The 72,089-nt window shown below is 46.9% G+C and overlaps 1 long non-coding RNA gene across 2 annotated transcripts; it reads left to right on the forward strand.

Moving 5' to 3' along the window:
• The first annotated feature begins 14,942 nt into the window (after window positions 1-14,942).
• LOC144149180 (uncharacterized) lies at window positions 14,943-60,011 on the forward strand. 2 transcript variants are annotated; one of them, XR_013318222.1, is made up of 7 exons: window positions 14,943-15,044; window positions 24,327-24,537; window positions 35,427-35,481; window positions 41,397-41,497; window positions 50,174-50,259; window positions 55,249-55,413; window positions 58,577-60,011. It is a non-coding gene; the product is annotated as an uncharacterized LOC144149180 (long non-coding RNA). The 2 variants fall into 2 exon arrangements; XR_013318221.1 differs by lacking the exon at window positions 55,249-55,413.
• The last annotated feature ends 12,078 nt before the right edge of the window (window positions 60,012-72,089 follow it).

The following is a 72,089-nucleotide window of genomic DNA, read 5'->3' on the forward strand; positions in this document are numbered from 1 at the left end:
CACCGGTTGTTTTACAAGGCGTAGACTTGGCCGATTTTTGGAGTCCGATGAATCCCACTTCTGAAAAATGTTAGCTATCGATTTCTCGAATTAACTTCCAGATCGTTTTCTTGCTTGAAGACAGACGGTCGAATAAAAGCTTCCGTACAATCCGTAGAAGAAGGCAAAAACAAACTGTTTAATTATTGACTTGGGTTCGTACAAAACTGACAAATGCGCCTGGGCGGCGCCGTCTCTTTCGCTTACATACGCGTTCTCGCGATCCGCTCAGGGCTCTCACCACACACGCACACTCGTAGACGCTCAACGCTCGACTGACGGGACACAATCCGTCTCGCGCCCCGGTCCCAGACCACTTAGCCGCCGGTGTCCGATGTCTTGGCGCCGCTCGGTAGGTCATAAATACAGCACACGGGACGGAACGCTCGACTTCCCGGCACAGTCCGTCTCGCGCCCCGGTCCCAGACCACGTAGCCACCGGTGTCGGATGTCTTGGCGCCGCTCGGTAGGTCATAAACACAGCACACGGGACGGCGAGCAACAAGGCGACCGTGGGAACACGCTCACCAGCTCGACGTAAGAAGAAACAGAGGTCCGAAACCAAAACAGAGCATTGACACTAAAATAAAATACACAAGGAAACGCAAAAAAAATGGGAAGGGGACGAATCGTTCGCCTACAGACATAACACAATTTCTGCTTGGACGTAGCCCTGGCACAATAGAAACCCTCCTCCACCTCGTGCTTAAATACAGTCACCTTGAATTCGACAGTTAACACTATCTCCCAATTAATGTCACAGCAATGGGGACCAACACGGCTTCTACGTGCGCCAAGATCTTTTTGAGGCGTCATTAAAATAGAGTTTATTGAAAAACGCTGCCTAATACTGATACTTTAGAAACGAATCTTCGATTACATCTTCTTCATTTGGAATATAGATGAGGCAAGCGTCAGGGAATTTATATCAGAAATCAACTTTCGCCATCCGCCAATCAAACTGACCTATCAGATATTAACTGAAACCATAAATGTTTGGGATTTTACGCTCGTATTGGGCCAAGGGAGCATCTCAGGAACACTGTGCAGGAAGCCCGCTGATCGCCAACAGTATCTTCAGGTCTACAGCAGCCATCCCCGCCATTGTAAAACAAGTATACTTTACTTACAGGCACACCGGTAGCCCACGATTTGCTCTGGATGGCACGATTTCGAAAAATATTCTGAGGAGCTCAAGACCTTCCTGATTGGTCAAAACTATCCCGAAGAAATTGTTTACGATGCGATTACCGAGCCCCCAGATTACAAAGAGCCGACATTCTGACTAAAAAAGAAGAAGAAGCTCACCACGAGACTAACTTATTTCTTACGTACTCTTCCAAAACTTAGCAAGAGAACAACAACTTGAGACGACATTTTAATATCATAAGGCCGAGTGAGCGCTTGCCGCTGTTTTTCAGCAGCCCCCCTACCCCCGTGATGTGTACAGACCGGCCAGAAGCTTCAGCCACCTTTTAGTCAGGGCAAAAACAGAAGCACCTAAGCGAGCACTAGGCTGCCGGCCATGCGGCAAGCCGCGCTGTAACGTTTGGCCCCACATGAAGACGACTAATATTACCCAGGCCAGCAGGTCAGCCTCTAAATATGAAATAAAAGACAAACTCAGTTGCGACACCTATAATGTAATCTTCAAACTCCGTTGCCTTATCTGTGAGGACGAATATACTGGGCAAACAACAAAAACGTATTTCCGTAGAAGGCTTAACAGTCACAAGTCGCATGAAGGGCCTTCCCGACCATCCGCTCTCTAGGCACCTCCGACTCCGCTTGTGGCGTGAATGTCCAACGAGACGAAAGATCCGCCGAATCGGAAGGTCGCACCCGTCACGCGATTGGCGAGACAAAAGATCCACCGAGACGGAAGGTCCAATCGAGCCTGAATGTCCAACGAGGCGATGGATCCAACCAGTCGGAAGGTCCAATCGAGCTTGAATGTCCAACGAGACGAAAGATGCGCCGAGTCGGAGGGTTCACTTCAGCGTGAATGTCCGACGAGATGAAAGGTCTAGCGAGATGAAATATCCACTGTTGGACCGGTAGTCTCGTTGAATGTTTCGTCTCTTTGAACCTTTAGACGTTGAATCCGGCGACTGCCACGCCACTCGTTTGCAAATATACAGGCAGACTTAATTCACTCCGGTTTCCGCACCACATACGAGCCGGAACAAAGAGAATCATTCTTTATACATACATTGCGGACGTTGGCCGAATGAATAAATAAGACCGCAGGGAGATTTAGTTTTTTTATTTCGATAGTATGCCCTTTGGCGTAAGGACCTACAGGTACAAGTTGCCACCCATTTCCCGGGGGAAATCCAGACGACAGCGGTGGTGGGGCTCCCACAGCCATCGCGGAAGATCGGGGGGTCTTCCAGGATGCAGGCCTGTGCCGCGAAGGTTTCGGGATCTCACTGCACTCCGGGAAGGGCACGTCCATAGCACGTGACTGGTGTCGAAGTGTTTGGCAGGAGCCGTACAGAAGGGGCAGTTCATGGTAAACGGGGCGTGGTATCGCGGTGGCCACGCTCGGGTTACCGCCGGAGAGAGGGCCACCTCAACTCGTAGTCTACGCAGCAGGACCTCCTCCCAGCGAGCAAGCCCACTGGGACGGTCTGTTCTACACGGTGGGATGAGAGCTCGTGTGTCACGACGCAGATCTTCCTTTAGTCGGGGAAATTGGCCATGTGTTTCAGTTGTCAGGAAGAGCAGGGGCCGTGGGACCGACGTAACGTGACCGGAAGTATCCGCCGCAATATGAGCAGTGATAGTATTACGCCGGATCCATGACAGTCGGAGAGGGTAGTTGTACGTGTCCACCAGGTCATGAATGTCTCTTGAGACAGTCGAGTTAGATGCTACACGTCGCAAATCCTGTATGGCCGCCGTTGAGTGTGTGTAAATTTGTGCTGTACACTTTCTAGGAGCTTGAAGAAGTGCCGGTAGTAGCGCTTGCAGTCCGTCCCGGATGGCTGTAAGCTCCACCAGCATACAAAACCAGGTGCGAAGTGTATCATAAGCGCAGTTTTGGTTCGCTTCTGAATGAGATTGGCATTCGATCGCCGTAGTTAAAACGCCGTCTTGAGCCGCAGCGTCCACAAACGCCACTAGAACCTGGGGCTGGTTCACATTCGCTAGTAATGGCACACCAGCGGATTGCTCGTCTTAGCTTCCCCGCGACCAACTGTGGAGTCGAATGAGCTGCCGGTTGTCGGTCACTTCATGGTACAGCCAGTGCGGCCTAGCTACAGGGTGGGCTGGTAAGGCGGCTAGAGAACGGCCCATGTAGATCGCCAACGCCGCTATCTCCGTAACAAAATACGTTTGTGCTGGCGTGCGGAGCGGCGTGGATTTACAAGCTCATCCAGGGTTAAGTTGAGCTTCGGCATGAAGAGTTGGTATAGGCGTTATTTCATCGAGGCGGGTGATCATCCGCATTGCAGCTCTATTAACTGCTTCAAGTCGGGGCCACTCCGCTTGGGTCATATGCTTGAACTGAGCCTGATTGATAAGTCGATGCAGAAGTATTGGCCGCACCAAGAGTCAGGCCATTTTGAAGCAGGAGCCTCCAGACTTTTGTGAAATGCGTCAGATAAGCTGCAGCATTTGACCTGCTTGTTGGAGGGCAGATCGAAGCCACAAGACAGCTGACCCTGACGATGAAATCTCCAATCCCAGCAGGCGAAGAGAGGTGGCAGTGCGCACAAGCTGGCTGGAGAGTTGTAGCGAGATCGGTGACACCTAGAGTCTACGAAGGCCCCAAACATTGGCCACGGACGGGATGGCTGTCTCTTCGACTGAAAGCGAGAGACCAACGTATTCACACCATTTCTGCGTGTCCGGTAAACCTTGTCGCAGGCTTGCCGAGTCAAGGTCTGGGTGGAGAGTTCATACTGTAATGTCGTCCACGTACAACAGAAGGTGTAGGTCTGATATGAAGTCAAGATGCCAGGCAAGCGGCAGCATAACTACATTAAAGAGGAAGAGTGAAATCACCGATCCCTGAGGCACTCCACGGACGGGCTTAAAATGGCCATTACTAGTTCCACCAATTCGTACGGAAAATGGTCTTTTAGTCACGAAGGTCCGGATGAAAGAGTGGACCTTTGCTAGGACAAGTAGGATTTAGAGAACGTCCGGGATAGCGCTGTGGCTGACGTTGTCATATGCCTTGTGAATGTCCATGGCAAGACGCGTCCGCACTCTCTGAGATCAGCCCCGAAGTAGCACCATTGATAATGAGTGCTCAAGTGCATCCTCTGTACCCAGGCGAGATATGAACGCAATCTGTGCAGGGTGGTACCACCTCTAAGTGTCCATCCACTACTGAAGTCGCGTAGTGAGCATTCACTCCAACAGTTTCCACAAGGTGCACATTAATGCGATTGGGCGCAAATTGGGAAGATGCTCGGGTTTGCCTGGCTTAGGTAAGGGGAAGACATCTGCCCTGAGCCATGACCCTGGTATTTGACCCGAGAGCTACACCTCAGTGATGGAGTCGAGGAGACGGCTCAGGGCCGGATCGTCGAGGTTTTTATAAACCTTGTACGTAACGCCGTCTGCGCCAGGAGATGAGCGAAGTTTCGCCTGGTCTATCGCAGCCAGGAAATCTGCCATGGTGCAAGCCGATTGTATTCCAAGGACCGTATCATCAGAAGGAGAAGCACCGACGTGGCGCGGTTTAGGAAACGGCCACGGGTTGCGAGACGGGAGGATGCCAAATGCAGGGTACAAGGCACGAAGCACATCGAAGACGAATAGGTCCGGGTTCTTGCCTGATGCCAGGCACGCACTGGCTGCGGCATCCGGAGTGCGGCCGCCTCATTCCATTGCCCGAAAAGTGCGCTCAATAGACGATGTGGAACACGAAGGGCCGAGCGACCCACACCAGCTAAGCCATCGTTGCCGTGAAAGACGCTTCTCATGTCGTATGGCCGCAGCGGTCAAGCTTTGCAAACGCATTCGAGCCGGTGCACACGAGGGATCTCGCGAGGAAGCCACTTCAGCCTGTTTGCGCTTGGTCCACAGCTGCGAAAGTCAAAGGTCAGGCTTTGGCCGGGACTGCTCTAACCACGTCCCCCGACTGGCACTACTCAGAGCTTCTTTAATCATAGTGGTGGGGTGTGTGCTCGGAGCCGTCATGGTTAAATTGATGCTGCAGCGGAACTCATCCCTGTTTACTAGAGTGCAGCTCCACCGAAGCCGACGGGCCGAGTTCGGGGCACTGCCAAGCCTGATAGGGTGATGATCACTACCCCAGCAATCAGCCTCCTGCTGCCAAGGTACCGCTGCACTCTCAAGTCACCAGGTTAAGTCGGGTGAGTAGGGTGGCATCCGGGAATTAGTGCATCGACGCGTAGGACATGTTATATCATTTAGTTGTGCGAATTGAGCATCGTTGAAATCTTCAAGTAACATGCGTCCACGTTCACTTGAGGTAGGGTATCCCCAATTGCAATGGGGCGCATTGAAGTCGCTGGCTGTCGCCAGTATGCGACAGCCAGCGTACGAACGCTGCAGAGATGTTAGCCAGCGCAATCGTAGTCGAGGTGCACTCCGCTGTGTGTCGGCACATAACACGGTGAAAGAATTACTGCGCACCTGGGCAGTTGCCCCTTTACCGCCACTTGCAAGCCGTGCACCATGCTTCTAGTAGAATCGGAGCTTGTGGATACGCCGTGTGCACATAAATTGCGGCTTTGCCTGGTGTAGACGTGGTGGAGCCACAACTCTCATCAGGTATAGAATGTGAAGCATAGGCTCTAAAAATAAGAAGATGGGGTAAACCATTCGTCTCTTGGAGAAAGAACGCCCAAGCTTGAAGTTTGCCCAGGCGAAGCCGTTCACGAAGCTCAGCAACCTTCGTGGTGAGCCCCCATCAGTTCCACTGTACAATATATTTTGGGTCAGGCATTATAAAAAGAGATCAAGCAAAGTTGGGCTGCTAAAGCAGACACCAAGTTCTGTAGCTGCTGTACCACAAACTGTACGAGCTCTTGGTGAGTGAGGATGGAAGGGACTGGCTTTTGCTGGTGCAGGATCGGTGGTGAGAGACGGGGCTGACTCGAATATCTTGGTTGTTCTGGTGGCTGACGTTGTGACCGACGAATTAGCCGAGCACGAAGCTGGATGAGCTTGGTGACCTCAGCTTGAAGCACGCCAACTGTTGGTCCACCTCCACTAGCTCGTCCACTACTGGAGATGCATATCCAGTTTGGTTGTGCTTATTCTGTCGGCGGAACGAGCAACGGAGCACATCACGGTACGAGGGCTGTGTGTAATCCGCAGGCTCTGTAGCGACTTCCTCCATAGCGTCTTCGTTATCGTCCATCAAACACTCGAAACGGTTGGACGTATGGATTCCCTTGGGCTCAGACCGGCGTCGCCACGCTCGTCATTTAGCAAGCGCAGCTTTGCATTTCGTATGACATTTGTTGTCCGTAATGTCATGATCTTCGCTACGGCACAGACCGCATTGAAACGTGGCCTTTGGTGGTTCCGATTCAGACGTAGCCGGTGGTTATGATGCAGCAGAGGGGTACCAAGTGCTCATGTGCCCGTGACGAAGGCATCGGTAATAGTGCACCACTCCGGCCTTCAACAGGTGGGACCGAAGTACGCAGCCATTGTACAAACGCCTTTAATTGGCTCTAGCGGACCACACAGAGTAACAAGGCAGGTGCGGCCAGAGCCCATCTAGCGGGCAAAAAGCACCCGGTGAGTAGTAACCCGGACGCTGGCACGGAGGACTTCATGATCCCCCCCGGGGTCTACCCCTGAAACTACATATCACCGGATGTCTTTTCCCGGCAGCGGGTACACATGTACAGGAAGCTGATTTTCAGCTGCGAGAGGAATACCGTGTAGTGAGCATAGCCGCTGGACAGCCTCTAGAGAGGGCAAACACACCGATATAGTTTCGGTGCGACTATGGTAGGCATAGCCAGTAAAGCCAGAGGTTTACAGGCAGCTGTCGAGAGTCTGTTGAAGTAACTTCGTTGGAAGAGATAGGATGTGAAAGCGCTCTCGACGTATGATGGTGACGTTGTACGTAGAGGAGCTGGCTGTCGCTGTACAGCTCTGCGGAGCGGCGGTCGCTGCACGGGTTGGACTGGCTGCTGGTGGTGCACTGGGCTGATCCGACAGCTGAAGTGCCTGGTTTGTGTCCGAAAAACACGCCTGCTGATTAGGTTTCTTTCGAAACTATTGTAACCACACTGAGATGTTGGGGGTGGCGAAACGAGTGCCTATGCAATGTTTCTTTGTGTAATTTTATTCTTTTGGTTTTCTAATTTTTTATTTACAACACATACTCCTCCCGCGATAAGAGCCGCGTTATGGCGGCATTTGCGAGTCGAAGGAACAGTGGGGGAGGAAAAGGGGGTTGTGCAGGAGGTCCCGCGTGGTAACGGCCCCTCTGGCGGTAGTGAGGTAATAAATCCTTCTCCACTTGTGGTTCTTTACGAGGCATAAATCGATGTCTACGCAATCTTTCAGGACCATGTCACTCATACCGACCAGTGCGAGTCTCGGCGCACTGGTGGCTTCCTGAGCCGCTTTTCGAAGTCTGTTTCGTTTTCCTATAAGCTTTCCGCGGCCTGCTGGCGATGAGGCACTTGTCGCTATCTAATGACTGTCTTAAAGTGCAATTAACAAATTCAGTTTTTTCGTTCTTTCGAGACATTTATCACCAGTAGGCAGAAGTTGGCATGGTTCTCTGCCATCCACAACTTTTTCATTTGTACTTTAAGGCTTCGACTCTTCCACACGCAGAGGCAGAACGCCGTTTTCGGACAGTTGCAAGTTGGGCGAGTTGGTACGTGTTCATACTTAATCACAGCGCGAAGGACGGGACAGACAGTTGCTTGCAATTACAAGCAAACCCGTCAAAAGTGAAGGAGAGGGCGTTGGCCCTCCTAAACGAGCTTAGTTTGGAACGCTTGGTATCTGGCGTTAAGTCCGCTAAGAAAGGTCACCTCGACGTCTTCTTTTCGGCAAAAACCCATAAACTAGACCTTCCCTTCAGGGCTATTGTTTCTGAACGAGCCTCTTGGCAGCGGATAGTGTTGGGGTACCTACAACGGAACCTGTCTAGCCTAACCATTATTGACCCCTTTCGGGTTCCTAATTCAGGTCGAATTGTGGAATTCTTGAAGCTAGACAATCCAAGGAACTGCCGAGCCCTCAGTGTTGACGGAGAAGACCTTTTTTATTCCCTGCCACATGTCGAGCTAATGAAAAGCGTGAAGATGTGCATTGTCGAAGACAATGATGAACAGGTCTTCATAAGCCGTTGTGGAATTTCTGTTGAGTCCTTTTTAGAACTTCTAACTTTCTACCTGCACTCTATCTTTGTAGACTGGGGAGGGTCGTTGTTTGTGCAAAGATCAGGTGTTTGTATTGGATGGTGTGTTGAGCCAGTACTCAGCGATATTTTTCTTAGCAGGGTTGACCGTGCCATTGAGCGAAACTTGTGTGGTACGGCAAGTAACATTTTTAGATATGTGGATGATTTCCTTGCCTTTGTGAACTCTGCTGATTTACCCCGCATGGCCATAGATCTCTTGAAAGCGTTCCGAGAAAGTGGTTTCGGGTTGAAGTTTACTGCTGAGCTTCCACAACAGCAAGAGCTGCAGTTCCTTGACCTCCGTTTAAGATTTGAGGTAGGCCATGTCTGTTGGGTGTACTTGCATCGCTCTGAGAAACCCCTCCTAATTTATGACTCAGGTCATTCTGAATTAGTGAAAAATGGAGTGTGTTTTTCTGTGTTGCGCTCAGCCTTAACCCACTCCTGCAACCATACAGTGAAGGAGAGCTTCGAAGGTCAGTTAAAGAGGCTTGAGGCGGCAGGTTACCCTTGGGCAGCGTTCTGGAGTTGTGGGAACAAGTTGATCAGGCATGTCAAGTCTCGCGGGGACCCTGATAAGGAAAGGAAAAAACCCGATAGAAGTAAATTGGCCGTGATTCCCTGTGTGCACCGTACGTCGCATGGTTTGAAGAAGGTTGCCAGTCGGTATGGCGTCACGGTGGTTTTTTCCGCCCCACGTAAATTGGAGCGGTTGTGCGCTGCCGTACAAAGAAAGGCTTCGTTGGAAGAAAGGGCCCCAAAATCAGGGTGTGGCACAAACCATGAGCACAAGTATGTGGACTGCCAAACCAGTGTCTCGTGTACCGACTCCCTCTCAGGTGCGGCGCGTCATACATAGGGCAGACGGGTAGGTGTGCCAATGTTAGGTTGTGAGAGCATGCGCTCTCCTTTAACAAACGTCCGCGACCGCCTTTGCCCTCACACTGCCACGCGTGCGGCTGCGAACCGGTGTTTCACGAAACTGATATTCTTACCAAGCACCCGAAGCAGCTACAACGTGAGATAGTTGAAGCCTATCACATTAGCAAGAGGGGCGATAAGTGTGTGAGCCACCCTTCAATGGTGCTTACTGATAAAGAGGTCCAGTTCATGGATAACGACAAATAAGCCATGTTCCCGTTTGCACTTTTATCTGGTTTCTTTGGTTTTTGTATGCTCTTTGACACATGCGGCGTTGTTTGCCTTCAGTATAAATGTTTGTTGCGGGTTTTCGATAAATTTAGTTGAGTCAGCGCCTGTCCAGTAGTTAATCTTTCTGTCTGTCCCGTCCTTCGCGCTGTGATTAAGTATGAACGCCGTTTTCGCTGTAGACATACTTGGTTGAACTTTTTGCGCCTGTTTTCTCTACATCAACGTCGCAACTGTGCATCTTTTTCATTCCCCCTTTTTCCTTTTAATCGTTTTTTTCGGTTTTTTCTTTATACCTCTTTATTTTTTTTACCCATTCTGTATTACAGTTACGAGTTATGTTACTTTGCCACTCTTTAAATCTCCCAGAGCGTTCTCCCTGGCGAGAGTGAACGGAAGCACTTGGAGCCAAAGTGTGTATAAACGTTTTCCTGTTCATTCTAAGATAACACTCGATGAAGAAAGGTCCTCCTTTGCTTTCTTTCTTCCTTTCTTGCATTATTTCTTTCTTACGGATTTCCTTTCTTCAGAACTCTAAAGAAATAAAGTCCTGTGCCTGAAACGTGAGTAAACATTTATTTTTCTATGTTTTTACGGGCGTCTCTGTCTTTACTTACCTTATTTTCTCCCGCTCTGTGTGAGGTTTTATGTTTCCAAACTATATATATGTATATATATATATATATATATATATATATATATATATATATATATATATATATGTGTGTATATATAAAGAAATAAGAGTTGGCAGTCAAGAAAACCTCGGAAAGCAAAGGGGAGGTTGTGGTAGGTCATTGAAACAGGTAAAGAATTTGGAAAGCAAGAAAGCGAATTATACTCCATCTTGTATAACGGCCATTGACGGCGTTTCGTCGGCTACCTGGCGTTGACCAATACATCTCCTTAGAATTGGTGGAGGTTGCTGTGGTCCTGACCTTTCTATACGCTGGAACTCCGCCCCAGGACGTTCCCCAGCCCCATGGCTTCTCCTAGCGAGACTGAGCCCCCGCCTGCACCTACTTCGACGACCATCATCTGCTCCGGTTCCATTCGTCAGCGGGATCCCCCATTCTTCGGTGGCACAGACGAGCAAGACGTGGAAGACTGGCTCGCCACGTACAAAATTGTACGCTCCCACAACACCTAGGATGACAAAGTGAAGCGGAACAACGTGGAATTTTACCTGACCGGTACAGCCGAGCTTTGGTATGGAAACCACGCAAAGCGATACCCGACGTGATCGGAACTCAAATTGAGGTTTTCGAAACACTTCGGTCGCCCTTGGGTGCGGAAGCTTCATGCGGAGGAGCGCTTGCGAGAACGAGCGCAGCAGCCCGCAGCAGAACTTCCTCAGTTACATCGAGGACGTTGTGGATTTGTGCAGGAGGGTGAGCGCCACGTTGAGTGACGAGGACACAATCAAGCATATCCTCAACGGCATTTCCGATGACGCCTTCCAAATGCTGCTGAAGAAGAATCCCCAAACGCTCACCGACGTCATCAACCTGTGCCCGAGCTATGATGAGCTGAGGAGACAGCGTGCTCTCACACGGGTTTCCGTTGGCCCGGATGTGTCGCGTTTAACTGCTGGTAACGACGACAACACTCTGTCTACGTGTATTAAGCAGTTCATCGGGGAAGAAGTTGCGGGTTGGCTTTCATTAGTCCCTTCCACACCGACGTCTGACGCCCCCCTAGCCCCTTCGCTTAGAAATGCTACCCAGCCGCAGGTGGCCAATACCATGCCATGCTCTCGCCAACACGCACCTGAGACCGCTTCGCTCATCGGTGCCGGCATCGCGCAACCCACACCACCTGCTGTTCCGACCCCGTACGTGACTTAGGTGTCACCTCTGCCTCTTGCCGGACCTCTAACCTACGCCGACGCCACATCCAGGCCCTTTGCCGAAGCCGTCACAAATCAACCAATCGTCCCGGTCATGCAGCGAGAGCCCACTGAGCTCACAGGAAGACCAACGTATCCGAGCTGCCGGCCGGTGCCGCCTCAGTTGTAGCGGCAGCCAGCTCGACCCGTTATTTTCGACCACCGCTTGGCGCACGCCGGACAATCGTCCAATCTGCTTTGCTTGCGTAACTCCCGGATACGTGGCGCGTTACTGCCACCTCGGGGGTATGCCTGCACGGCAACCTTGTTGGAACGTCCGTATGTTTCGTCGCAGCCGATGCCTCATGCTCCGACCAGTTTTGCCGAGACGCCTTCGCCCGCCGACTCGCGTGCATCACCAACCGTCGCCCATCATCCACGGACGCCGTTCACTTTCGCCGATGCGTCGGTGCCCCGTGCCTCCTGAAGCGGAAAACTAGGCGCCGCAGTTTCGGAGGCAAGAGCTGCGTCTTCGCCGAACTGCTCATGACCTACCTTCTCGCCAATCAACGTCGTCGACATCGTAATAGGCGAAGCCGCCACTCATGCGCTTGTCGACACTGGAGCCGCCCGCCGTTTCTGTTATCCGCCTAGAGCTTTGCCGCCGCCTGAATAAGGTTATGACGCCGCATGTTGGACCATCCTTACGTGCTGCTTCAGCACATTCGATCGAACCAGTAGGTACACGTACTGCCCGGGTGTTCATCCAAGACGTTCTATACATTGTTCAGTTCATTGCCCTTCCTCTATGCTCAGATGACGTCATCCTGGGATGGGATTTCTTCTGCCGGCACAACGCTATCATTGACTGCGCCCTAGCCGAAGTTGAGTGGTTTTTGCCGCTTGATATACCATCTGAAATTTCCCCAGCCGCACTTTCCGTCAAAGTTTCTGTCGCCCACGACACAACTATTCCTTCATGCTCCACTGTCCTTGTGGCCTTAATCTGCCATCTTCCTTCCGACGTCAATGCACTTTACGCGCCGTCGCATTTGTTCTGCCAACGCCGATGGCTGTTGCTTCGTTTTGCCTTGCTCATTACCCGAAATGGCCAAACTGCTCTGTTCATTTCGAATCCTGGAGCAAGTCTTCGCTCTTCACTCCGTGGTGAGTGCCTTGGCCGCGCCCAGACCGTGGAGTCCGCCGTGTTCATCGCCGGTTTAGACGACCTGCCGCACGTTGAGGTGGCCGGGCTCTACCCACCTCCTTCCACTGCATGGCTGGTCATTTTTTGAACTGCTGTTATATATCCGAATGTAAGGAACAAGATAATCGTGTCCCAGCAGGTATGATCAGGCTATATATATTGAAATCATATCATAGAGTCCGATATAATCGTTCAGTTAGCCCCTTCGTCTTTGGATGGCCGGCGGATGTAGTTTTAGAAGTGTTCGACGTTCGAATATTTTCTTCAACAGTGCTAGATAAAAACTAACTGCAGTGATCGCTTAAGAGCGCACAAGGGGCACCATGATGCAAGAGTATAGAACGTAAGAAGAAATCTGCAACCTCTGAAGTACATCCAGAGCCGATGGATGGTGTCTCCGCGTAACGTTTCAAATGCTCCACGGCTGTTACAATCCACTGATAGCCCGTAGCTGGGCCGGGCAAAGGTCTGTAAAGGCATCTGCCAATGGGTTTGAAGGGATTAGAAGGACAACGAATGTGGCTGCAATAGTTTGGCAGGTGGTGATGTGGATCGTTTGCACTGGCCACACGAAGTATAGGAAGCTGCCTATCGGGCGACGTAGGTGCAAAATTTTCAAGTCAAAATGACCGACCGCGGGCGCGATCATGTTCTCCCGAAACCTAGGTAAGCCGCTGTGGCTTCGTCGTGAAGGGCTTCTGAAATCTGCGGGCGGATGTGGGGCGCAACGGGAACCAATTCGTAGCCGGATACGTGATGGAAGATGATGTGCAGCACAGCATTTAAAAGTCGGAACCTGTGAAGTTGTCGGCGAGACCGACTATTAGAAGGCTGGGTTGAGCCGGTAAGCCAATCGATTATAGCGCTGTTGCAGGGGTCTTCTCTTTGATGTTCGGGGAGGTTTAAGAGGACAAAGAACGTGCAGTTGAGAGACGCGATAGGAGCCATCTGTTCGGGTGGCACTTATGTTGAAGTAGCGTCAGGCGTCTTCGGCGGGCAAAGCGAAAGAGCGCCGGCATCGAGATGCTTCTGCCGGATTCGTATAGTACAGTGAAGTGATACTCCTGAAGTCGAAGTACCTAGTGTCCGAGACGTCCTGATAAATTCTTCAGCGCCTTCAACCAGCATAGGCCATGGTCATCCGCAATTACCGTAAAGTGCCTGCCAAAAAGGTAGTATCCAAACGCCTGGACGACCCAACCCAGGCCGAGAAACGCCTGCTCTGTGACAAAATAGTTCTCGCCGGAACTAAAGACGCGACTGGCGTAAAATATGTCCCACTCCCAACGCTGTTGATGGGACTGCAAGAGAATGCACTGGTCCTATGGCAACTGGCGTCAGTACAAAGAATGACAGGCCAGGATTAATCAAAATGGCACAATAGTGGCTCTGAAGTGAGCGCTATCTTCAGCTGCTGAAAATCCTCTTCGCAGATCAGTAGTCCGATCACTGAACGAAAGGTACGGAGTAAAGACGTTTGCTGCAGCACTGCAGCAAACTTTGCTCCATGTTTTTGTCGCCTCTGTCAGGTAAAAACCAAAAGTATGGAGTTTGAAAGAGCCGCCCCATCGGTTAAAAGCACTGACCCGCGCGTACTGGTCCCACCAGCCGTCCACGTCCTCACCACGGAACCCTGCCAAAAACGGTGGATCGCGCTCGTGGCTGGTGACCGTAAATGTCGGAGACGCAGAAGGGCGGCGCTAGCCGTTACGCTCCCGGCTTCACGCCCCAAGTTCTTTGGTGGTAAGGCAAGATCACTGACTGGGCCAGTTTAAGCAGAAGCTGCGCAGGGTTTCCAGTAGTCCAAGAACTCCTTCGGGCGTTGCCAAAAAGACGCTAGCTTCCCGTATACAACACAATGAAGAGACGTATGCCTCATACATCGACGACGTCCTTGCTCTTTGTCCCCGTGTGGACGCCGTGATGCCAAAGCCGACAAGGTTTGTCACACCCTGAAGGTCATCAGTCCTTTTGCATTGAATGCTCTCGCAGTCCAAACTCCTATGTGCGTCAGTGATGCGTGAACAACGTGTCAACGCCAGGATGAGCTACAATCAAATGGTCTGTAGTACCAGGATGCTCGGTTCAATTAGCGGACGGGAGACATGGATTTACGCTCTCTCATATGCGCTGATCTATGCATTTATGTATCTATATAAACTCGACAAACAAAAGCGAGGATCGCTTGGACGTAAATGGGAAAGACCTTCGACATGCAGTGGACCTAAGCAAGCTGAAGAAGGTGATCAGGATAGGTATACATATAAATGCGCTTTGTTGCATATTCTTGTGTTTTCGCAGTTTGTTGCCAAAAGTGCGCAGGGCATCTTCTAATGAATGCTGTTTTTTTTTCAGGATGGAATAAGTGGAAGTGCTGCTTATTGGAGCACACCCCTTAATAAACCATACTATACAGGCTTGACTGTTCGAATCTTTGGTTGGATTGCAGACGAAATGTAAGTACTAAAAGTAGGTTTTTATTGAATTTGTTTTATTTTTTTTTGAATGTACTGCAGACATTCTCGGTCCAGGCAGAATTGAAAAATGGGTAATAGAATGGGTAAGGACATTGCTATCTCCCTTTTCATTAATCAGAGTATGTTTGGCGTTTTTCCAGGCTACGGGCACTTTTTGAGTCCTTAAGCATTTCGAAAACACTGTAGCAAGGTTTCACTGGAAAGAATGTCACGGAACTCTTGGAACAATTCAAATGGCAATGCACTGGATAACCTCGAGGTCAATCCATCGTACACTTCATTTATATGTACGTACCGTATCAGTGGGCGCGCACGACAAGCAGAAGTGGCGAGGAATCGAGGTTGCTCAGAGGTAGACTCTCACGAGCTGCATTGAATTCCCAGGCATTGGACTGTTGGCATTCAGCTGTAGTTATTTGTAAATAGATTGCTTAAGTACATACAGTCTAAAAAGTTCGCATCTGCCTCGTAGCATCGTTTTCGTGGAGCTTTCGCTTTCCCCTCCTTGCGCTTATAAACGGCGCAGCTACACCGCATCACGAAGCTTCGAAGTAGGCGACACGTTCGTCGACGAACGATGCTTTCCAGCAACGAGACCGCACTCCCTGCACCACTCGTCATTGTTTCCTTGCCTCGTGACCCAGGTTTTTTACCGGTGTGTACGATGCCGACGTGGATATGCATGTTTAAACGTGCCAGCGCCCATAACAGGTGGGATGTTACAATCATGCTGGCTAATGTGCTTTACCATCTTCAAGGAATGACCAAAGTCTGGTATGAGGCCAATGAGCACATATTGACTACCTGGGATGTGTGCAAAGAAAATATGCGCGAATTGTTTGGCTGAGCCGTGGGTCGCCCCTTCGCCGCAAGGTCGCGTGCCGAATCCTCTACCGAATCTTACCTCACGTACATACACAATCAAACTTTCTGCGAATAAAAATTTGATATCCACCACAATGTCACCGTACGGCTACAAAGAATAGCTGCACAGCTTCCTCAGAAATTTTGCAAGTGATGGATAATAAGCCCTGGTCCAGGATTCGAACCCAGAACCAGCGCCTAACCACCGAACGTACCGCAGTAACTTACTCCATCTGGGTGATTTTCCTTAAATCTGGTCGATTAACAGCTATCCTTCACTCCGAGTTGTTGATCGGTTAGGTACATTTGCAATCTCGTTGGTTGACCCTGGCAATGTGCAATGCACGAACCCTGTCTAGCAAGGGAAGCCTAGCTATACCACTAGAGGAGCGCTGGGACATTCTGTGGGATAATACAGTGTAAAGAGAAGTTAGAACAAGAGAGGGCTTCATGAAGCTGACTGTCGAGAATATTTTGTGCTACAGAGGACTCTACCACAACAAGAACGGGTTGGGGTTCCATATCCGCAGAACGCGTAAAAATGTTTTCAGCATTAACGAAAGACTCGCAGCAGTTGTAATCAAGTAGAACAACCGCTATAGGGTAAAGAAAGTACAAGCATATTATCCTACATCACACTACGAAAATGATGCCGTAGACATTTTCTACGAGTACGTGGAGTCGGTTATGAAGAAGACAACAACACAGTTTACAACTGTGATGGGAAACGTCAACGCAAAAGCTGTAAAGAAACAAATGTGAGAACGGTCAGTGGAAAACTTTGGACAAGATAATCGCAACAGTCGAGGAGATACACTAGTTGGATATGCGGAGAAAAATACCCTGCGGTTGATGTGCACATCTTTTTACAAACGAAAGAATAGGAAACGAACATGGAAAAGACTCCAATGGCACAATAAAAAACGGAGTTGACTTCATAAGTGAACACTCGGGTATTGTGCAGGACGTAGACGTACTAAGATAGATTCGGAGCAGCGATCATAGGGTGGCTAGAACCAAGGTAAGGTTGAATCTATGCACCGGTTGAATGAAAGTGAGACAGATGAAGTGGTAAACGAATAAACAAGCTTAGGCCAAGTAGTGACTGTTCGGAGCCCACGAGAGAGACGGCCGAACGGTTCAGCAGCAAGAATGGAACTCTTTATCTCCGACAGCCCCGGAGCACGCGCGCCACGTCAGGCGCTCTCGCTCACACCTGTCAGAGTGGTCAGCGGCCCCTACATTTCCCCTCTTAGACTCAAAGAAAGGGGTACACACGAACGCTATAAGTTCAGTCTTTGCGGGGGCCGGACCACTAGTCCAGATCTAGTGCGATAGCTGCCTCGAGACCACACCGAATCAGGAACAGAAACTGTCCCAGGAGTGGGCGAAGTTGGCGATCTTCCGGTACTCTCTTCCTCTTCGTGTCCCGTCCACTCTTCTCCCTCGTGTGACGCGGAGTCCTGCATTGCGTTAGGCTGGAACCATACCAAGTGGCGGCGGTTTCTTTGCACGACGCGCCTTGGTGTTTCGACCACGAATGACCGAGGCCTTTCAGCTGGGCTAAGGAGTGTCGCAGGGCAGTTTAGGTTCTTCATCCATACACGGTCCCCTGCCATTAAAGGCGGCAACAGACTAACGCGGTGTCGAGAGTTGAACGCCTTGTTTTGTTGGGCTTTATAGGCAGCATCCCTATCCTAAACTCCCGATGACTTGGAGTATGTGGACGCAGGCGTTCTGGAAGACTCGGAAGTCGCGTCGGAAGATTGCGTACCATCAGAAGCTGGGCTGGGGAAAATCCGGATGGTCCCGGTGTATCACGATAGGACAGGAGTGCCAGGTACGGGTCATCGATTTTTTCCATAAGGTTCTTTACCGTCCGTACCATGCGTTCCGCCTCCCCATTGCTTTGTGGGGACCGCGGGATGCTGGTTTCATGGCGGAAACCGTATGTTTGAGCAAGCCTAGCAAACTCGTTTGATGAAAATTGGGGTCCATTGTCTGATCGAACGAAATCAAGGATCCCGTGCCGCGCCAAGCAACTCTTGCCCGCGTTTATCACTGCTACACTAGTCGAGGAAGCTAGGGACACTACTTCGGGTAACCGCGAGTAGTAATCCCAAACGACAACGTGCTCACGGCCTGTGTTCAATGTGCATATTGCACCCATGCCACCAGACACGTTCTCTTGCTCGTTCCTTGCACCGGCGAAGTCCTTGATGTCCATCATGAAGGAGGGCCAGCAAATTGGCTCGCAACGTCCGAGGGATAACTAGGCGGCGGTCCAAAAGTATAATTCCAATGAAAGTGCTCAATCTTGCCCTTTCCTTTCAAAATGGTACGAGGTGAACTGGAACCTTGCTCTTGTATGGGCAGCCATTTTCTATGAAACCACTGACTAAGAGGCATTCTTCGTCGTGGAGTTGGGCTTGTCGAATCTCTTCAAGGCGGCTTGCTACTGGAGCTGAGAAGCCTTTGTAGACATCCCCAATAAAGAATTCAACAGCATTTACTAATTTGGGGAGAGTGGTATCGCAGGGAGCTCTGGACAGCGTGTCTGCCTTTGCCACCAACTTCCCCGGCACGTACTTTACTTGAAATTGGTAGCGCATCAACTTTATGCGCATGCGCTGAATTCTTGGTGGCAGCTGATAGAAGTCTTTATGTCCGAGAAGAGCTACAAGGGGTTGATGGTCAGACTCCACTGTGAACAAGAGACCCCGCAGATACTGGTCAAACCGCGTTATAGCCCATGTTATCGCCAGTGTCTCCTTCTCTGGCTGTAGCGGGCTTCTGTTAGAGTCCAAGATCTCGAAGCGAAGGCGACAGCGCATCGAGCACCGCAGGGTTGACTTTGGAGAAGCACGGTGCCGATACCATATTAACCTGCATCCGCTGAGGCAACGGTTGGAAACGACGGGTCATATAGAGCAATGCAACAGTCTGAGCAGAGCATCTCCTTGACCTTCTTAAATGCAGTATGCCCACGGGTACAACCCTGCGTTTGCGGAATCATATGGGTTACTTTTCTTCCAGTATAGTATATCAAAAAATCAACGAGAAGCCAAAAATTGCACCCCAAGCCCTTGGTCTCTCTTGACAAGGACATTCGACAATCTCAAATAGATTTATTGAACCGTGTCTCTGAATCTATAACTGTAATACGGTGTCTCCTGCAGCCAAATCTTACTCTTCTTGCGGCCTCTTTTTGTGCTCACCTTCACCTCCACTGTGGCACGACCAGATTTACCTTCAGTTGTATGAGGCGCCTACGGTGAATTTGTCTAAGCACAATGCATAGGCAACAATGATATGTCATTATTGCCAGAGGTTCGAACACCACGAGTACATTTTGGGGATGCACGTGGACGGGAAAGCGGTACCAAATGATTCACGAGGTGATTTCAGATGTCAATCTTCATCTGATGGGTGACCCCGACACGCCCACTATCATCAGACTGCATTCGTGACAGCAAGGCACAATTACAGACTCGATGATTGGAATGCGTAGCACTACGAGGCCATGGCACTGTCATGGGGATTCAGAGTAGCCACCGATGCCCTATCTGGTGTGAATTACAAGGACACAAAATTAGCCAGCTGGAAAAAGTCCGAATTATAGTTATGGTCAACTTCTGCAACATCCTCTGTGACGATTTACTGTATAACTGCGCGTAAAATGAGGACTAGGAAAGGGGCACATGTAAGAAAAGCACGCAGATCAGACTAACACGTGATTTTTATGCCGGGCACAAGAAATTTACCTGGGACGCCAAATCAACGTGCTTGCGCGCAATCAACGGGTCGTACATTCAAATGATAAAAATACATAAAGCATACAAAAAGTAGGCACAAGACCACCGTCGTGCTTTCACACTTGAGGCACCTCTTTTTTCCCCTCTCCGATTATGTAAAATAAAGAAGCGCCACTCGTTTTATGTAGGGTAATTGATGGGCGGCTTACACACAAGTCGTGGCCCTCGTTCTTGTAAATGCTTCTATGGTTGCCCTTGACCAAGCTTATTTGTGTCTAAACAACACGGTTTTCCAGTCGAGCAGAGGGCGACATGTGCAGTCCCCTCAGTCCTTGAACTGCGCCGCAGATTGTGGGCTGACAGTGACACCTTTCAAATTACATTGCTATTCCTGAACCTATTCTTTAGATTCTACCCGGTCTGTCCAACATGTACTCGTCCACATGCGAGACGAATCTTGTACACGACTTTGCATGCTTAGTTAACGAACCTGTATACCGGGTTGGTCATGCACAGGGAACAAAGGCGTTCGTTTTCTCCTTGCAGTCGCTTTTTAAACGCGGGAAAGGTGCCGATGAGCCCGTTTTTTACCGAGAAAATCACCTTGGTTTCGTACCACGTATAAGGTATATACGCATATACAAATTTATACAATGTATGTATTGATTCGCTGCGTTCTGTGTTACACCTTCCTGATTCATAGGCCTTCTTTTACTGAGGAGCCGCATAATGAATCAGTACCAACTCGACCAGTTCACAGCACTCTCTCCCGAGTCTATAATCGACAGAGTATGTGGGACAATTGTTGCCGTCGCAGACCTAGCCACGTGTAAAATACAGGTGGAGAAGAATGCCCCAGCCCTGGCAAAAACTTCATCACCTTGCGGGCAATCGTAAGCAACTTCAGGCACAGTACCAAACTGCGGGCAAGATACTTTCTGACCGAAAATACGCCCTAAGACCGCACAAATTAAAAGGCACGCCAAAATTCCAGAGTGGCATCTCTGGCAGCAGCATTGGGCTATTGGGGAGAAAACAGGCCTCCAAAAGCATTGAACACCTATCGAGCACTGACCGAGAAGTTTAGTGTAAACTAAGCAGTGCCGCTGAGGTCATTATGTTGGCACGAGGTATGGACCTCAAGACGTTTGAGAACGAAGATGCCGTTGCGTTTCCTCCTCGAGTCAGAGCCTCTGCAGCCTCTTCCTACGATTTGGAGCCTGTTGATTCAGCAAATGAGCTCGATGTTCTTTCGACGCTACTTGAATTACCTAACAAATGCCTTTGGCCTACAAAATAACGGATTTGACCACCACATACCATTCAGGAAAGAGCGGCTCACGAATCTCGAGCACGCGTCCCACCTGATAACGCTTGAATGGGCATACCTGAGCTAATCGACCAGATTTAGGGGAAATCCCCAAGGTGGAGTAAGTTTCTGTGAAGGAAAATTTGACATCCACCTAAATGCAGCCATATGGCTACAAAGGAAAGCTATACAGCTTTCGGAGAAACTTTGCAGTTGAAGAAAAATTCGTCCTGGTCCAGGATTCGAACCCGGGACCACTGCTTAACCGGAGCAGTCGCTCTACCAACTGAGCTAAGCAGGAGGCTAGTCGTTAGTAGCGCGAAAGCGAATTGATCAACGACTCGAAGTAAAGGACAGGGGTTAATCGACCAGATTTAGGGGAAATCCCCAAGGTGGAGTAAGTTTCTGTGAAGGAAAATTTGACATCCACCTAAATGCAGCCGTACGGCTACAAAGGAAAGCTGGACCAGGAAGAATCCTGGACCAGGACGAATTTTTCTTCAACTGCGAAGTTTCTCAGAAAGCTGTATAGCTTTCCTTCGTAGCCGTATGGCTGCATTTAGGTGGATGTCAAATTTTCCTTCACAGAAACTTACTCCACCTTGGGGATTTCCCCTAAATCTGGTCGATTAACCCCTGTCCTTCACTTCGAGTCGTTGATCAATTCGCTTTCGCGCTACTAACGACTAGCCTCCTGATTAGCTCAGTTGGTAGAGCGACTGCTCCGGTTAAGCAGTGGTCCCGGGTTCGAATCCTGGACCAGGACAAATTTTTCTTCAACTGCGAAGTTTCTCAGAAAGCTGTTTAGCTTTCCTTTGTAGCCGTATGGCTGCATTTAGGTGGATACCTGAGCTGTTGCAGAAAATATCTCATTGACTCCTTGACTATTTTGTTCGGCAGCTTCTGCGAAAATGTTTCAACGCAGAGACAAGGAGGTGCGTATAATTTGTTTTCGGGAGAGTGTGGGTTAGAAAAGCAGTCTCGAGCCGAGAGCGCCAAAGAAGCACCGGGGCGACAACACAAGGAGAGATATGTGTTTAAAAGAGCTACGCATACAGACTGACAAGCCACATGGCACTGACCAACGAATGGCTTTGTGTGAAGACAATAGTCACCTGACGCAAAACCAGACCGTGTGAACTAATGAAGCTGCCAGTAAAAATATTCTGATAGCGTAAGATAAAAGAAGGTATGGAAACACACACAGCCGTTGAAACTGAATAGGTCTTGGCAGTGAATATTGTGCAGTGACATAGGGAACTCTTGGTTGCCCTCACGCGTGCAGTATAGGGGTGCGACCGTGAACCCTCGGTGGAAGTCCAATAAACAGTGCGATTGCTACAGCCCGGAAGATTTTCTTCGTCCCATATCCCACACTTTCGCATTTGTGGCGTGTTCTAGAGGCTGTATATCTGTAAGATTAAACAAGCGGTGCCAGGTGTGCGCAATGTTTAACGTAAAGTCAAGAAAGCTTGACCGCGATTAGCGCATCACCATAACCCATGCATATTCACTACATTGACTGCCCTATCTCTCTGTCTTCTATTGGGAGCAATTTTTGAAAAATTGCTGCCAATAGTTGGTCCGTATTTTGATTGGAGTAATCACAACAACGCAGCGTTTGAAGTCCCCTCAGTGAAGGGCACGCAAGCACTTATCCTTCCTTTCACGACTCAAACCCGCAACTGCAAACTCGTCAGTTGAGGAAGTGCCCATACCAGGCTTCATTCCGATAGCCCCAGTCCTGCTCGTAGCTTCTGTAATGATACTAGAGAGCAGAGGTGTGGTGGATGACTACGGGGAATCATTTTCCAATTTATTAGTGGTATACGGAGAACATTAGGAATGTGGGAAGATTGCCCATGACGATGATGAAGGTGATGCCGCTTGACAATTGTTTGCTTTGTGTCTCGAATTTCGCGAAAAGGCGCGAAGAAGAGGAAGTATTACTGCACCATTTTTTTGGCTCTGTTGATCTACATTTATTGCACAAGTGCTACTACTCAAAGCGTACGAAACCGCACAGGCTAAGCTAAACTGTCGAGTAGGACCTGGTAGCAGGTTTAGTGCCTGGCGCAACCACGGAAAGATTTTAATTGCTTTACAGCTGTCTAAAAGTAATAAGCTTATTTAGTCCGCCAAAATGAAAGCTGTCTGCATCCTTCTGATTAAAAATTTCACCATCTTCCCGTAGGGGAACCCTGAGTAGTAGTCGAAGCAGCCATGGGGTCGATTCAAGCTCCCATTAGTTTGCAGTTCGATCGCGGAGTTGCGGGAGAAGAATGAAGGAAGCGCAGCGTGCCCGCGCGATTTATAACGCTGAGCTACAGTGGCGCACCCAGCGGAGTATGCAGCGGCTACCGTCGCGTCTATAACCCTAAGCTGCTTCGCATTATCGCGCACGGAGCCGAAGGTGTTGCCATTCGTTGCGAATTCCCGGAGAGGAGCTTTGGCGAGGAGAGGAGGAATGCCGGAGAGGAGACGAGGGCCGAAGAGGAGAGGGCGAATGCCTCGCATACTACTCAGGGTTCCCCTACGCGAAGATGACGGTGGTGAAGGCGAAGCTATCTCGTGATGAATTCTTTGGTTGGCCAATCGTTAGGGGCATCCTGCCACAATTGTCATCAGCGGTGCCTGCCCAGCCATTCGGAGTGGGAGAGTTGTACTCAGGGTTCCTTTACGGGAATTGATTGATAAATCTTTATTTGCGAGCCTGACGCGCAGGTGTTAGGGCGCCCGCCTGGTGGAGGTCATCCTTAGTCCAGGATGCCCTGGCCGCGGCTGGCTGTCCGGGCCCTCGTCACCAGGTCTTGCTGGATCCCGAGGTCCGGGCTAGTCAGGCAAGCCACCCCTACGGGAAGATGACGACGGTGGTTGAACGCGAAGCTATCTCGTGATGAATTCTTTGGTTGGCCAATCCCTCGGGGCATCCTGCCACAATCGTCATCAGCGGTGTCTGGCCAGGCATGCGCAGTAGAGGTGTGGACGCCGCACAACAGCGCCCACACAACGGCGGAGGGAACAAGCTCGACCATAAGCTGCTTCGCATCTAAAATGAAAGAATGCGTTTATTTTGAGGGCTGTTCATTATCAAAAAACGTTTTTGACCTATAAATGATACCAGCACCGTCAAAGGATTTGGTGAAGGTAGAATTTGACACCTTCTTGATGTAATTTGCCTCAGACTTGCAGAATTCAGTTCCGATTACGTTACCGATTGATACATAAACTGGATTCTTTGGCCATTCCCTAACATTTCCACTGCTAGTAATTGCTATTGTTGTGTTAATAATTAACATGCCCAATGTCTGACGCTCCAATTGGTCATTGCAGCGGACGCCTTGACCTGCAGCTATGTCATGCATATCCATATTGTGGTGATGATTACTACGTTGGCATTACAGTCAACGGGCAGAAAGTGAGTTACTACGAGAAGCCAGGAAAGTCTTACAGAAAGAATGAACAAGAGGCATGGCAGTTCACTTTTCAAGTTCCAGGATATGTCACGCTGGCCTTACGAGTGGAATTACCTTCACAAATTCTAGTGAGTTATTTTACCCGTCATTAGCCACATTGTAGAGTTTCTAGCCGTTCTCTTTAAACGTTGAAAGGACCTGAGGTGTAATTAGGGCTTTGTGAACATGAAACAAAGTAAAAGTAGGGATATTTTTGATAGGACGTGTGCATTTTGATGTTGGTAGTGCTCTTCGCACACTAATTGTTCGCCCTCTAATACGCAATACGTTTCATATAAACACGGAGCTTTGTGGTCTCCGTGGAGCGCAAAAGCCGGTGTTGTCGGCGGCGTTGACCATGTGTAAAGAATTGGCCTTGAATGTGTTCGTTTTTCGGCATATGTCGTCGAAAGACGAAGTCTTGTCTCGCCACAGCTGACGCTCCTGGAATCCACTTAAATTTTGCTGCTTTCGCAAGGCTCACGCGACCTGTTGCGACACAATATTACTGTTCTTCCTTCACGGTCGATGCATGAGTTAAAAGCTTGAGAGCTAGCCTTTTTATATGTTTTGGTTGAAATATGATTGTCAAGTAGTTTTTTGCGCTAGTTGGGAAATATTGTGCCTATATAAACGTCCCAACCAAGGCTTGGCTTGAGATTGTGGCTCCACGGCAGCCATCTTCAGAATCTACGACTAAAACAGCGGCCGAGATGGGTATTGAGAGAAAAAAGTTCCCGGTCCCCTCCCCATCACCTGCGATGCCAGAGAGTGCTTCTTTTGTTGCTGCCTGAACCGTGGAAACCGATTATTATTTGCGCCGCCGTGCACTGGTGGATATGTTGCCGGGGTTGTTTGGCTCTGCCTTCCTTGCGGCAACTTGCCCGTTTTCCCAAACTGTGTTGAAGTGCGCAGGTTGTCGACACTGGCGTAGAACATATAAAACAGGACGTTGATCATCAACTGGACTTTCCGATTTTTCCTTAGTGTTAGGATGAAGTTTGGACGATTGTGTGATACATGTGTTCACAAAACCACCAGCCCACATTCTTAAAAAGCAAAAAGACAATTTAGGTGTAAAGGAGTGCAAAGGATGATATTATGCAAATTACACGTGTCTCATTTATATTTTTCAGGAAGTGTTGTTACTGAACCGCAGTTGAAGACGTCGGCGCGTGCCTTGTGTATTTCCTTTTGTACTTGTCTTTCGCGATGCGCAATCCGATCGTCTCTGTTGAGGCCGTGAAAATATTTGAAGGAATCAGGACACCATTTCATGCTAGTATAGGCTGGAGGCAAGCTTTGGCACAAGCACATGTTTGTTTTTAAAATCATATTAGATGTATAATAGTGAAACTATAATATGGTATGACATGTGCGCAAGTATCATGTGGTTTGTCTTCCATTCTTGCATCCCGGCAACAAACAGTAATTCATCGTGCATGCTCAATACACAAGTCAACAGATTGCGAAAGCATGTTGTCCTGACAAGTGAAGCGACAGGTGCTGCAAGATGTATTCCATTCATCCTGGAGCTGCTGTTTAAATATTTTTTTCGACATCATACGGTTTTTTGCCCTCTTCTTCCCTTTTATTTGTTTTCATCACAAACAGAACAATTCTTTTTCGGCGAAGGTAAAAAATAATAAATACGACAGCCAAAGTTACACCGAATCCGCTAACATGAGAAATTGTGAATACGGCGTTAGACTGCTAAAGGACCGACGCAAACATAACTCGCCGGTCATTACGTGATGAGCTCGAAAATAAAACCGCATGTCACCCTGTCAACCTTTCTGCCCACATGCTCTGCATTATGCAGTGACGGCTTTACACGGAATAGAACTGAGCACACCACGCTGAGTTACTAACGGGGAGCAATTTGATTTGAGAAAATAATTATTTAGCTTGCAACATAAACATACCAGCTCCCGGCACGTCGAGGGCGAAGTGTCAGTGACAGTGGCCGACATTTATCGCATTTTTCATTTGATGGTTTCCAAGAAATTCATTGTTTTAGAAATAATACTATCGCCGGACCTGTCAAAGCAAGCAGAGTGCTTCCAGCAAGCCTTAATAGGCTGCCAGAAATGGTTTGAGTATGCGGTCCTCACTCTCTCTGAAAAGAAGAGTGTTGCACTACTCGTAGCGAATGCCTAGAGCCGTCGCTCCTTTGCATTATCTCCGATTGCTTTGCAGCTGAATGGGTCCACTTGTTGGACACTTGTTGGACACTTTCATGTTCTGGGATTGGAGGTATCGACTTCAGAGTCAGTGACTCAGTGGCTCAGAACTGCTCGACAGAAAGCCGGACAAATGCTCCACCTTGTTCACCGCATCTCCCAGAAGTCTGGAGGCGCCTGCTGGATGATTTCCCGTCTCCTAGTGCGCTCCATGCTACATTCAAGGCTCGTGTACCAGGCAAAGTTCAAGCACATGACGCAAGTGGACTGGGACCGGCTGGAGGCCATTAACAGGGCCGCCATGCGCACCATTGCCGGCGTCCCCCGCTTAACACCAAATCCACAGCGGCAAGCAGAATACCAGCTAAACACGCTAGGTGAACTCCCTCGTCAGTCTCGTTCCGCACGCCTGCTGAAACGTTGAGTGGTTCCAGAGGCAGCAGCTCTTGCCGCGTGCATGAGCCAGCCGCCGGATGCGATGCCAGCATTTTACGCCGCGAGGCCGCCCTGGTTGTACCATCAGCTAACGGACAATAAGCCTCTGACAAGGCAACACGTCCGTTCTTCGGGCCTGCACCAACCTCCAGATGCCATCCTTCATGTCCCTGTCTGGGCGCCTGAGACGCAACCACTGCTTGTCTAGGCTTTTGTGGACGCCGGGCGTACGATTGCTTCGCCACCACGGACTTGACGTGTCCCTTTTAATGTGCCCTAAACCAAAGCTGCACGCACGAGACACTCCGTGCACTTCCAAGCCAGCTAGCAGGACTTACTGCCATTCGGGTAGTCTCCAGGTGCTTGCATCGACATTGACTAGGGGGGACAAGCTGCAGCTCTATTTATTTATTTATTTATTTATTTATTTATTTATAATACCTTAAGGGCCCTAGTCAAGTGGTGCTACATGAGGGGGTACACAGTTCACAAACAGATAATTTGTTCGATGGCTTCTTTGAAATGGGCGATACTAGAGTGGTGCACGATGTCAGCAGGAAGATCGTTCCATTCTGTTGATGTTTGCACAAAACATGAAGAGTGATGGGCAGTAGTATGCGCACGGGGTGGATAAACTGCTTTCGAATGGCTGATACGGCACGAAAGATGATGAGCCTAAGCGATAATATGGTTTAGGTGCAATGCATGATAAAATTTATGAAACAAACAGTCTTGAAATTTTGCGTCGTGAAGCTAAGTTAACCATGTTAGCTTGAGATATTAGTTCAGTCACGCTGCTATGATAAGAGTAGCCTGAATAAATGAATCTGGCTGCGCGATTTTGGATAAATTCAAGTGTTTTAATAAGAGTGATTTCATGGGGTTCCAGATGGCACATGCGTATTCTAGCTTCGGGCGAACTAGTGTTAGGTTAAAATTTAACACAAGGCAGTGCAAGACGTAAGTTTCTTCGGAGATAACCAAGAACGCGGTTGGCGTCATTAGTGATGTTCATTATGTGGGATGCCCATCCAGGTCAGATATGAGGTTAGAGTGATACCGAGGTAGCTACATTAATTAGCTGCTGTAATTTCACAATCAAAAAGGAAGTATTTATTGGAGGAAAAATACTCAACTGCAGCGATTCGGGTTTTGAATCGCATTGTGCGTTGTACAATCCTGGCCGCACGCATTCAAGAAATTATGGACACCTATCCATGTCCTGTCCGCGTTTTGTGGATTCGCCGGGATATGCTTCCTGCTCACACAGCCGCGGATCGCGCCTGCCACAGAGAGCTTCCACGGAAACTACCACTTCTTGAAGTATCTACCATAGAAGAAGTGCGCATGTAAAAGGAAACCCTCCGTCGCCTCACACGTCCTTTACTTCCATCGCGTGGAACTGACCTGCCCACTACGCTCGCCCGTTGGGAGGAGGTCGTGCTGCGAAGGCGTCTCTTCCTTGATTTTTGAGCGTTGCGGGTGCAGTGTTAGACATACGAAAACTTTTTCTTATGCCGTAGGGAAATCTCGCAAATAAATGCTGTCAAGGAGAGTAAATCAGCCATTTTAGAAAGAAGAGCCTTTCCCTTTTCTTTGTTAATTTCTCATAACGCTTTTATTAAGAGAAATTCTGAATTCTGCCATAGCAACTTCCACATCCACACATCCGCTAACAAAGGTAAGGTGCTAACGTATTTTTTGGCATGCATCTGAGACACTTCAAAGATATCTCGATGAACATATCATACATCTTGGGGAACAGCACGAACTCACACGGACACAAATAAGGAAGAAGTGAACAGGATAAGTGCTGACTTTCAACTGAATTTATTAGAAAAGAACATTGGAACATATCATATTTTTATGGGATACAGAACTAATGTGTAATCGGAAAAAATCGATATTTCAATCCAACAGATTTAGGGGAAATCCCCAAGCTGGGGTAAGTTTCTGAGAAGGAAAATTTGACATACAGATATATGTGGCCACACGGCTACAAAGGAAAGCTATACAGCTTTCTCAGGAACTTCGCAATTGGAGAAAAATTTGTCCTGGTTAAAGATTCGAACCAGGGACCACCGCTTAACCGGAGCAGTCACTCTACCAACTGAGCTAACCAGGAGGCTAGTCGTTTGTAGCGCGAGAGCGAATTGATGAACAACTCGAAGTGAAGGACAGGTGTCAATCAAACATATCGAGGGGAATTCCCCAAGGTAGAATGAGTTTCTGAGAGGGAAAATTTACATCCACCTATATGCACCTTTGTAGCCTTATGGCTGCATATAGGTGGATGACAAATTTTCCTTCTGAATCAATATTTCAATCAGAAATTTCTGCTTGAACGTAGAAAACACACGAAGAACGGTAAAAAAGGAACATAATGCTGACTATCAACTACCGACTATCATTTGTAGTGGGAGAGTGCATCGGTACACATCTCGAAGTGAAGGGCGTTAATCGACCTGATTAAGGAGAATTCCCCTAGGTGGAGTAAGTTTCTGCGAAGGAAAGTTTGACATCCACCTCAATGCAGCAGTACGGCTACAAAGGAAAGTAAAGCCGTATGGCTACAAAGTCATCCTTTGTAACCCTACCGCTACACTAAGGTGGACGTCAAACTTTCTTTCGCAGAAACTTACTCCACCTTGGATAGTTCTCCTAAATCTGGTGGATTAACACCGGTCCTTCAATTCGAGATGTTCAGTGATTCACTCTCGCGCTGCAGACGACTTCCCTTGTGGTTAGCTCAGTTGGTAGAGCGGATGCTCCGGCTAAGCGGTGGTCTAGGTTTTGAATACTGGACCAGGACAAACTTTTCATCAGCTGAGAAGTTTCTTAGAAATCTGTCCAGCTGTCCTTTGTAGCTGCATCGAGGTGAATGTCAAACTTTCCGGCACACGTTCATGGTGTAGCAGAGCGGAAAGGTCAAGATACAAAAAAAGGAACACTAGACAAGCGCTCTCCGGTGTTTTTTAATCCAAAGCAGTATATGTCGACCTCCCCCTCCTCCCCCCCCCCCCCGCCTCCCAGTTTGCATTCCGGGGTAATCGATTTACTCGGCGCCGTTCCGGGGCTCCTCCTCCCCACCATTGGCACCTCTTTCACAACTATTTTCCTTCTCGCCTCCACCGATGCCCCCTTGAAACGTTGCATAGGCGACAGCTAACGGCCATATGCGGCTATCAGATCATTGCGAAAAATAAACTGAAGCACGAATGGGCGTTAAAAAATGCACTGACGATTACTACAAATTGTGCTCAGCAGGAGCTGCAGTCTTCTCGGTCACGGAACATTTCCACTGAGTCTAAGAAAGTGTTCGCGTGATCAGCGAACGTACGACGGCACGCGCTACTCCGCTGCTACCTTGCAGTGCACCGCCGCCACCGGCCAGCATGTTGCAAATCGTGTTCGAATCTCCCGCGCGAATTTCCTATGGTTCGGATTAGCCCCGCGCAAGGGAGCAACGCGCATGTTGTTGTATACTGTGTTTTAACTTCCCGCGCAAACGTCAAGACGTTTGGATTAGCGGAGAAACGAACAGCGTCTGGGTATAATGTAGGGGGAGGGCGCTCCTTGGTGGCGACACATGAAACGTGTGAAATAAAGGCAGTGAGAGAGATTACGCGATAGCCGCACGCGTCGTACTCCACTTCCCCCTTCGCTAGACGCTCCTCTCCGTTTTCTTTCTTTCTTTCTTTCGCTCGCTCACTCGGTTACGCAGACCCCGCTCCCGCGAAGCCCAGGTAGCGGCTGCCAAAGGGCTGCCCCCTAAAACAACCGAAATCCGCCGTCGCGGCGTATGTCACTTCTCAGCCCACGTACATGACCGGTTCCCAGTTTATGCGTGCGCAGTTTTGTAGTGAAAAATAGTGGTAGGGAGGAGGGTAGGCGTGCACCCGCAGCTATAGGTTTCATGCCCGTACTGGTGGCTGGTATGTCTGTTGTGCTGGTCCGAGATTTAAACACGGACGTCAAACGGCCCAATGGGACCTGTCCGGAGTCCATAGTGGTAGAGCGGATTGGGTTTCTGTGTTAGGCTAAGTTCAGATTACCTGCGCAAAACCCATATCGTGATCTATGGACGTAAAAAAATGCCATGTCACGCAGTTCGGTTAACTGAGACGTGAAATAATGCCATACTTTATCTCATTGCGACAGTTGCGGCAAGTCTAAATCCGGCATTACACAAACAGTAAGATGCTTACGACGCGAGAGGGGCACAGGCAGTTCCATGTTTATTTGCAAGAACAAAGCTTAGATCCGTCAGAGGGTCATTCAGCTCATGGGCTAAGAAATATCCTCCATCGAAAATTACGACAAACGTGTTTTTTTTTTTTGTGCGCTCCATGGACTGCGTGCAGCTTTGCTGGTCATCCTTCTTTACAGAGTGGAAAAGCACGAATTTTTGCTTTTGTATCTTGTCCTTTGCGCTGCGCTACGCCATGAACCCGTTTCACCTTGTCCAACTAGCCACTTTACTGAGGACACGTTGTTGCGGGGGTATAGAACAATAGGGCCCCGGGAAAAAAGATGCCGGACAAAACGGTCCAAAATTGGAACGCCCAGAAAATGGTCACAGCTCAATCCTTCTACCTCACAAAAAGTCGTCGATATCTGAAGCGATTACATTTTATGTGAGTGATGAAAATGAATCTTTGGAATGTTTTAGATTTATTTTTGAAGCTTCAAGGTGCTCAATAAAGGCGCAGAAAGATGAAAGGCATTTAGCATGCACATAAGGCATGTCTTCATGCTTGACGTCACCAGGCATGTTGTCCCGGTCCGACTTATAAGATTTCCATTGGAAACTCCTTCATAGGGGTGTGCAAGCAAATTTGGTTTTTATTTCCTCTTTACGCCAAATTGTTTTCTTTTCAGAAGACAGAATGTTGTCTTCAGTGAGGTACAATGCGCCGGGTTCCGACGTTGCTCATATTTCGTTACACAGTGCTGGCATGTACTATTGCTGCGGAAAATATTTTGTAGTAATAACTGATACTGCCGTATTCTTAATTAATACGAACACCTCTCATAAATGAACGCTGAATAGCTCACGATTGCAATTCGAAAAAATCATTAGTAGTCGAAACTGCAACTGTCGTCTTGTGAACTTTCCTTGCGTCTATTCGTTAACCATAATGCGAGTGTTGTTGTTGTTGTTGGTTACTTGTTTTTTTTTTACGAAACAGCGCTCAAGAGCGCTTTGTCAACGTGCCTTGGCAAACGGCGGCACTTCAACAAACATGACTAGGCCTTCGACCCCAGGCAGTACACGCAGCTGGCAACAAAAACGCAACATACTTCAAAACAGATTGAAAAATATTAAACGCTCATCATAAGCAGAGAAATATCAAACATTTATACACCTTGCTACCTATCAAATGCATACAAAAAACACACCCAGAGTATCAATCCCGATGCAGCAATATAAGAAATAAGCGACAGAAGTTAGACTTCAGCACATTCGTCATCAACATGACGCGTAACCATTACTGCCAATTGAAGTACCTGTTTTTTAGTATTGAAGAGAACAAAACAAAATCTACACAAAAATTACAACCATTGGAGGAAATTCATTTTGGTTAGTTTTCTGAAGGCAAACGGAGAGGGAGAACTCTCTATTGTATGTAGAACTGGGGATAACAATTCAGAAGTTTCGGATTTTGCCGTTTTAATAATTTCATACCATATTTATTCTCGTTTTATTCATTCAAAGGTTTTTTTTTTCTGAAATGATAAGGTACCTTCGTATATGGATATGTACAAAATAACAGATCACGATTTGCTTTTATTTCGGGAAAAATCGTTTCCAGAAAATGTTGTTTATACAATATTTCTATATGAGGAATCCAGTTCTGGAAAAAGTATTGGAATGTATGATCAAGACCAGATATACTCTGAATATACTCTGCACATTTTTTCTGCATTATGCATAGTCGTTCCAACAAAATACTTCGATGTAACCCCCCTACTAGTAAACAATATTGTACACGGGAATGTACTGTACTAAAATTAAGTTGCTGCCTCAATCTCGTTGGCAATAATGGCCGAAATCTATTTAGCATTCAAATGCATTTAGCAATGATAAGTATTTTAAAATTTACGTGGCTTGTACATCGAAGATTTCTGTAAAATAGTACCTTTAAAAAAATTGCCCGGGTATCTGCTCCTCTCGCTGCAAATAGTCTTGCGTCAAGATTTGTGAAGTTGATGCCTCCCTTCGCTTCCCACTCGCCTATAATTCTGTTCCTCGCCCAACGCGCACCACCCAAGGTAAACATCGCGGCGACTGCCGAGTCTCCGACTGTCGCAGTAGCTTCAGCAAAACAGCAAAAAGGAAACTTCACCGGTGTCGTCAGGCGCTACACCGCATGTAGTGCTTGGCATCGGAAATAGGACATCGATACATATTATGATAAATACTACCACAACAGTACAAAAGAACGACGGAACATGTAAATAAACAATATAGAACGTAATATTGCGTGGTGATGTGTCCTTCAGTGCTCACGTATAAAGAATTCCTGAAGCTTCGCCATGGTTCAAGCCTTGCGCGACTTAGTGCAATCTTCACCAGTTGAGCTGGCCGAAGTCTGCAATGCTGAGCACGAGTCTGCGTTTACCATTCGTCACGAGGACGAAGAATACGTCTTCGGTGCATATGACGACAATTATTAGCACCGAAACTATGCAAATAAACAGTGATACTGAAACTTAGCTATATGTCCGGCAATGCCCCCACAGTCATTATCATCATCCGTTCATTCATTTCATTTTTTTATACATCTGGTGTAGCAAGCTAGGCGCCTTGGCCAGGCTAACCTCACCGGTCTCATCAAAGACTATCTCTCTCTCTCTCTCTCTCTCTCTCTCTCTCTCTCTCTCTCTCTCTCTCTCTCTCTCTCTGACACACGAGCTTCCCCCTTAAAATCTTGAGTGAGAGTGCACGCTTCTCCAAATTGTTTTCGTGTTTGCAACGTTATTTTCCGGGATTTGATTGTTCAGCCTTTGTTTCTAGAGGAGACATTTGGGACTCATACAATCAATTCGTTATTTCATTTGTTGTAACTTTTTTATTTATTGTAGTGCGCTTGTGTTTCGTTTTTTTTTAAATTACGTTATATCGGTTATCTTCATTTGCCGTATTACAGCGGCTAAACGTATTACTTCTGTCAATTCGCATTTTGTATAAATCTAGGTTTTCGCTATTTGATAATTTTTTGTTTTTATTCGTGTTTTCAACGGTATTCTTGCGGCCTTTTCAGTTTAGTCTTCGTTTTCTGGAGGACATGCAAAAAAGGCATATTTTATATTTCGTCTGTTAGTTTTTGTAAAACCTCTACTTCTTTGTTTCTTTGATTTTTAGAATTTCGAGATTTGGTTCAACTAATTATCTCTATTTATCCTATTTTAATGATAAGTGTATAGTGACAAAACAACGCACTCGAGAGGCATGGTACAGGCGGGGTTGGAGCTCGATGGGACAGGCCTTCGTCCTTTATTGACCTAGTGGGCTGTTGATGATGGTGCTAATGAATGATAAGTGTGTTCCTCAACCAATTATAAATTTTGTGCAAATGCGGAACGTTACACAACATGCTAGTTTTCGCTATTGTTATTCGTAGTTTCAACGTTCTTTTCTGCATTTTCTACTTGTCTTTTTTGTGGAGAATTCTTAATATACATATTTCCGGTTTCCTTACGTCACTATTCAGACATATTTATCGTTTTCTATGTTTTGTGTTGCTTCTTTTTTCGAAATGGCGTTCCGCCAACTATCTCTATTTACGAAAATATAAGGATTAACTCTGTTACATCCGCCAACTTTTTATTTTTGTGTAAATGCAGCGCAATAGACGGTTCCGGGTGTGGCGCTGGTCGGCAAACCATGCTATGCCTTACTGCAATTTTCTTCTTTCCGCTAAAGACTCCTTTTGTGTACTCAAATATGGGACCTCACAGTCTCCTCTTTTTTGGAGAAACTCCCTTTCACAAAGAAACTACCATACTATTTTTGCTAAGGTAGTACGCCCAATTCTTGAGGCAAACTAAATTGTAAAAAACTTGTTCTCTGCTTCGTGGAGCTCGAAATAGTGGAGCTCGGAACAGTTGCTAAGGACCAGCAATTTGATAGAAGTCGCCTGGCGTTCAAATTTACATAAAATTGTTCCGGCCGAGTGCAGAAGCTGCGCATCATAAGCGCAGAATGTTCCTTTTACGACCCCATGCTCTTATCGTTTCACGTGCCGAATATTTTGTTCATAAATGTTCTATCTCCTGGAAGAGCTTAGCAATTTATACAACTATTCTCTGAAAGATCATTCTAATTCGTTCCGATTTATGAAACTTTTTTGCAGGCTATATTTGGAGAAAACAAAGAAATTCGTCGTTTCCGAACACCTGAATTTAAGGGTGAGTCAGTTCTTTGCATGCTTCAACAAGTGAAGAAGCAGAGCGGTATAGGCTTGCTTGTTTTAGGGCAGTTCATTTCTCGAAAGTTTGTACTACGTGACTATAACTATGTCTTTGTAATATTTTTAGAGGTCATATCAAAGCATATGGATTCCAGCGTCACACTGGTTAACTTACGACAATTTTCCCCTCGTAAATTCGTTCACCAGGAGCAAAAAGAAATTTGCTGCTTGCAACCACCGACAGCAAGTCCTCCTGAGTAGAGGCATCATTTTAAATTTAGGCAGGGCAGTCTCTTCGCGGTTAGCGATGATGCTGATGATTATGATGGAATAATGCATCCTTTAAGCAGAGTTGGACTTGGGTTTCGGACTTTGGTGGTGTAGGGTTCGACGTTGGCTTTGGACTTTGCTAGAGTCCATTTTGGACATTGGCTTTAACTCAGGTGGCATGGGAGAAATTTTCGAGTTCTAAACGTCTTTCTCTTAATAATGGGCACGGATTTCCTAAGTGTGGAGAGTGAACAGATTCACACTGCCAGAGTTACTTTCCATGCACACATTTAGCCTAAACTCATTCTCCTTTAGTTGTTATCATGCAAAGTTCTCTGATGGCTTCCGATGGAGAGAGTTCCTCCTATAAACGCGACATTCAATGGGGACATACTTACTCGCGTGCCTAATGCCCAGACAAATGCGTCATCTCCCTTTATGTTCTCCCTCATGTTATCTCCCTCTGAGTCATCTCCCTCTATTTCATACACCGCCCGGCAGTTGTAGGCACTAGCTTGCCTTGTCCCCGCAGAGTTCCACGAAGAACGTGCGTTGCCTTCAGGAATTTCCGCCCTTGTTCGCTCTTATCCTGAAACAAGGTATGCATTTCTCAAGAGCTAAACAAGAGCTAACCTCCGAAAGCTAAAAAAACTGCGCAAGACCCTATACACCAGCACATTTCGAGACTGCGAATTCATTCCGGCACGTTTACATTTTGGTTTAGCCATGAGCAGCGTGGCGAGTTGCGTAGAAAACATCATTTCCTTCGCTTATGCAGGGCCTCAAGCTTCAGGAATTCGTAATCACTATTGGAAGAACTTTTTCCCAGGAGAAAATTACATCTGACTATGCTATATCATCTCTTACCCGCTGTCCTTGTGATTCTGACAATATATTGGGTTCCGCACATGGCACGCCCGGGAACGCGTAACCTTTGAAGACGGTGATGCTGAATGGCATTTATTCAACATCTAACGATGTTTGGGGTACAAGCAAAAAGCCTGTAAAGGCTTCACAGAGCCTGTGAGCCAATGCTTGGCACACAGAATGATCAAAAGAACGGCACTGAAATTGTTTGAAGAACAAGGATAACTGCATGGTGCATCTCGACCACGCACAACACTAGAAGACATATACACAATGTATATGAACATGATATGATGCATCTGTAGTGAAGAAACAAGAAGTATCAGAAGAGGCAATCGATACAAAAGTAATAGTATGTAATGCTAAACACACTCGCACACAGACAAGAATGCCCGAAGCGACAGTACAATGAACCGTCAAGTTTACACTAACATTTTTGCAGGTCCTTAAAAGATGTGGATAATATATCTATGTTGCGATGTCTAGCGAGTTCGTTTATTATTGTTAGAGGACTAAATGTCACCATTTCGTTTCCATAGTCCGTGCAAAATATTCTAATAATATATTCTTTGGTATTGCGAGAGGTGTACTGAGGGATATAATTTTCTAGATGAGGTAATGTTGTCGGCCGACACCTTCTGGTTTATGCTTACCTCTAACCTGTTATAACCACAGCGTCGAAAATTATATATTTGATCACCTAAAATTTAACAGCGAAGCTGTTTAGCAAATAATAATTTTTTGTCTCAGCAGTGTGAAATACCAAGAAATTGCTCAGCGGGCGCACGTGAGCGCAGACGTCGTTTCGACCATCCGAAAGTTAACAAAACCAAGAAAATGCCTAGCGCTCATCTGTGCGTGCCTCGCAACGACCACTGAGAGTCTCCTGCGCATGTTCGCGAAGCCAACCATACCCTCTAAAGGAGATTAGCCAAGATCGCGGCGACCGACCAACAGTTAAAAAATGTTATTGATACGTCTATCATAGGAATCGGTAAAAATGAAAGCGAAATGCGGCTTCATATGAGCGTTTAATGTTTATTGTGCATCGATATGAACTCGCGCAGCGCTATTTATATTATGTCGGTATGACACTGTTGGACGCATCAACGTTAGGGAGTGTATAGCACGTGTCGGAGCATTCCGTAAATCCGACTGAAACCACAGCCGCTTGAAAACCCTGCGAACGAAACCGAAAGGGTTGTCAGCGAATCTTTTGGTGAACACACGGTTTGCTGCAGCGAAAGGAGCATGATGCGCGGGTCGACAGCTTTCTTGGGGGTGTGCCTGGCGAGCGACGTCCTGCTGCGAGTCGTTTCGGCAAAGGTGCGACCACTTCAGTCCTTCTCCGTGGCGTGTACGGCAGATGGTTGCGTTGCGACCAGCGCCGCTTGTGGAAGGCGAGAGGCAGCATCGTACCTTGGACCGTAAATGCGTGAACGCGTTCCGCTTCCCGCTGGCGGAACGTCTCGTCCCATCGAAGCTGACACGAGCGCGACATTCGCCAGTCGGCGTCGTTGCCCTTCTGCGGTGGTTATTGAAACATTTTTCTTCACCCGGGGCCGTTACACCCTAATTAGCAGGCGGTGCAGTGTGCCTCAATTCATGCGCGTCGTACGTACACGAAGACGTCGGTATCGAGCTGTCAACTGTCCGCGCTTATTAGCGTCGTGATGCACTACTTCGCATCGCATCTCCTACAGGATAGCACCATCCGAATGAACAAACTCATAGGGTAAGATATTTGGCGCGTTCGTAGACCTACTTACGCTCGAGTTCACAGCGCCGTTAGTTGGCAGAGCGGTCTGTATCGCCCGTGGCGGTGAGAGAGTTCGAACGTGGCTATCTGGGCGTGTTGGTTTAACATGATTAGGAGAACACAGCGCGGTTTATACACGGACACAGGGAAGAGTACTTGACACACACGAGCGCCCGTGTGTGTCAAGTCCTCTTCCCTGTGTCCGTGTGTAAACCACGCAGAGAGAGTTCGAGGCTCGAATCCGGGCGCTACCACGTCAATGAAACGTTTTCTGGCGTTTTCATTTCCGTTACGGATATGACGCCCGTGGTATCTTAGTGTCTCCCGACATAAAACACTTTCGTGTTACAATACGAATGTTCTTTGGGTGAACCGTGATATCTTGAATCTTTCACTTCGTGTTAGTAGGATGAGACAGGCAAGCTCACGTAGTACCTCTGATGATAACAGATTTCTTCTGGCGAAAGAATAACTTCACAGAAAAATTAAATCTGCTAACAACCTTTTTCGGGTAGAAATCCACAGCTTACAATCCAGTAGGCCAGCCAGTTTTGGTCATCAATACTGCGCCGCGATGCCACGTAAGCTTCATTTTCCGTCCACAACAAAGCAATTAATCATCTAGCGGTAATCTCAGAAGCTTCCAAAAACCTATTTCAGTCAGATTTCACTCACGACCTAGATACGCCTTCATTTTGTAGTGCCAACCCATCTTTATCAATACTGGACATTTGTATAAGCAAAGAAGGCATTCTAAACTTAATAATAAACTAAACACTAAAAAATACAGAGGTCCTGATGGTATTCTCAATGCGTTTTTTGCCCGTTATATCTTTTTGGACTTCCCGTTATTTTAACGTTATCATTGAAAAACCTTTTGAAACAGGTGTAGTGCCATAGCTCTTCGAGTTTGGTTAAAGTCATTCCCTTATTTAGACCCGCTTAAAAGCATACAATGAACAACTATAGACGTATCTCCCTAACTTCCTATTCAGCTACGATACTGGAGCTCATTATTTATAAGTACATCATGCAGCCCATAGCACAAGGTAACTTATTGTCTAATTTTCAGCATGGATTGAGGCGTGGATTTAGTACGGTGACGCAACTATCAGAATTTCTACTCGACATTTCTTCTGCCCGTGATTCCGGAGAACAGGTCAACACCATCTTGATTGATTTCTCCAAAGCTTTCTTCATGGTGACCCATAGTAAGCTGATATCTAACTAAATGCCACACTAAACAACCCTGTTTTCTCAAAATGGATATGAAAGTTTCCGATCGCGCACAATCTGAGGCATTAACTGTTTCCGAATCCAGTGTATCTAGCATAACTTCCAATGTTGGCCAGGGCTCTGTTTCTGGGCCACTGCTATTTTGGTTCTTCATTAATGATCTGCCTAATAACATCACATCCAAATCCCGTTTTATGCGGACGATTGCGTGCTATACGACAGCGTTACCTTACTGCAGTGTTATTATAAACTTAATGCATAGCTTTCTAGGTTTCGCTCCTCGTGCAAAACACGCCAGATGTCTGTACATACGCAAAACAGTGTCCATATTTTTTACTCGCAAACGTTAGCAGTCAAATTCCACGTACTCATCCACTGATGCAAGCCTTCAAAGAGTTTTAGAATAGAAGTCCGTCGGTGTTATTTTAACAAGTAACCTATCCTGGTGAACACACATCGAATACATGTGTACAAACACTCTTAAAAAAAGACACCAAAGTACTAATGTATAGAACACTCATCAGACCGACGCTCAATTCCGCATGCACCGTGTCGAAGCCTTACCGACAAGGCGATATTAACAAAATTGCAGGTGTTCAAAAGAAAGCCATCCGGTTTATTTATCGCCAGTATCACCGTACGTTGTCACCGTCCACTGCCCTCGTATCTCTAAACCTAAACATCCCATCTACCCGTCGTGAAAGGGAATGCTTAAGCTTGTTTCATGGCATCATTCACGGCTTGTGCCGCCTGTCTAACAAATATGTGACCTATGCTAACCCGACACCGACGAGAAGCAATTTCGCTCTTAAGAATCCCCCTTATCATCCCCGCACGGTGAAGCTCCTTTCCGCGAACAACTGAGCAGTGGTATTTTTTCGTGGCCACAAGCGTTCCCTTGATTCGGGTGTATTTCTTACCAAAATTCAAGCGATGTAAGCCATCCAAATGTACAACTTTTCTCCTGTTTCTTTTATTTTCTTTGTAGGACTGTTTTTTTGTGTGTGTACTTGTATTAGGATACGCATACTAGATCATTTTACTGTAATTGCTTACTGTGGCGCTACGTTCTTTTTGTACTGTCTTCTGTGTCGCTGCTGGAATGCCATGTTACACCATTACTTTCTTTGATTTTCTTTTTTTTTGCGAACTGTTTTGAGTTGTTCAATGTATATTGTTCTCTTTGTGTCGTGTATCCCACTCCTGTTATAGCCCCCAAGAGGGGCTCCAGTATGTTAAAATGAATAAAAAGAAATCTTCACGAATATGCGAGGCAAAATGAAAATACATATCACAAAGTTCAAGCATTCTTTTTTAATTAATAATAAACTTTGGGTTGGCCAGGAAGTTAATGTGAAGAAACGTGCGAAGAGACAGTGCGCAGAGAAGCGAAGAGCAAGTACAAAAACATGGGCTCGTGTTATTCTAAGCAGAACAAAACTAAACAAAGAGAAAAGACGCGCCCTGCTCCAACAGACATCACGTCAGCAGTGCGAACGCGGCAAACTTGATTATAAACAGTACAGCCCTCCATTTCTTTCTCAATGGGAGGATCAAGAGGTGAGCGGAAGATGTGAGGGGTGGGAAGGGAACGGAGGAAATCCAGCTGCGTGGCCAGGGGAGTAGCATACAGAACGTATTGCGAGTGGCTGCTGCTGACAAGCCAAAAAACTACAATACGCAAAATACAAGTAACGCTTGTGCAGCGGTGTGGGACTGTTTGGTTTTTTTAATGGCCACGCGTTTCGATTTAAAGATTACGCATTGCCAATCTGTTTCAGGCCTTGCCTGGAGTTACCTCTCTAGTCCTACTGGCTCAGGTAAACAGCTTTCCCTGCACGTAAGCTACGAGCAGGGGAAAGAATCTTCCACAGTGGTCTTGGTAAGTCTCTACTATACAATCCTCAGCCGTGCCAGTGCCAACTCTAAACGCCTGCCTAGTATAGAAACTGAAAAGTATGCAGGTGGTCTTTTCTCAGACGCAAAGTAATCTGTATTATTACCCCAGCGTTACATCTCTAACATTTATCTTCCTCCAAACTGATTTGCCCGTTCTTTCCGCCCTGTTTAAGTGCTGAAAATTTTCATGTCTCATGCGGCTGGTCCGAGAAACTATGCACACTGTTTGTATTAGCCACCATTGTTGGAAATGATATTTTTTGGGCTAATGTGTTTCGGCAAGCCCATCAAGTTATTTGCAGAGAATAATTAAGACAGATATGTCATACCGTAGATCATCGAGGAACTCGAACCGAAAAAATCGGATTGAAAGCAGCGTGACGTAGACATCCTTTGTCAGTGTTTGCAAAATGTCCAAGGAAAAGGCAACATCCAGCTTCACCTTACAAGCCAGTGATTTTCGTCTGTGAATTGGAACACAGGGGGCAGTTTACCGACCATGCTGTCAGTAGATGGCAATCTTACATTTTTAAACAGAGAGCGTAACAGTGTGCAACATAAAAAGGTCGTGTTAACACCGGGGGAAACGCACATTCTCTTCAATCTATTTAGGATGTCCTGGATTCGGTGGCAAAGGTACGACTCACAATTGCCCACCTTTGCGCGAGCCACTTTAAGCGTACCCTTTTTTTATTTAGCACGTAATGACCACATCATTAGACTTTCTTCAACAGTCGGTCGTCTGCTCCGTGGGCCTTTTGTCCACCATTGGGTATTGGCTGGGCCACAAATGGGCTAAGGTTTTGGTGTTCCATCCTGCGCAGCCGCAGCTGCGACGCGATTGTCAGTTACCTATTGGGAGTGCGAAAAGGCCACGTCATTTCATCCGTACATGCCAATACGCCAGATATTGTTAGTGAACATTAAGTTTCAGGGAAATTCTCTGCGTCACTATTTAGAATAACGTAACCGTTTTTTTAACTCTTTCACGTCTACTGATATCCAGGGGTCAGAATCGATTTGAGGCGTGCTAAAGGTCAGGCCTTTCAGAAACAAAGAAACTCGGGTGTTTCGCGTCAGCCGGGGATTTTTTTTAGTTTCCCTACTAAGGAATGCCTCTTCCAAAACGCTGAAAGGTATTTATAACGGGTTCAATCGTGATGATCCTAGTCTTTGTTGATATTACAACAACACGTTTTTTTATTATGCAAAGATGCAACTTTTTTGTGCGCGTAAAACCATGCCCCGTTTATTTCACCGTTTAAGTATGTCAGTAATATTGGTAAATAGTTTAGACAGACACCTAGCATGAACCATCACGAAACAAGACTGCATTATTCGGCAACCCCCGAGTTTGTAAAGTAGGACTAATTACAGTGGCGATATAATTTTACACAGAATGAAAAGCATTGGTCTTAGTCCTCTTCTTTGAGGAACTACCGAGGAAACATCGAGACAGCCGTATTCTTTCCCATCTATTGTGACCAGGGGTCCCTGATTGCAAGGTAATTCAAAACGATGTGAACACAACTTGAGAAGCCGCAATATTTCGCTTTTTCAAAATTAGTTTATCGGGTCAAACGCATTACTCCAGTGCAGAAAAATTGCGCCAGTTTGACCACTGTTGTAATGTGGAAAATTGGGCTAGTTGGTAAAAGGTTCGTGTTCACATGGCAAAAAAATGACGGTGCACCCAGCAGAGGAAAACACAGGAGAAGTACTGAAACGAAACTTGACTGTATCTGTTGAAGAGAAGTTATGAAGATGGCCGACCGGAGGCAGTTGACAATATTTCGGTATATTAAAACCTTGGAGTGTGCGGACAAAGAGGTCAGCAAAGGCTTATCCTATCGCAGGCTAAAGAGCCAATATACATCATGTGGCGGAAACTTTAAGGAGAGGTCCATTAAGTGAATTGGTCTATTTTTAGCGACTCGTACGTAAAAGTCATCCCGAAAGCACGCTTTGTGAAAGATTTCAAAATGTGACCATTTTTCTTGTAAGCTCCTGTTCCACTCAAGAAATCAAGTAGTCATCGACATATCTGAAATCTTCTTGTGCTAAATCCTTCATGTCGCGTTGCAATGCATGGCCAGCATGATCCAAGAAAATGTCTATAAAAACCGGAGCAACTTTTGTACTACACAGATTCTGGACCTCTGCCCATAGACAATGACACGCCATTCTTGCATAGTTGACTTACAAAAAAGCAAACTCCAAAAAGGCCTCCACTGGGTTGCACGGTCGCGTAGAAGTTTACGTAAATGCAGGTGGAGACGGGGGCTGGAACGCACAACAAACGCTAAAAAAAGGACCTCCGCCGTATCGTGCAACCCTCCGGCTGTGCTTCTGTTACAGTTTTTAATGTTTAAAGCCGATCTGAATAATGAAATGGAGCTGCACTGATGCCTGTGTACGCGCGTTCATGGCGTCACCACTACATGACCAAGCTCGACATTGGCGCAAACGAGCAGCCTGTTAAGAAATACATAAACCTACGTTGGTTCGGAACGCGTGTACGTGCTCAGTCTAAGAAATTTGAAGCGATTCTGTAGTCTTTCGTTCTCGAATTTTAGACTGTAATATGTACCTTCACATGCTGTCGCCACATCTGCGTGATGACTTTGTGATGGTCGTTCTCTTTTCGCGCTTTCTTTCGGAGTGGGTTGGAAGCAGAAAATCCCCCCCCCCCCCATTCCTTTCGCACGTTTTATCAGCCGTGAGCGGGGATTCATAAGCAGAATGATAATTAAAAAAACGGCGCAAACGGAACGTGGGAAATCACACGGCCCTATCCCAATCTGATGCTTGCGGTGCAGAACTATCGCAGTACCAGAAGCGCGCAACCGGATGTAATTGCAGGCGTCAAGGAGAAGCGAGGCATTATGAATAATATCCGATGAGAGTGCTCAATCGCTGCAACTAGAAGCACGAGACGAGAGGAAAATGCACCGCGGGCGAAAATACGGTACTTTGATTTGCAATAGCTCCCCTAATACTAATTGCGTTAACAAAATTTTTCAAGACGGAGATTCCAAGAAACTTGATTTACCTGAACATGTGAACACTCCTACATCTGCAAAACCTTTTTCAGGTCACATTTACAGTTAAAGATTTAAATTGTTAATGGCTTTTAGGGCCTTTAATCGAAAACATCCCTTTAATACTCACAAGACAGCCTTGTTTACCAGTAACCACCACACGCAGATCTTCACAAATTTATCTAGGATTGGCGATGGTCTAACAAGGCAATTGCGCGCACCTTTACTCCTGGCCACAAAATTTATGCGCTGTTTAAGACACACCAGCTTCGGCGGAAGTAGTGCCTCGGACAGCTTTTGGGACCAGGCAAGCTATTAATTCTGCTGAAAAGACCTAAGGCTTGAAGCAGTGCTTCCGGCCGAATTTTAAAACTCGACGAATCAATTCGGGGGTGACAGTCTTCGTGTACAAGCACATTTCCTGCTTTCGCTCAAAGCTAAATTTCGCAGGAAATAAAGGACTGACGCCCGTTCAGAGGAACTCTGCAACTTGCAAGTTGATTGGCCTGTGTCATAAATCATGGTGGACATGATCGAGAGAATACGTGGAGAGGAAGGAAGAAATTTTAAGAATGTTGCAGGAGAAAGAGAAGAGGGAAAGTAGAAGGAAGACGAGGTGTAAATGGCGCAGAGCGAGTAGAATTTGAGGTGACCGAACGGGATCAGACTCCCGGTCTGGGAATCCACAAGGCACCAGCGGCCCGGCACAGCTGGTCTCTCGAGCGGCTTGGGCAAATGCGCACATGCAACAGCCGCTTCGACCCGCTGGGCTCATCAGCAACTTTCGAGGGCACTCAGGCACCAGTCTCTTTGCCCCGCACGCTTCAATAGCTCCTTCACGAAGGTGTGCACAGGGATTCTACTTCAGTGACACGGGCAGCAAGCCAAAGTGCGGTAGGACGAGACACCGTATGAAAAAATAGCGATGCAGCGAGAGGAGAATTGTAGGATCAGGTGTGACAGGACATTTGGTATTTTAGACTTTTTTTGTCGGCATGTGTTTTCTCTTGCTTGTCTTTCTTTACCTTTACGTATTCTCTCTCCAAAGTTCTTCTTTTAACACTTCCTCTCTTGTCTCCATAGTCTATTCTTGTCCCCTAGTTAACTCGTGACAACCTGCTCAATTTGTTCCCAGACTGACGACATTTTCCATCAATGGTAGAACAGGCACCGAGGCAGTCGTCGAAGAGCCGTGCTTTCCGCGACCACTCAGAGCGAAACAAGCAGCACAAATTTGCTAAGTAGCTCGATGAAGGTTAAAGCCAGCCCAGCATGGCTTGAAGGTTTTGAGGGCGGACATGCGCTTGTGCGTACCAAGCGGCTGAGCACGGGCGATGCACGCATATCGTGACCAAAGAGGCAATAGTCGGGTTAGTGAAGTCGAAAGTAGAACGCTGAAAAGAGCATTTCATTTGTTGCTACGAGTGACCTTCGAACGATTGCGCCAGAGGGTGCACCCTCATTCATCTCCCGCCTGCACGCTCTTTCCCGGATCAACTTCCCCTTTTCACCGCGCCTCGTTCGAGAGTCGAGAAGTGCGGACCCAGTTTGCGGGGAGGGGAGCGGGAGGTTCTGTCGGTGGTGGTCGTACCAGAAGCCCCTACTGGATGGCCACGATGACAGAGAACCTCGCTAGCACCACGGGGACACTGCTCCGATACTCGATCTGGTCGTCGAGAAGCGACACATGTTACCACGAACTCATGACCTGGGAAAAAAACTTTAAAATCTACCTAAAATGCAGCCGTACAGCTACAAAAGGAAGAAGGATGACTAGGACCTGCCCCCTGGAGCAGGATGAATTTTTCTTCAAGTGCGAAATTTTGGGAGAAAGCAGCATAGTTTTTTCTAGCCGTACTGTTGCATTTTGGGTGGATGGCAAATGTTCCTTCACAGAACCTAATGCCCATGCAAATTGTCTCTAAATCTGAACTAAGAACGTTGGACGAAGAACGAAGAACGCCATGAGACAGTTGTAGTTTCACGTGCGTACAGACTTCACGTACGCAAACGTGAAAAGTATACGTACAGACGCGCATGTAGCCTAGCGACATCTAACAGACACAGATACTGCTGCAGCCACTCGTGATCTTGCGAACCCCTTGCTACGACGACGACAAACGCTACTTCGTCAGGCCTAGCACCCTTCCACGCCCTTCCACGTGAAAACAAATCCTGTTTGCCAAATTAAAATTTGGGTGAGGGTAATAATGGATAAACTGAAGGCGAAATCAACAGCTTAGAACACGGCAATGCAACCAGGGGTATGCGACGAAGCTGTTTTTTCGGCGAGGCGGGAGGGCATTGCGCCACGACGTTGGTCAACTCTACGTACGGAAGCAACGTGAACACCCCGACGAGAAAATTCGAATCTCACAAACGTCCGTGAGACTCACGTAGGCCGCTTGCGTTCTGAGCAAGGTCACTGGTCACACGTAAAAGATCTAGGGACTTGGAACAGCTACGTACGTGAAACTGAAAGTGTCTGTTATGTACGCTGATATGGTAATATTAGTAAGCTCCAAATTATTACCGGATTCGAGTGCACTACCAATAATTAGCTAGAGAGTATTTAAAAATGGTTTGTGTCTAACAAACTCACACTGAACTGCTCTAAAACTAAATAGAGTGTGTTTACGGCCCCAAATAAAGCACACATTACTATACCGATCGCCATGCGCATACCGAATACTGAACTTTATCGTGTTGAAACAATGTCCTACGTAGGTGTGCTTCTAGACAAAGCTTTTAACTGAAGGCCAAACATAGACAATCCTAAAAAACGGAATTCTGCTTGTTTAATAGGGACCAAAGTCGTCACCACTTCGATTTTCATACAATGCGCACTTTACATTTTTTTTATATTTAACTCTCACTTGTCACACTACATACAAACATGGAGATCTACTGACAGCACTATATTGAACCAATGTCCAGCCTTCAAAAAAGAGCGTTAAGGATACTTAGTTCCGCTGTTCCGTGCTCCTCGTCAAAATCTTCGTTCATTCGCAGTCAGATAGTGCCGGTGATATTGGGACGTGGTTATTCTAAAGCCGTAATATTGCACCAAATCACACACAAAAACTTGCCTTTTTCAGTCACCATCCTTAGAAAATTGAACGTGAAAAGTCGTTCTGCCTCTCAAGGCAAATATTGAATGCCGCCATTGAATAACGTATACGACCAACGGCGATTGCAGTATAGTGGTGTGACGATGGGGAACGAGCTCCCTTGTACAGTTCTTTTTTTGTTAAATAACCGTGCTTACACTATCATGGCCTATAAAAAACCTGAATTTTTCTTTTCCCCGTCCTTAAATAATACCTTGTTTGGTACACCTCGTTGATCAGATATATGTATTGCGGCGCAAGCGATAATCTTGTATTATTCACTGTATTTCCTTCTTTCGTTTTCTGGCTAGTGAAATAGCTTTATCAAGTGTGTTCGCATCGTGATGCTTTAACTGGTGATTCCGAATCTTTCTGGTTGAATTTTTGCCCTATTCTTTATGCTGTGCTGATCACAGGCTGCCTTTACATTTATACCTTCTCGCCTCAAATTTTCGTATGCGTGCCGATACTCGCCAACGTAAATTTCTGTTTTGAATGGGTCCACAACTCGCCGAAGGCTAAGAACCCAGATATCGTTGTTTGTATTTTCTACCTGCAAAGGTTTCACAATAACCAATTTTAATTTTAAATTCCCATCAGGAAAACTGAAAACCGGCCGATTAGACGAGAACGACCACGCTCGCGCCCACGTCAGCCTGCAGTGCGCGGCCCTGTGTCGCCTCTACTTTTATATCCTCTTGTTTCATCTCCCGTTTCTCGCCGCCGTCTTCTAGCCCTTTTTTTTCTCATGACTGGAAGTCTAGTAATCACAGCCACAGTTTTTCTTTCTCTCCAAAAATTTTGAAAAACCTTCTTTAATGAAGACATCCTGTACCTTCCCTTTTGTCACCATTCTTTAGTATGTTGCTCTTGGCTCTCGTGTGAAGCCATTTAACATAACAGGCCTTGTGATGTTTGTATGCGGTCTTCCTGGCTATGAACCCGTTTCATTGCAACTGACTTGAATTCCAGAACATCTTGAATGATGACATTCTGCACCGCATGCTACAACATTTTGAAAGTCTCCTTCAACACCTCCACGATGCCGTAAACAGTTTATTTTTGGCTCCTGTTGTAATTTTCCAATTTCTTCATTCCTTCTTTTAAGACTTCGAATAAAGCCCTCATGGAATCGACGAGGTCCTGATACTCAGCCTTTTTTTCCAGTCGCTTTGTGAGTTATAATTTTTGTCCGCTGTGTTTACCGATTGCTTTAACTTCATCCACTTGAGTTGTTGGCGGAGTTGCGTCAGTTCTAGCTCAGGATTTGTTTTAACATCGCATCCGAGTGGTATTAACAATCTCGTTTGCAGAGAAGTGATGGCACACATCATGAGCCGTGCAAGAGACACAATCGAGGACACAGCAGAACAACTCAAAAAGGCCACTTGAACGGTCGTACTTTTCGCTTTGTAATTGCACCTGCGCAAACAGGAACAAGGGATTGTGTGCCCACCACAGAGTGGCAGTGCCGCCTTGCACACTGAGTACGAGGAACGTAATCTTTCTATGTAGCGCTGTTCCACGTTGGCGCTACCTGTGGGCTGACATCTTCATGCAGGCCGCGTGAAGCAAGCCACGGGCTTTCTGAAATGGTTGTAGTGCCAGGTTGGTCTCCAACGTACTGACCGAATCGGCTGAGATAGAGAGAGAGAGAGAGAGAGAGAAAGAGAGAGAGAGAGAGATAAAAACTTTTGTTGACGCTACCGTCCTAGGGTGCCGCCATGACAGCCCCAAGGGACGCCACTACCGCTTTTTGCTGGGCGACCAGCGGGCACTGAGAATCTTCCTCCGAGCGGCCCAGGGCTTCCGTGCAGTTGTCAGGGGAGGCTGTGGTGGGTAGGAAGTCAGAGGGGCAGGCTAACATGTGGTGTTGCACTGTGAATTTAGCGCCACAGTTAGGGCAAAGGGGGGAGGCGTACGAGGATGCGTCGATATGATGAAGGAGGGCTCGGTTGATAAGCGATTCAGTTTGGAGGAGGCCCCACAGCCGTTTCTCCGAGGGGGTTAAGTATGGGTGAGCCGGCGGTAGGGTGTTGAGAGAAAGGCGGTAGTAGTCAGTAAATCACCGACAAGTGGTGAGATAGTCCTTGGCGGAGTAACCTCCTTGACTTCCTGGACGCGAAGTGGTCTCGTCAGGCGCACGAAAGACGGATGCTCATGCCCCGCCTTATGAGCCCACTCCGCGCCGTCTAGTCCCGTGTGTACCGGTAGCCAGAGGACCTCGGTTCGGTGCTGTGGAGTGGGGCTGAAATTTGCTGCTGGCGTTATCTCCACCCTAGGATGCAAAATTCCAAACCTGCTGACATTCGCGTGCTCGAGCAAGCGAAGCCACGGCGTAAACCTTATCAAGGGATTGTAAACCCTCCAAACACCGGAATTTTACCACAGTAATGCTTGTATAACTTTAATGTTTGGCGAAGTTGTTCATGGCTTCAGGTGTCCCCATCAGTGAAGCAAAATTCGAATGGTAGAAGATAAATTTTCCGCTTAACTGGATTTTTTCAGGAAGCAAGCGACAAATATTTTTCCTGGGACTTTTTCAAAGGGGTTTCCGTGGCCGTCGAATGCCATGTCGTTGACATCTCCCAAGAGTAAGTATTATAAACTATGGCAGTGACTGACCATACATGTAGCATCGAATTTGCTCCGCATGTTTATCAAACAAGCTACAGCGCGACATCACACATGCTACAGCCTATGTAACTGCGCCAAGCTGACACCATTTAGGGAAATAATGACCGTCTCATACCAATGATCATTACTTGCAAGCCCTTATCAAAACTAAGAGATTAGGATGCAGCATTTCTGTTGGTATTAATTCTAGAAAAAAAAACTTCTAAGCGCATGCCAACAGTTTTGCTTGCGTTTGTATCGAAGAACCCCGTTGATACATTTCCGGTTCATACGATTTCCGCTTGCTACGCTCCCAAGTGTGAACACTAAGAATTCTCCACGGCGTTTTGGAGTTTTTTCTCGATTACTGTGTTCCTGGATCACACGATTTCCCGGTAAGAACACTTTAAAAATTTAGCAATTTTATCCTACCACGACCGGGTGATACGTTTTATAATGAATTACAAAAATATTAAAGCTCACAATAACACCTAATACTTGAAGGTAGCGGAGGTGTAGGCAACAGTAGCATGTTTCTCTTTTCACTTAGGCCACTGTGTAACTCTCGCCGCTGTACGAGCGACCATCGCTGGATTTTTGTCTTCCTCCAATGTACACGGCTCTGCGGCGCACGTGGTCTGTTGTACTTCGTGGCGCGCGCTTATCGCTACGTCGGCGGCGGCCTCGCGTTGCTCCGCAAGGTGGCGACTCGGGACCCGCGCACGTGTCCGTTTCCTCCTCGCCTATCTCTCCCCGCCATTCGCCCGCTGCTCCGTGCCGGGTGCTTGCGGAAGGAGGCGCGGTTTGACCTCTATCCCTGGCACCGTTTCCTTAATTGGGTGCGCTGATAGAAGATATGTGGAGTCGTCTCAAGCGAGCAAACAACCCCCCCGAATCTACAGGGCACAGGTGACGAACGGGATGACCGTCTGATGTGCGGCTTTCGCCGAGCAGAACAGTAAGAATGAGTCAGAGCCTTGAAGGAAAAACACAGACTTATATTTCGACAAGCGAAACACTGTGCAAGCAGGAGGACATGAACGTAAACGAGAGGTAACTTAGAATGAATACAAAGGGGGGAAATAGTTCAAAATTAGACAACTTGATACAATCAAGACCGTTAACAAATAGATATTACGAAGTAGAGCAGTTAACCAAAAAAGAAAACGAACAGCTCGATGCATATGAGAGACAGAGTCCCACAATATTCACCGACCGGGCCGTACGATGCACCGCTGTCGGAGCCAATTCGGCTATTTGGGAAGCGTGGCTTCGTCGTAGGCCAGGCCGTCCGAGACGATCACGATGATTCGAGACCCGGGAGTACGTTGGAGTCCTCCAGGGCGCGGGACACCGATGGTATGGTGCACAAACTGGCAGAAACCGTTCTCGCATCACGAAGTCCAAACGCAACTAATTTGCTTCGGCGCATATTCTCTTTTTATAACTGCGCCGGCGCGGAGAGAGAGGGCGCAACGCGCCAGCCGCCGTCGAGCGAACAACTTCCCTCTTTCTCCCTTCTGGAATCATCGGCGCGCCTTAGCACTGGCAAAGCTACGCTCGTCCCCTCGAGAGAACTCGAAGCTTCGGTGAAAGCTGAGCAGCGGAGCTTTTATTTTTGTATTTTCTTGCCGGCGAGCCGGCGAGTGGTCGCCGTTACCACCGCTTCGTTCGAGAGAGTTTCAGTGCTTTCTCAGGGCGAATGGAACCGTAACTGAATGAATCGGGGGACTGTAACAAGAATTAGGCGCTGTAGAATAATATGAAAAAGCTATACGGTTCTTTTCGACGTCGTACGCTCGAGTTTGTGACACATTCCCCCAGTTTCTGAATATTATGCAATAATAATCCCAAAACTCACAAAGTCGTGCGTACACGTCGTTCAGACTTGAAGAACAAAACATGCAGTGCGTAATAACACATAATCAAGAATAATTGTTCTAGATAATACATAATGACGCGTACATAGTTTCCATACATCAGAGGGGTTTGGCACAGATTTCTCCTAAATATACAGCCTACTTACAAATGAGAAGTTCAAGAACTAATACGGTCTTTCTTAGATAACTGAGAACACAGAACAAACTAGTCCCCATGACACCGTTCTGGGCAAAAGGCATTAGAGTGCAAAACTGGCGGACAATACAGACTGCAAACTAGTGCCTAAGTTCCGTAGAGTCACATACAATTAGTGTGTTTTAGTAATCAGAAATACATACAATGCATTGGTACAATAAAACCCATAATGAACCATAACTGCTGTTCGCAAACAATACAAAGAGTAGAATAAGGTGCGACCGCAAAGTACACGGATGCCACAACTAGTAAGGTCGATAATACACAGCATGTATACTGTACAAAAGTGATGGAAAAGTTCACTCAAGACGCAGCTAGTACTTGAATACACACCGTATACACTGTACAGCCAGAATGACGACACAAATGCAAACGTCGCGTACAGTACGACAGAGGAACAATGAATACAATGTCAAGTATACAGTACACGACGTCAAGATTCAACTCGGTCACAAAATTCTACTCCTCCAACTCATGCATACTTGAATACGCATTATTCATGTTTAGCCCGTGTCTATCGGACACTTGCGTAGCTGCGCCTTCGGACTTCTTCTCTTCGGGGAAGTTCTTTTCAAAATGTCGCGCGGAGCTACTAACACTATGGTGTCCGCCGTTACACCGGGCCCGTGAAAATACTTCACTGTCTGGGCCTTGATATGGGGAACGTCCGAGTGGCTAATAACGGCTTGGCGCTTCTTCCCACCTGCCCGTCGGGATAAATGGCAGTATAAATGTTTTCTCTTACTCTTGAGCCCAAACCTGAACTCCTTTCTCTGATAGCTAATTTTCTTGCCCGGTTTTGTTAGCCAGGTTTTCAATCACTGGTGGTTTCCACGCCCTTCGGCACTACTTTCTCTTCGTGGTGGCTCCGTCGCAGGGGCCGCGGATTTTGAGTGCCGGAAACGTGCTGGCTTCCGTTTTGCAACGGCTCGTGTTACGACGAGCACGAGTTCGCCTCTATCCGACGCTTCGTATCGGGGTGCCCTGATAACTGGCTCTTTCGTGGCGGCGGGTGGTTTCTCTTCCAGCGCTGAAATCAGTGGGTCGTCACCGGCGCTGATGTGCGGCGAGCCCTCTATGTGGAGGGCGGCCCCGATTCGCACGGGGACTTCAACCTTGACCGCAGTGGGGGTCTCTTTGCTCCTCGAGCTGTCAGTTACGCACGCGACGCAAGTCTGCCCAGCGAGTTCGCCTTCTCTAACTGGGTCTTCGTGCACGATAAGTGCGCTTCTACCTGTGTCTTTCGGAAAGACAATGGTTTCCTCAAACACTCGCCCCGCAATATCGGGTACACTCTCGTCTAGGGCGTTCGGCCCCAATGTCATGACGGTATTCACAACAGGAATGCTACCGCCATCCCCAAGCTACGCGCCACGATCCGTGGGATCATCGTCCTTCGGTATCTGAAGTGGTGCGCTTTCGCACAACTCTGGAGGTGTTCCCTCCTTGCTGATTGCTGATACACCCGCCTCTTCGTTGGCGGAGCTATACTGGCCTTCTTTTGCCTTCTCACGGTTAGTAATTTGGCTACTATTCTCATCTTTCGCGTTTTCCTCATCGAGGTCATCTTGCCAATCGAACTCATTTTGCACAATGTCTGTGCTCCTATTCCTTCCTGCCTTGCGAAACGGCAGCCACAGCTGCCTCTCCAACCGACACATCGGGGCATGTCTAGTCAATCAGTGGCTCTTCCACCGCCACGGGCGGTGGTTCTTCTTGGGCCGCTAAAGTTTTCGAGTCGACGGGATCCCTGACTCCGTCGATGTTGCCGAGGATGAGGTCGTACATGGACCTCTCCATACACAAGGCGGTCACACTTCCGCTGAAGTAGGGAGTTTCTACCTCGATGTGGGCTACCGGCAACTCTCGCATTGAGCCGTCCATAAAGTACACTGGGTTTATTTTCCCCGTGAACTCCTCCTCTCTGAATAAGTACGTTCGCACAATAAACGTGCTTGTACGGGTGGAGCGCAAAACAGTAATGGTTTTGCATGACAATTTTCCCTCAGCCACCGGCAATGTCTTCGACCCGAATGCCGTAATGGCACCCACGACATGACTTTTTTGCCCCCTTTTCGCACCCTAGAGCCACCAGTAAAATCGTACAGTCTGGATGCCCTGGGAGGGGCGGATTTGCGCAAATCTTTGCGCCTTTCTTCGTTGCTGGTCCTGCATATCGCAGCCTTGTGTCCAGCTCACCCTGAATTAAAACACCCGGAAGCACTATTTCTGTTAAAGCTGCTCCAGCAGTTCTTGGCAGTGTGCCCAAACCTGTTACAAATGTAACATTTCAGCGGGCGTTTTCGGCTGGTCCTCTTTCGGTTCGCTGCCGCGTTTCCGAAATCTCCCTTACCCTTTTCAAGGTTGGTACTGAGGCACAGTCGCCTATTCTCTCCTCTCATGCTCCCCTCTGCCGATGAGAAGTCGAGTTTCAAGCGTTGAGCATCGCCCTGCGCTCCTACTTTTTCTAGCTCCTTTTTGTGTGCTTTCTCCTTCCGCTCCGCTTTCTCTCGCTCCAACCGAAGTTGTCTCCGAAATTCTTTCTCTCTTTCCATTTCAGCCTTCTCTGCCTCTTCTCCTGCTGCCTGTCTTGCTTTCTCAGCCTCTTCTCGCTTCCTGTCTCGCTCTCTCAGCTTTCGCGTTTTCTTCTTTTTCTTTCTGCGCGACCCACTTTCGTAGTTCGGCCCCTGACAAGCACAGCTTGCATCCCAACGCTACAATTTTCTCTAGATTCATGACGGCAAATTTACCGCAATCTTGACACGATACTCTAGCCCACATCTGGGTATAAGTCCTCAGAGAAAGTTAACGAGAACACTAACTTATAAAGACAGTAGTAAGCTATCCTGCAAAAGTTCCAGGCTCTTTCTCTTCCCCACCGCTCACATCAGACGTGCTGTCACGGACGCCAGAAACCGCCACCGTATCCTTAATTGGGTGCGCTAATTGAAGATATGTGGAATCGTCGCAAGCAAGCAAACAACCCCACCGAATCTACAAGCCACAGGTGACGAACAGGGCGGCTGTCTGATGTGCGGCTTTCACCGACCAGAGCGGTAAGAATGAGTCAGAGCCTTGTGCAAAAAACAATACAAAGACTTATATTTGGACAAGCGAAACACTGTGCAAGCACGAGGACATGAACGTAAACGAGAGGTAACTTGGGATGAATACAAATGGGGCAAACAGTTCAAAATTGGTCAATATGATACAATCAGGAGCATTAAGAAATAGATATTACGAAGTAGAGCAGTTAACGGAAAATTGGCCGCGTATCTGCTCCTTTCGTTGTAAATGGCGACAAAAGACGATAGTCTTTATCGACTTTTGCAAAGTAAATGCCTCCCTTCGCTTTCCCGCTTACCTCTCATGTTGTTCCTCTTGCGTCGCGCTCCTCCCAAGGTAAAGATACCAAATGTTTGCTTAAATCATTTTAAATTTACCGCGTTCCACTGCTCCAGGCCGGGTGTCTCGATGCCAACGCTGCCGTACGGCGAAGACGCGCGTGAATCGAGGCGCCCTACTTCAACGTTTATAGACCCGCGTTTCCCTACTCCACGTGCGTTGCAAGCAGAACGTGGAACCTATCTAGTGTAACCTTGCGTAACTGTTGCCGGTTGATTTCTTAAAATGGCGCCAGAAGCTACAGTGGCGCGGGCGACAGCAGGCGACGGCGGAGCCAGCAGCCAAGAGCGCCAACGAAAGCTCGCTCGAAACAGAATCTACACTACCGGTGTGGATGTAGGAGTTACAAAATGTTAAACTGGAAAAAAGAGAAAGTGGCAAGGTAAGGGTACGTCCCCACACCTTCAGAACAATGTTAGCGATGCAGGTATCACTTGAGGGACTGGTACATCCATACAACCCTCCATTTGTTGCATTATTTACGTGCATGTAACAAAGACAAAACTTAAAAAGAAACATAAAGAAAGCGGACAACAGGTGTACAGTCCGTTTATTGCAGTGCCTGCCGATACTATGCTGTAAACACAAAGCGGGTCGCTCAAGGGTTTGATAGATGGATGAGCTACTATGATTTTTGGGGAAGGGTGAACTCAGATAGAACACCATAGACATGGCTGGAGATATTTGGGAGAGGAGTTCGTCCTGCAGAGAGCACGACCAGGCTGACGATAATGAAAGCGAAAGGGATAGGCTTGATTAAAAGTATACAAAAAGCTATAGGCATTCATTCGGAACGACGACAACAGGCAGCTCGTGGGCTAATAGCTGCGGACGCCAACCACACTTGCCATTTTGGAGGATGAGGGCTAGGCTAATGAGGAGACAAGTGGAAAAATGTCCTCCACGTTTCTATATAAAGATGCGCGTACCGGATAGGATATGCGTGGACGATAATGGTACAGTTTACAAACGCGCTGGGGTGGCGGTATTGAAACTCTGCAGCCAGGACGGGTGTACCTTTTACTTGAAAGAAAATCGTGAGGGCTTTGGAAGTGTGTATAGAAAGAACCGGACTCGAAAATGTTGTTTGAAAGTTTTACCGTGAGAATGCGGTTTATCCTACGGGGGCGAGGATGGCAAAACAATCGCCGGTGCCAAGCTATTAAACTTCGGGCTAGCTGATGACAATCCGTTCAGACAGTTATTAAAGACGATAGCCTTCCTTGCGCCACTTAAACCCAGAAATTTGGTCTGTGTGTGTGTCTCTCTGTCTGTCTGTCTGTCCGTCTGGCTGTCTGTCTGTGACTCGATTCAGGCACCCGGCCAAAGTAAAATGCAGAGTGCGCAATAGTCTTATATACTCACAGGTAAATGTGACCGTCTAATCCCAGTTTATATGTTCATACTTGTGAACTTTGCTGAACATGAACAAGACATTACGAAAATATAGAACCGAAAATTAATACACAAAGGATATTTACAGTGTTCTTTCATTTAAAGAAAATTTATGGATCCATGATTTTTCGATAGCAAATGATAATCTACATCAACTGCAGAAAACCGCCGCCTGCTGTTGCCCGCGCCACCTCCTGGCGGCATATGAGAAATCACACGGCAACAGCAACGAAAGGTTCCACAAGCTCGGTTCCCCGTTCTGCTTGGAACGCACGTGGAGCACGGCAACGCGGTACTATAAACCTTGAAGTCGGCCGCCTCAATGCATGCGCGTAATCGCCGTACTGCCGCGCTGGCATCGAGGAACCCGGCCTGTAGCAGTGGAACAAATACAAATCGCCTTGAGCAAACCTTAATTACCTCGGGATGAGCGCGACAGAACGGGAACAGCATGAGAGGTGAGCGGGAAAGCAAAGGAGGGCATTTTCTTGGCAAATGTCTACAACGACTATCGTCTTTTGACGACATTTCCAACGAAAGGAGCAGATACGCGGCCAAGTTTTTCTGAGTGACTTGATACTCGTACCACCGTTACTGAGGCAGGGGGAAGATGGAAAAAGGGTCTGGACGGACTTTCTGGAAGCGGTAACCAATATTTTTTTTCTGATTCTGCTTTCCTAGTTTACTTCTGGTTCGGTTTAGGTGTACTTAGAAATGACATGGTTCGACGGGTGCCCAGACGTGATCGTAATCTGTTAAAATGTGTCGCTGCGAACAATCCACGGTGCCCTTACAACCAACAGCCCGAAACTCGCTTGAAATATACTTTGAAAAATTATACTACCCAAGCCTACCGAAAAGAATTAGCACCATAGACATTTTCTCAAATCTAGGAAAAAAAATTCCCCGCATTTCCCCGGGGGGAAGAATGTGAAAGTGCGAATGCACGAGTTGAATTTGCGCGGTTCTTTAATGTTCGCGAAAGAGAGATCACACACACACACACAACTACAAAGACAGAAAGATGCATTTATTCACAGACACCTATTTGTGTCATCGTTGTACTTGATTGCTAGAGCGGATCTCAGCTTTGAAATTTCGTGTCAGTACTCCTTTAAGCGGGTGCATTAGCCCTTCTCACGCCCGATTCCTGGCCAATCCCCCACGTGGGTATGTGCCATGTCAGCGGCCAGGCAGCGCGCGCCCATCTCCCCCCGTTGCCAAGGAAGACGAGGAGCGCGCGCACCCGCAGCTGTTGCTATGCGGACGGCGGCGGACGCTTCAGGCTCGCTTAAGAAGTGCATTCGCACTTAAAAAACCAGGCACACACGGTTTTCAACTGAGGCGGATTTTTAGGTGCTTTTTTTGTTTTGTTTTTTCAGAATTTCTTATTGTGAATGTGACATGATTCCTTTTCAGCATCGTGGTGTCATTTCAACAGGATCAGGGAAAATACGTGCAAGCGAGTTTCTCGCCCTCGGGGGTTCAGAAAGACGAGCAAGTAGTCATTTCTGTGCAGAACAGTCGGGACGGCTGGATTGTGATGACTTCGTTTAGCCCAGACTGTAAGCTCGTGACGGGACAATCAAAACGACACAGGACGTTCCCAGTACTCTCGAAAAACTGTCAAGTAATTCGTATGCGTTGGGTAAGCACACCATTTGTTTTGTTTGTTGCGTACAGCTTCGCTACGTTCAAGGCAGTGTGCCATGGTAGGGGGTAGATAGACGACGCGCGTCGTGATCAGTATACAGTCACAACCGGTTATAGCAAACTGCAATATGCGCCGCGTTTAGTTCGAAATATCCAATACTTCGATATAGCCGAACCCGCCTATAACGAGTTAATTGTTACGAGTTCGCAATACGCGGGAATCCCCTTGCCGTCCGCGCATGCACAAACGATCAAAATGAGGTATGTCATTGCCATACACAAAACAATCGATTATTGCTAATATTAAAGTACTTTCCGCCTTAACACCTTGCCTGCTTCCAGAAAACCGGTGATTTCTGTTTGCCCTTTCTTCTTGGCACCGTCAACTAGCACAGCATTCTTTACAAGAGACATTGTTTGCACAAGTTCGATTCCGTGTCCTTCAATATCGCGAAGTATTGGCTGAGGACATCGACTGCCGAAAGCACTTATTACGCGTCGGACGGCTTTCACTCGAGACATTCTCTGCCTTCTCGGTGCTCTTCATCAGCATTACGACGGTGCTGCTGACGGTGCCCGCGTCCAAGGGGCTTACAGTGACGGCAACGTCGTCGTCGACACTCAGGAAATCTTCGAAGGACGCCCCTTTCGGCACAGCATCGGAAAGGTTGGCGAGCTGCCATATTCGTCCGGACTCACTGACTGGGCGGGTTCCATCGTGAGTTTGGCGCGCCGGAAACAGTTACAGAAAGTGTCGGGCGTCATGTCACCCCATACGAGGCGCTATGTCTCAGTCGTGACTTTAGCTCGGTGGTCGCGGCCAACCAACATCTCAATCGCCGCTCCGAGACCATGCATTCTGGCGGCCATTCTAGGCACACCGACTTCGATATATCAGATGTGCAGTTCGTTATAGGGAATATGTTTCGCGTGTGTATTTTCGTAGCGGATTTATGTTTGTTCGATATAGAACATTATTCACTCTATTTGCGTTAGTTATAGTCGGGTTTGACTGTACACGACTTCGAAAAGAAGCGCCGATGGTGGATATGAGTCGAAAGGAGAGCCGTCAGTATACTCCCTGCGTAGATGACCATGGCCGCAAACACAAAGTGAAAGCCAGCGTACAAGGACAAAGATAACACCGATCTCCTTAAAGTAGGCTTCACCTGTCAACAGAAATGCATCGGGGAAGACATTTTTTTCACACATAATAAAAGACATAAATTATGGAGGCCCTAAAGCGTTGGTATTGCTGGAGACGACGTGGTGCCTAGAGTGCCGTCCGACTGCCCTACAGGTCAGCACTGCTGCTATGGCTAGAATACAATCCGACGCATTACAACTTTTAAGACTGGGCCGACACGGCCCAGATGGCTAAGGTGGCCGTATCGGCTTCGCGCTCTCATTGGGAGGTATTTCGAGACAAGCGTTTATTTATTTTCCTGTTTTATTTTCCACAAAAACAAGTTTAAGGTATAGTTTTGATGACTTGGGTTCGTTTTTTTGTGTTTTAAATTGCTTTTTTCTGTTCGTTATGTTAGGATAGGTTTGTTTACGTTACGTTGCGTTATTCGAGGGCAAAGGGGTGCCCGGCATGACATGTTTTCATCGAAACGCCGATGGCCGTTGCTTTAGCAGAGTGCTCATAGTACCGTCGGATGGCACTCTAGACGCAGCCTTTTAGTAATTCGTCCATGTGGTGCCAAGTCCCCAGGTTTTCGTTCCACACGGGCGCGAGAATATGGGAGACTAGATTTATTCAGCATGGCTGCAAAAGGCTTTCGACGCATGGTGCATCACTTCGATAAGACCAATTTATCTGTTGCTACACAGCGTCAGATCATTCGAAGGCAGTGCGTTCAGGAGGGGAATTCCCACTACAACCGCCACCACGGCGTCACAATTTCCCGCAGCGTGCGCACGAACAGATATATAAACAGCCTGAGTGTTGGATTTGAGCAAAGTTCCCTACTGCAGTGACGACGTAGCAGTAAGATCATGTTGAAATTGTTTCTGGGTGTCTGTGCTGTGCTTTCTTCGGGCTTCCCACAGCTTTTTCATCTTTTCAGGATATGGAATCCAAGTACATTTGACAAAGTCATAATGCGTGGTCAAGGATTTAAGAGCTCGGAACCTTGCGATAATTGAACTTGCGGACATCCTGGGAAACAAATACCTTTGTGCCGAAATAAACCATACTTTTTTGAAAAAAACAACGTACACTTACGCTCTAACCATACCCCACAAAGATGTCACCGCCCTTAACTGCCAAAAAAAGACCACGAGGGCTTTTCATGAAATTTACCACGAAACAAATGATATAAGAAATTGACAGGTAGGTACAGGTAGGTACTTGTTTTCAGACTACAAAGGGTCCCCCAACGGGTCGCGATTTTGAGCGCGTTGTGGTTAGATAAGTGTTTTTTCCTTCCCTTGTTCACCCGTGAGTTCTCGTCAACATTCAATGGAGCATTGACATAGCTTTGTGCCTGTTTCGGAGCCTTTATGACGCAGCTGGGGCTGAAGACTACAGCGCCGGTATTTGCGAGTTCCTTCAAATGCTGCAACCCATAAGCGTTTCCGGCTCTGGGGGAAGCCGCCGGTTGTTTCGGCAGTTTGGGCAGTGTTAACGAGGGCGACAGTGGCGACGGCGGCGGGGACGGTTTCAATTGAGGGCGGCTGCTATGACAAGGGCAGCGACGGCGGTGGCGAGAAGACCGCCAACCTAAATTAATTTAACTTGCCGAAGCTACACTTGGTACGTGGGGCAGACAATTGTGGAGGGCTCCGGATTAATTTTGACCACCTGAGGGTCTTTAACGTGCGCTGAAGTCTCGTACACACGGGTGTTTTTGCGTTTCACCTCCATCAGAAAAGCGGCCGGCGCGACCGGGTATTGAACCCGCATCCTCGTGTTCAGCAGCGCAAGCACAGAAGTCTCGATGCATGGGGGTTGGTCGCTCTTCGCCTCTATCCAAAAAGCAGCCACCGTGGCTGGGATGGAATGTAAGTCCTTGGGCTGTGCAGCACAATGCCTTAGCCACTGGGCCACTACTGCAAGTGGTTCTTGAGACTAGCTTAAAATGGAATCTAGAAGAGCTGTTCTCCAGCCTCATTCAACAAGTGCCACATTGAAAATGCACTTGAGGGCGCCGAATATCGCATGGATTTTATGAAGGGGACAGCTATAAGGTGTGCAGTCATAACGAATCCGGAAAATGAAGATAATGTTGACGTATCCTGACCTGAATAACAGCTAATAAATGTTTCAGTTTCGTGGCTACTGCCATCCTTGCCTTGTTTGCCTGGCTTACATTCAAAAACCGTTTTCGTGTCACTTGCTTAGAGTCTGTGCCAGCGGAGACTTGAGTAAATACAGTAATTGTGCATGATGGTGTATGTTGTTCTACACAGTAACTGTGAAATAAGTAATTTCACAACCTACATGCTAGCATTGTCTATGTTCTTTTGGAGGCAGGTTTGTACAAGTGTTAGCAGTAATCAGTAGTTACAGAAAAAGAGTTGGTGACAGTATTATGGTGTCCATGCTATTAGTTAATCGGCGTTGCCAACACAAATGTCCATCAGCCTGCTTTTTTGTTTTTGTGCTGTGTTTTATCACTACGGCGTGCTAAACGGGCCTGTATCCAACTATTCCACTTATGCGTCTTGCGTGAGCAAATTCAGATAGATCCTAAATCGGTTGGCTAATTTGTGTTTGGTGCATTAGATTGGTGTGGGGAAGTGCAGAAAGGGGAGCACATGTCTGCCACGAACATCTTGGACTGGGAAGTGAGGAAGATTTTAGGACCCTTTAGTGTCAGGGTACGGGTCCATTATTGTATGGTTGTGAGACCTTGGTGCTTCATGTTGCATTTTCAATTGACACGTCAACAACTACTGCGGATAAAAAGTCCATTTTGTGCCTAAGCTGACACTGCTCAGTGGCTGGACAAGCGTTACCATATTTCAGCACTTTATTATCAGCCTTTTGCCTGCACTGTCTAAATTTTTGTAATGTGCGCAGGTCACTGTGTCTTCCAACAGTACTTTTCTACCAGCTCTGGAAGCATTATTGTACTTTTGAATTTTGCATTAATGGACCATGCAGACAAAACACAAGTTTAGTTGATTCGAAAGCCTGCATCGTAACATTCGTAACATCTGCACAATCTTTAGCGCACACTACACTCAAATAAGCTAAATAATTAGAAAAAAGTGAAATGGCCATGCGACCCACTAGGTCATTTCCTGCAACAGAACGTATGATGTCATATGCCTAGCTGCGCAATTGGCTGAGGCCGGCAAAAGCAAACGCAAAGTAGGCAGGGCTTTTAGGATTGCCGAATGAGCTGGTTGCGCTGAAATGTAACGCATAATAATTTTACAGCCATAAGAATGGTGGGGTAAACAATGAAAGGTACAAAAATACACGTAAACATATAATACCAATGTGCACTGCTGTTGATACTGTGTGTACTACGCTTGTTTTAGCTGCACAGCAGCTCACCGCTTTGGAGATGTCTTTCAGCACACTGGCCGATTTGCATTAGTGACATTATCTTACGTGATCCTGTGTATCGAGCATACCTCATGTTTCACCAAACGATTACTTACTACTGTAACAAAACACGGTCAGGTGCAAACGTGGCTAAAATTGAAGCAACGGCGAACAACAGTCCGTATCTTCGTATCTTCTCACAACAGTCCGTATGGACCTTGGTATGTATCTTCGACACATTTGTGACAGTTTTATGGGTGCTGAAATACGACTTCCAAATTTCCTCTAGTTCCCGTTTTTTCATGCCATGGACAACTCTATGCATGTATGGAACCACTGCGAGGCGATCTTTCTTTCGGGTGATGTCCTGAGGCTGGTCCTGCTTCGTTCCTTTTTCGTTTTTCCCCTTCAACATTAACTCAACCACGGCTGCCCAAACCCGCGTTCAGTGACCAGCAGCCACAAGGCACTTCGTTTGTGCCTCAGATTACCTATCCACATCTTGATGCATCTACCGCAGCTAGTTCGTTGCTTTCATTGGATGGGAACATGAGTTTTACAATTGAGGGGGTAATAAAAAACTTTTTCGTTTTTACTATTGTACTTATACCCACCGTACTTTTACGTCTCACCTAAGCTCTTCAGATTCAGTTACACCGGAGCATCATTCCAAGTTATAGAAAAAAATTCCCTCTACCTTGGAACAGCGAAGTCTAGCGAAGCTGGCAGCCTTGTTGTGTTTGCTAAGAGTTGGGGTTCAGCTAGAATCGGGGATATCTTTCATTGAATTGTAAGGACAGTCACCTGATCTCTGGGTCAGAGACTAAATACACACACGATATTACGGTACGGGCAATGATGTTTAAAACCAGCGCGGCTATGCCAGACACAACGCACGGTCTAGTGCACCGCACAGGTGGCCACCGAGGTGCGCACGGCAGTGTGCCATGGTAGGCGGTTGATAGACGACGCGCGTCATGATCAGTATAGACGACTTAAAAAGGGCACTCTAAACTTTTTTTCCTCCCATATACTCCCTAGAGGTTCTTTTTCGCCTGTCCTCTAGTGGTCCTCCTTGTAGGAGTTTTTTTACTACATGGAACAGGGAGGTTTTGTTTACCCCATCAAAACAGGGCGTTTTTAGGTTATAGAAAGGAGGTATTTAGGGAGTGTTAAGAAATGTTCGGGAGAATTTAAGGAGGTCAAAATGGAGTATTCTTTACTTCCTGAAGGGCGTTTTTAAGTGATGTTTATGGAATTTTTAGGCGGTTGAATAGGAGCCTATTACGCCTCCCTTTGGAAGTACTTATGTTAATTTAGGGGCGTTTTTAGGAGGTTCAAGGGAAGCATTTACTTCTTTTGAATGGAGTTTGACGAAAGCTTGGGGAGTTTTGTAGGGCTTCCGAAAGGAGGTTTTCAAGGCCACAAGGGAGAATTTCTATTTCCCTGCGGGAGTACTGATTTCACACGGTTTTTCTCGATTTCAGGTTTATTTCAAACGAACTTTCGCAGACAAGTTTACATGGTACATGGTGTACACAAGGAGGTTCCGAAATAAGTACTTATGGTGACCTCATATTGGAAATCACAAATGGTACATTGCTAAATAACACGCCAGTTAGGAATTGAAGACAGCAATACGATGCTAGTTGAACAAACCGTAGAAACAATATTACTACATGAACTGGAAATACGCGAAAAACAAAGATAGGCACAAACACAACTGCATGGTAAGTGATATCATTATAGAATACTAGCGGATCGAGAACACGTCAGTACTTATCAGAACTTATCAGTACGCATCAGCGCTCAGTACACAGTGAAAAAAATGGTTGCAGTGGTTTACAACAACAAAAAAAAATTCAGTAGGCGGTGAAATGAGCGAGAGCTGTGTGCTAGTTGAACAAATTGTAGAAACAATAATAATACAAGAACTGGAAATACTTGAAAAACAGATAGGCACAAACACAACCGCATGGTAAGTGAAATCATTATATAATACTAGAGGATCGAGAACGCGTCAGTATTTATCAGAACTTATCAGTACCCATTAGTACCAAGTACACAAAGTGAAGAAAAAATGGTTGCAGTGGTTTACAACAACAAAACAATTTTTCAATTTGTGGTGAAATGAGCGAGAGCTGTGCAACGATTTGACATTGAAAGGTAAGAAGCATTTTGTAGGCGGTAAAGGCACAAGAGAAAAATGATGTAGGAGACAGGCTGCAGTGAGATGGCTATGGATAAATGAGAAATATAAAGAACGAAAAATATGCTGCGGAAAATACCAGTGCGTTTTGATAAAGACACAAATGCGCCAAGAAAAGTGACCGAGTCTGACGGGTTAATTGCAATGATGTAGAACAGAATGGGTGGTATCGCGACAGCTTCTTTAGAGTGAGAACAAAAAGCCATGAAATTCGTGATTTTCGGATAATTTTTACTTGATTCATTTCACACCAGTTGCCAATATTATTTAGATAATTGTTTCAAGTTAAATTAGTTTGTTAATATTATTGCTTCACTCAAAGATAGCTGTATTATCAGCATACAGAACGGTCCATCAAATATCCCCTTTTCAGTAAAAAAAGAAAAAAGAAAAAGTCGGAAATATAATACGGAATTCTTTTTGACTACTATCCAATAATTACAGATTGAAAACAAATATTAGTGAGCGATATTGATGCGATAGAAGTCAATTAGTTCTAAATCCTTCACACGTGGTTTGGTGCTGGCAAGGTCCAAAAAGGCATGTTCCACAAACGTTAGAGCTCTGTGTGCCTTCTTGGGATATTGAATGTTGAAAACCCAGAACGATGCAGACTACACAGTCCTCCCAGTAAAGATGATGTAGTCAAGACACGCTGGCCATTGATGTGGAGGCTAACTTCCCCGTTCACGGAATGCAGGCAGGGAGTCAGAGGAACATCTGCCTGAAAAAGCAAAAAAGAAAAAAAATGCCCCACACGTAAAATTCAAAACAGACTCTATGGTTAAATGAACTTAATAATTCGGTACAGTAATAAAATTGTAAGGCCAGGTTTCTTGCGAATTCCAGTACCTAAATTATGAATGCAAAGGCTTCATAAAACCAAGTGCCAGTACATTAACCGTCGTGGATTTGGCAGCAATAAAAAAGATATTACTTCCGCACAATATACTCGAGCACAACTTTAAATGACAGTGAAGATAAAATGCAAGTCTCTGTAGGTTGATAGATTAGTTTTTGTTTTTGACTGAAAAACACTTTGGTATTGCATGATTTTGTTAACTGCTGTCTCTTGCTTTAAGATGCCAGCTTGCATCCATTCAAGTGAATGGGCACACAGTTAAAGATGCAAACCCTTACACTGCCTCTCCCCTACCATGGTGGCTCACTTTCATAGAAAAAGTGCAGCTTTTTCGAGCTGGACGGCTGTTGCAAGCCGTGGCAATACTCACTTCTGCTGGAGGGGCCAACTTGGTTTCCGAATGCAGCCTTGCCTTGTACAGCACAGCCTATCCTGCCTCAAGATCTATGAAGTCATTCAACTCGATCATGTATCAGGTCTGCACAAGAAAATCGTGTCAGCAAATAATGAATTCATGCCGGACAGGCACCCACTGTTTCAGTTATACTTGCATATACCTCGCCTATTTCCCTCCTGGTGTTACATCCAAAGCTAATTTGTTACGGCTTGTCTCATCAAGTATGGTCATCTGTCATCACACAGCTAGTCATACAGGAAAGTCCTTCACTGGGTCAGAAAACACTTTTTTTTTACAGTAGTGATAAACTAGGCGACTCAGTCATCCGTATTCAGACAACTTAATATTCTGTGTCACCGAGCTGACAAGCATGATTGGTGCATAAGGTCATTTGAACCCGCAACCGTTACTACAGCCTTGTTAGCTAACGTAAACCTTGTTCATGGCACCAAATTACTTGTGATTGCATGGCAACCAAAAAAAAAAGAGCTGAAATGGAAACGCTATTCTCGCAAACTTACCAACGCTGCATGCCACACACACCTGCCTTAGTTAATTTACCGTGATTGTAGAAGTTTCCGTCACGCAAAACCACAGTGCACTTTTTGGAGCTGCAAGCTCCGTGTCAAAATCGACTGTCAGATGAATCGAGTAATTTTTGTGTATGGTCTTACTATTGATTATGACAAAGTTATTACCAACAAAAAAAGAGTGTGTGCATTGTTCTTCTAAAAATTGATATCCTTTTTTATGCCCGGAAGACTTGTGTCATGCTACGGCAAACTCGGTTCTCTTCCATAAGGCATGAATTTGTGTTTTTAGCTAGCGACTGGCGGGCCCCGATTGTATACAGACCCCTCATTATCATCCGAAAGGGAATAAAAACACTTCGGTTTCCAACCACGTCGCCGTCGTGGTCCACACTATATGCATTTAATCGTTCGATAGGCTCATAGTATCTTTAACGCATGTCACCGTTTCCTTAATAGGGTACGCTGTTAGATGTGAAGAGTCGACTCAAGCGAGCAAACAACCCCACCGAATCTACAGGGCACAGTTTTCGAAGGAGGTGGCCGTCTGATCTGCGGCTTTCGCCGACCAGAGCGCTAAGAATGAGTCACAGCCTTGAACGAAAACAACACAAAGACTTATATTTGGACAGGCAAGCCATCAGGAGCGTTAACAAGTAGACATTACAAAGTAGAGCAGTTAACTAAAAAGAACACGAGCAGTTCGATGCTTATGAGAGACAGAGTCCCACAATATTCACCGACGTGGCCCGACGATGCACCGCTGTCGGAGGCGATTCGGCTACCTGAGTAACCGTCACGTTGCTTTGAAACGACTCCGCGCGCGACAAACGATTTCATCTCGAATGCCCTGTTACAAACCGGCCTACAAAAGAATGCGAATGCATACCCCAAAAGCCACAAACAAGTACAATAAAACGAGTGTGCGCTTTTTTCTTTGCCCGTTCGTGTATGTACGTGCTGTGTGCGGCACGGGTACTTCGCAGTTAACCCTATCCAAACGTTTGACAAACGCATCGACTCATAACAGACCACTTACCAGCGAGCGGTCCACAGCTGTCGCCGTATCCAAATGCTGTTAGCGGCCGTTCCTCGTGTGACAGGGGCACATAAAAATCTTTCCACCAAATGGCACTATACTAGTCCTTCTCAAATAAGAAAAAACGATGGCCCAAGGCGAGGCTTGAAGCTCCGGCCGCACCGAGCCACCGGCCGCGCTGCGTTGATAGCACGGAGGTCGTTTACATCCGGGCAGCAAGTCGTGCCGCCAGGGCAAGTTGAGTCGCTGCAGTCGGGTGCGTTGGCGCGCTGGCACGAGAATTTCAATCGTCTGTATATGCGCAAGCAAGCGAAGCAGATGAGCATTGCAACTGTTTGCAACGGCGAGAACTGTCTCTTTGTTATCAGCAGAGTTTGACAAAACCTATCGCCAAAATAAACAGATTGAAACAACACGGTGCGCTGTCTGCCTGTGATCGCGCTGGCTGAAGCATCTATACGGGTATACGTACGGTATGGGGTTTCTAGCTGCATGCAACCATCGCGTCCTGCTTGCTCGTTCTAATTAGCATTAGGCCACGGTTGAAGTGCTGATACACGGAAACAACAGAAGACTAACATGGCGACCGCCCCCTTTAGATGATTATTCCAGATGGGGAGTTTATTTTGGACGTGGTACTATACAAGGAACCGAACGCCATCTCACAAATGGTGTTAAGTGGTTCTAAATCCTCCCTTTTGCCACACGGATGGGCAACGGTACTACCATGGAGGTTCGTCCACATTTTTAGACCATGCCTAGGGAGTACATTTTTTGCTATAAGTACTTTTCAGGGCACATTACTTGATTAAAACTCCATTTCCGGCAAGTTTGCGTTTACAGTGGGGTGGAGATGAGTCTACAGGAGAGCTGTAACTATACTCCCTGCGTAGATGAACGCGGCGGCGCACACAAAGTGGAAAGCCAGCGTACAAGAACGGAGATTACACCGATCTCCTTAAAGTAGACTTCACCTGTAAACACAAATGCATCATGGAAGACATTTTTCATGGATAATAAAAGACGCAATAAATTGTGAGGCCCTAAAGCCTGTGTATTGCTGGAGATGTGGTGCCTAACCCTTTCGGCCCTGGTGTCCTATATTTAGGACACTAATCAAAAGTCTTGTAGCAATTTGAAAACAAAACGAAAACAGGTAGTTTTCTGGGAAATATTTTGTTAAGGTTGCCCCTTCCGATTGATAGAACTATTGTTCGTTTTTCGCTATAGCTGAACACATGAAAGAGGAAGGCATTGCAGTGAAGACCAATTTGACGTCAGGGTAACTCCAAGGACTGAAGTCATAAATTACATGGCTGTCAATCGAAAAATATTTGCACTACCAGCTTCAATTTTTGTACGTGATTTAAGTTCTTTCTAAAATTTAGGAAAACAAGCAAAAATATTTTTTCAACTCAACTTTAAAATTTTAATTGCCTAATGACCTAATTAGTTGTCATGCCTGCAGATCGCTAATTACTTGCATCACAAGCTAAATTTTTTGTTTGTTAACTAACAGGGTACAAATATTAAATAAAACAAATAGAAAAAATCTTTTCAGTAGAAAGGAAAAATTCATGGCTGAAAGAGCTAGAATGCCATGCGACAGCCCTCCAGCTCAGCACTACAGCCATGACTAGAGTACAATCCGACCCATTCCAACTTTTACGAATGGACTGAAACGGCCCAGATGGCCTGCCATTGTGGTGTAGGGGGGCCCTCTTAGCTTCATGCTCTCATGGGAGGTATTCCGAGACTAGCAATTACCTCTTTTATTTCCCACAAAAACAAGCTTAAGCTATAGTTTTGAAGACTTAGGTTAGTTTTTTGTGTTTTAAATTGCTTTTTTTTGTTCGTTATGTTAGGATAGGTTTTTTTATATTACGTGCCGTTATTGGAGGGTAAAGTTGTGCCAGGCGTGACATGTTTTCATCGAAACGCCGGTGACCGTTGCTTTAGCGGCGTGCTCATAATACCATCGGACGGCACTCCAGACGCAGCCTTTTAGTAATTATTCTATGCGCTGCCACGTCCCCAAGGTATTGTTCGACAAGGGCGCGAGAACATGGGAGATTGGACTTATTTCGCTTTGCTGTTAAAGGCTTTCGACGCTTGGTGCGCGACTTCGATAAGTACAATTTATCTGTTGTTACAGAGCGTCAGATCAATCGAAGGCAGTGCGTTCAGGAGGCGAATTCCTACTCCAACCATGGCGTCACAATTTCCGACAGCGTGCATATGAACAGATATATAAACAGCCTGAGTGTTTGACTTGAGCAGAGTTCCCTACTACAGTGACGACGCAGCAGTCAGACAATGGTCAAATTGTGTCTGAGGGACCGTGTTGGGCTTTCTTCCCGCAGTTTTTTCGTCTTTTCGGGACCTAGAATTCACGTACGATTAATCAAGTCATCATGCCTGGTTAAGGATTTAGGAGCTCGCAACCTTGCAATCATTCCCCTTGCGGACATCCAGGGAAACAGATACCATTTCGCCGAAATAAACAATACTTTTTTTTTTAAATATTCAGCTTTACGTTGTAACCGTACCCACAAAGATGGCACCGCCTTAAACTGCCAAAAGAACGACCAGGAAGTCTTCCGCAGAAATTTACCACGAAACAAATCCAATAAGAAATTGACAGGTAGGTAAAGGTAGGTAGGTTTTTTCAGACTACAAAGGAACCCTCAACGGAGAGCGATTTTGAGTGCGTTGTGTTTAGATAAATGTTCTTTTCTTCCCTGTTTTGCATGTGAGTTCTCGTCACCATCCAACAGAGCATTGACGTGGCTTTAAGCCTGTGTCGGAGCCTTTGTGACGCAGCTCGCACTGAAGACCGCAATGCCGCTATTGGCGGGTTCCATGAAATGCTGCAACCAATAAGCGTTTCGGGATCTCTTGGAAGCCGCCGGTTGTTTCGGCGGCTCGGTCGTGTTAGCGAGAGCGACACTGGCGGCGGCGGCGGCGGTGGTGCCGCCTTTCATTGGGGGCGGGGGCTTTGACATTGCGAGCGGCGGCAATGGCGAGAAGACGCCCAACCTAAATTTTCTTCATTTTTCAAGATGAGATATGCCTCACGTGCTACCTCTGCACTTGTGCCAGCATTGAACTAGCAACGCTATCTTCGGATCATTTTAGTGTGCCCTTGGTGGCTGAAAGACTAACGAGGCAAATTGGCAGCAATGCTGGTGGCGCGAAGACGCCCCCTGAATTTTCCTTCTTCGTTTCCCACGTTGTTAGGGATGTTTGTATTTTATTTGGAATTGATGTCATAATTGCTACTGCCGTTGCTGCAACAGTGTTGTGCTGCCTTACTGCTGCTATCTGCCGTTATCCCCTCGCCTACTATCTTAGGTTTTTGTTTGCCTGAATGACGTGTCCCGCATCGTTATGTACGAATTGCGCCACTCCTGTGACGACAACATACCGTCGGACGGCAGTCTAATAAAGCCCGTTGAATGTGAGTGCGCCAATCACTTGGGAAACTGTTCCGGCTGGTCACAATCTACGTTTAAAAGCAAAGTCGAGTCGAGATGAAGGAGTTATCGATGTCTTGCATGCAGTAATTTCAAAAGTAAACCTGGAAGGAAGCGCAGCTTGGACTCGGAACTTGTTTATTGCCTCGCAGATATAACGAAGAGGCTTGCTGCCCTCACTGCCCTGCCCACTCATGTAGCAGAAATGAAGCAGTCGGTCGAAATTATGTCCAAGAAATACGATAAAGTACTGAGTGGGCAA

This window comes from Haemaphysalis longicornis, unplaced genomic scaffold (genome assembly GCF_048455015.1).
Source record: "Haemaphysalis longicornis isolate Haplotype H1 unplaced genomic scaffold, Haemaphysalis longicornis Haplotype H1 scaffold_8, whole genome shotgun sequence".
NCBI lineage: Eukaryota > Metazoa > Arthropoda > Arachnida > Ixodida > Ixodidae > Haemaphysalis > Haemaphysalis longicornis.